The sequence below is a fragment of the Haliotis rubra genome, unplaced genomic scaffold (genome assembly GCF_003918875.1).
Source record: "Haliotis rubra isolate DU_JTF1 unplaced genomic scaffold, ASM391887v1 Scf4, whole genome shotgun sequence".
In the NCBI taxonomy this organism is placed as follows: domain Eukaryota; kingdom Metazoa; phylum Mollusca; class Gastropoda; order Lepetellida; family Haliotidae; genus Haliotis; species Haliotis rubra.
In genome coordinates this window covers 4506307-4578395 of record NW_025767079.1, presented here as the reverse complement: position 1 = coordinate 4578395, position 72089 = coordinate 4506307, and the positions used below count along the sequence as shown (strand labels likewise).

Genomic DNA, 72089 nt, shown 5'->3' with positions numbered 1-72089 from the left:
ATCACTTTTCAAGTAAGTCACTACTCTATACATACGTCACTTTTCAAGTATGTCACTACTCTATACATACGTCACTTTTCAAGTAAGTCACTACTCTATACATACGTCACTTTTCGAGTAAGTCACTATTCTATACATACGTCACTTTTCGAGTAAGTCACTATTCTATACATGTCACTTTTCAAGTATGTCACTACTCTATACATACGTCACTTTTCAAGTAAGTCACTATTCTATACGTACGTTACTTTTCAAGTAAGTCACTATTCTATACGTATGTCACTTTTCAAGTAAGTCACTATTCTATACGTATGTCACTTTTCAAGTAAGTCACTATTCTATACGTATGTCACTTCTCAAGTAAGTCCCTACTCTATACATTTATAGAAACAAACATAGAGGGAACATCAACCCATGTCCTCCTCATGACCAGTGACATTTCTGGTGTCCCCCGCCGTGATGCTGCTGGAATATTGCAAAAAGCGGCGTAAAACCATACTCAGTCAGTCAGTCGTGACCAGTGAACAACTTACAATGTCACTTTTCAAGTTAGTCACTATTTTATACGTTTGTCACTGATTCTGTAAGTCACTAATGTATATCGCAATTCCAAAACTTGAACATAAACGAACGGCGCTCGTAGAGCTAAGATGGTGGAACGGGGTGTGTTGTTTAACTTCATTAAACACATTAGCCAGGAGACAATGGGGTAAACCTTTGAAGAAAACAATGGGGACAACTTTGAGGATAACAACGGGGATAACTTTGAGGATAACAATGGGGATAACTTTGAGGATAACAAAGGGAATCACTTTGGGATAACTTGTACGATAACAATGGAACATCTTTGAGGATAACAATGGGACAACATTGGGATAACTTTGAGGATAACAGTGGGGATAACCTTGCGGATAGCAATGTAAATACTTTGAGGATAACAATGGAAAAGCTTTGAGGATAAACAATGGGGATAACTTTGAGGATAACAATGGGGATAACTTTGAGGATAACAATGGGGATAACATTGAGGATAACAAAGGGAATCACTTTGGGATAACTTGTACGATGACAATGGAACATCTTTGAGGATAACAATGGGACAACATAAGGGATAACTTTGAGGATAACAGTGGGGATAACCTTGCGGATAACAATGGAAATACTTTGAGGATAACAGTGGGGATAACTTGAGGATAACAGTGGGGATACCTTTGAGGATAACAATGGAACAACTTTGAGGATAACAATGGAAAAGCTTTGAGGATAACAGTGGGGATAACTTGAGGATAACAGTGGGGAAAACAATGGGAATAACTTTGAGGATAACAGTGGAGATAACTTTGAGGATAACAATTGGGATAACTTTGAGGATAACAAAGGGAATAACTTTGGGATAACCTGTACGATAACAATGGAACAACTTTGAGGATATCAATGGGACAACATTGGGATAACTTTGAGGATAACAGTCGGGATAACCTTGCGGATAACAATGGGAATAACTTTGAGGATAACAGTGGGGATAACTTTGAGGATAAACAACGGGGATAACGTGTAGGATAACAATGGGATAACTTTGAGAATAACAATGGGATAACATTGGGATACCTTTGAGGATAACAATGGAACAACTTTGAGGATAACAATGGAAAAGCTTTGAGGATAACAGTGGGGATAACTTGAGGATAACAATGGGGAAAACAATGGGAATAACTTTGAGGATAACAGTGGAGATACCTTTGAGGACAACAATAGGGAAAACAATGGGAATAACTTTGAGGATAACAGTGGAGATAATTTTGAGGACAACAATGGGGACAACAATGGGAATAACTTTGAGGATAACAGTGGAGATAACTTTGAGGACAACAATGGAGATAACATTGGGGGATGTTATTAGATACTGCCAAAAGAAATTATGATCATAATAATGAAAGGTTTTAAAAACCTTTTTATTTGTTTTTTACACTGACGCAAATAGTAGGGTAGAGATGGTGTATCTAAGATCATGATATCCAGGGTCACTTGTCAAAACTATCCGTGCTATGTCTCCGAAATCAGGAAACCGATTTACATAGTGATGTGAAAAATATATATTGAGTCAATTTTCCTTAGAACTATGTTGAATAGTCTTCAAAACAGATGAACACTTCGGGTCAACGTCAACATAACTGTAACAAATAGGTCCCATAGTACTGACCCAGAAAGAGACTGAAGCGAAAAGTTAGTACTCCTGTTCACTCACGGGTGAGTACCGCTGCCTAATAACTCAATTGTGCGACAATCAAACGAAATGCTTTCACAAAAAAAAGAATATAATCTTCCATAACCCACTGCATTTCATGATTATCAAACGTCGCTAAAGCAGCTTCGTCACATTTCGACTAATGGTATGCTCCGAATGGCATTCCGAGTGTTTATGGCTCAGCAGTGAGATACTATGTTCTCCGAACACGCCTACCCGTAAATATAAGATTAAGGAGATCCTTGTGATGTAGGGCAATTCTATAGGTATATTATTTGATAAATAATACTGATAAACAGGTGCGTGTCTCCAATCGTGGGAATATAAGCGAAGGCAAGTGGGGAGTCGGAAGAGGAGGAGAGAGAGACAATGTGTGAGTTGTTATTGCGCATGGAGAAGAGGTTTGTTCGGTTTATAATCTAAAAATGTTTTTATGAAGAAATTCTTGACACTTTGGAAAACTGCCACAATCACGTGGATGTAAAGGGATGAAGATGACATTTCACTGTAGAATCATTAAGTGTGGAGATGAGTGCACACGTGGTTTGACACAAATGTGTTGTTGAAGTTGGTCAGATATTTGAAATCAGGTCATAAATAAACCTAACTTGGAATCAGGGATGTTATTGAGGGTGGGTAAATATTCTTGAAACTTGGAACCCAAAACAGAAGCCCGATCTAAATGAATCGACAACGTTCGAGCGAAAAAAAATGAATTGAAAAGATGACGATGTTGTCGATGATGATGGTCATAAATAAACCTAACTTGGAATCAGGGATGTTATTGAGGGTGGGTAAATATTCTTGAAACCACAAACTTTTTGGATATGACACGCTAAGTGCACAAATTACATATACTACAGAGGTCGGGAAACTGGCACATGCTCTGTACATTGTCTACGGTGTATACAGCAAGCTCACCTAAAATTCAGTTGGGTTTGCACGATAAAGCCCAAATACGAAGACATTAAACAACTTCATGGAAAGATACAAGCTTGGGTATTGTGTTAACGGAAATTGGTAGTGATTCGTGTTTGAAGCCACGCTCTGGGCCCCGTTTCACGAAGCTATCGTAGCGCTACGACTGTCGTACCCCCTATACTGTAACATTGACTTACGACAGTCTTAGCGCTACGATAGCTTACGGAAACGGGGCTCAGGAGCATGACAGGGACTACGGACTTCCGGTGAAACCCTGAAACCAAGATCAATTTGACGGTGTCATATTTTGCTAAAAACAGTATTTGTTTGTTTTGTTGTTGTTAGTTTCGTTTTTGTTTTTTTATCTGTTTGTTGTATTTTGTGTTCGTTTCTTTGGGTTTTCTTTTCTTCTTTTTTCGGTTTTTTTTTTTGGGGGGGGGTTGTTTTTTGTTGTTGCTTTGCTTGTCTTTTGTTTGAGGGGATGGGTGTTCTTTGTATTTTTATAGTTTTTTATGTTTTCAAATAGACTCATAACATGTCGAAACTATTTCTCGAAAGATGCATAATACGTCTGAGCGTCAGAGAGTCTGTCGGTGATTCCAGCGACTGGTGGTGACGTTCACCGTCTGCTATTGATGGGGTGGGTATCTCGTGGTACTTTACGGTGATTAGTGGCGACTGCAGCTTGCATGACGGTACCTTTCGGTGGCTTACGGTGACAACTGACGACACTCCGCTTTCTTTGCGTTTGTGTCTGCATGAAATACGGAATCGACGATGAAATTAGACGCAAATTATTGGAGCTTCAGAAAAAGTCTTCAAAAACTTTTAATTTAATGTTCTAACAAATATGTGCACAGAAATGAAGTTCATGCCATCCGTAATGTCCATTGTGTACTATTATGACAAACTTCATGTACCCATCCACGACAAATATTTCCTTTTTGAATGACGCGACGTTAATAATACGACGCTAAAAGAAGCCGCACAGCACGAATGACACGACGCCAAAAGTGAAAGTAAAATGACACGACGTTATAATAAGGCACGTTAATAATACACGATAGAAGTCAGGCACGAATGACACGACGCTAAAATAACCGCCCGATCAGAGTGAGTGAGTGAGTTTAGTTTTACGCCGCACTCAGCAATATTCCAGCTATATGGCGGCGGTCTGTAAATAATCGAGCCTGGACCAGACAATCCAATGATCAACATCATGAGCATCGATCTACTCAATTGGGATACGATGACATGTGTCAACCAAGTCAGCGAACCTGACCACCCGATCCCGTTAGTCGCCTCTTACGACAAGCATGGGTTGCTGAAGATCAATTCTAACCCGGATCTTCACAGGTACCAAATAGGAATGAGGGTACGTCAAAACAGAAGCCCGATTATAAATGAATCGACAACGTTCGAGCGAAAAAAATGATTTGAAAAGATGACGATGTTGTCGATGATGGTGGTTCTGTTGTTTACGATGATTACCATAACATGTCCAGAAAGCATTTACTCTTGATTTTATCCTCTTACATGGGTGTGGGGGTACATATAATCGTCAGTTTGTCTGTCTGAATACTCACTCAGACACACGCAACAGTTGTGGCGGATATTGAAAAGATTTGAAAACATTGAAACGATTTCCCCTTATAAATATGTTTTTTCCTGTATACGTTAGAGCATACGTTGTTCAGAATATATCTACACATGTAAAAAATTTCGCAACAAATCATATTTGTCAAAGCATCAGTATTAATGTGTTGTCATAAACAGGAGCAAAGGAGCTTATCCAGACCTCGATTTGATTTACACTCTGGATAACTTGACCCACAACAAATAATTAGATGACAATTTAAACGCCTAAAGAAGAAAAACTTGAAGTTTATTCACAGAAGTGAAAATGGCAAAAATTACCTATTTTGTAGTAATTATACCTGTGGTCGTTTGACGATAACACGTTCTGTCATCTCCAAAATACTTGCCTGCAATCCTAAAACAAATCACATAAGTATCACTAACCGAGCCAATGTCAATATCTGGCGGAACCTCCCCTGACCCTCCTCCTTGCCTGTATCAGTGAGTGAGTTGGGTTTTACGCCGGTTTTGGCAATATTCCAGCAATATCAGAAATGGGCTTTACACGTGTGCGGAATCGAACCCGGGTCTACGGCGTGATGAGCGAACGCTTTAACCACTAGACTACCCCCACCCCCACCCCACCCCCGGCCTGTATCAGACGTTGAATTTGACGTTAAGGTATTGCGTTCCACTTTCAAAGGAGAGCTTGTTTCAACACATCAAGAGTTTTACTGTCAAGTGAGAGACACTACCACACCACCGATGACCCACTGCAAAACGGTACTTGCTACAAGATATTCCGTTCTGTTGGTGCACTGTTTCTGAAGTCTTGTGATTCTGAGAAGGGCTGTATCCTCCCTTGGAATTGCAACTTGCCACTCAACACTGACGGTGGTTAACGTCAATATGGTACTGACGTTTTCTAGCCAGTCGGCTCATAACCGACGGATGACAACCAACATTTCTGGAAAATCCCCTCAATATCATGACAGCATTTCACATATACCGATAACTTGAGAGCTCTGAACAGTTGTCGACCCGTGAAGGTCCGGGTTAGAATATTGATCTTCAGTAACCCATGCGACTAACGGGATCGGGTGGTCAGGCTCGATGACTTGGTTGACACATGTCATCGGTTTCCAAGTGCGCAGATCGATGCTCATGATGTTGGTCACTGGATTGTCTGGTCCAGACTCGATTATTTACAGACCGTCGCCATACAGCTGGAATATTGCTGAATGTGGCGTAAAAGTAAACTCACTCACTCACTCTGAGCAGTTGTCAGCTGAGGAGGATCCATATTTGCTTAACAACAAAATCAATTGATTTTACAAGTTTTCGAGTTATAAGAACAGTTTACTGAAACGTGATAATGCTTAATGACGTGTACACGTCGATTTTGATCGATCTGATTTCTCGATTATGACCGAAGCTCGTGCATATCTAAAATCAGTGCATGGTGCTCCCGAATGATCAAAATAGTCACAGAAACATAATGGTATGGATATAAATGGTTATATGGGGGTCAAAAATCATTGGTGTTACAATACTTTTATGCATGCGTACGGTTTAATCAACACACCTAACAAGCAGAAGTAATATAAAACTTACTGTGATATAAATAATAATGCAAACAATGCACATACGATGCAGGCGACTCGTTTATTTAGTTTCTGAGTATGACTTTACCCCACTTTTAGCAGTATTCCAGCAATATCACAGCGGGGGACACCAGAAATGGGCTTCACACATTGTACCCATATGGGGAATCGAACCCGGGTCTTCAGCTTGACGAGAGGTCGCTTTAACCACTAGGCTACCCCATCGCTCCCTCATTTTATTAGGCAGTCGCCAAGTCGGTATTCCCATTCGCACTTGCGTGAGAAGTAACGCTTGAATTACTGTGTGAAACATAGATTTAACTGCAATAACCAGGGGCAGCTACCACTCGGTTAACCATGCTCAGAGGGACTTCGCTGTAATAAGCCTGTACATGAGGAGGGGTGACATGTAGTTTATGGCCCCTATCGAGATTGTTTCACTCATGTCACGGCGTGAATGCACTTGTGTGTGGCTGCTTGCACCAGATGGGACTAAAGCCAGTTTCCTAGGTCTCGACCCCTAAAATATACTGACCAGCAAAAGAAACGCAATTCAAGAAATCGAAACAATTGTGTTCAAGTATCAAATCCAAACTCATGCTGAAAAAGTATAATTTTCATGAATTCAGAGTTGCGTTTTTATTGCTGGTCAGTATACCATGAGTCAGTTTAGCACCGATTCTGGTTTTACGATGCCTTTAGCAATATTCAAGCCATATCACGGCGGGGACACCAAAAAAAAGGGCTTCACACATTGCATGCATGTGGGGAATCGAACCCGGGTCTCCTGCGTGACAAGCGAACGCTTAAACCGCTGTACCCAACCGTGCTGATGACGCTTTAGCCTCGTGGTTAAAGCGTTTGTGTGAACCCCATAAAATACGAGTTCAATTTCCCATGTGGGTACAATGTGTGAAGTTTGGTATCCCCTGCCGTGATGGCGTTGTAATATTGTTCAAATCGGCGTAAAACCACGCTCACTCACCTCACGAATAAGTGGATAGTCTCTCAGACCCTCGAGAATAAATTCAAAAGGGGTACAACTCAAGTCCAGGGTGATTGAGGAAGTCAACACTTGCACTGAAATAAGGGGTGAGGTGAGGTGAGGTGAAATTGGGTTTAACGTCGTGCTTGAGAATATTTCGCTCATATGACGACGTGCATGCGTGTGTATGTGTATGTGCGGCTGCTTGTACTAGCCCAGACTTAAGCTGGTTTTATAGTGCTAGCCCACTGACATACCATGCCGCAGTGAAGCATGAATACCCCACTCAGAAACATTATACTGACTCCGAGCCAACCAGTCCTTGTTGTACCCATTAATGCCGAGCGCCAGACAGGGACCAACAAGTACCGTATTTTAACGTCTTTTGGTATGACGCGACCTTCCGCTCTCCCCTGAAATAAGAATTATTATGGGCTCCTTTTATGTTACTTTTTTATGTTTAGTGAATATAGTTTTTTAAACAAGATAGCTATATTTATGGGACTAAGCGTCAGTTTAACAAGTTGAGTGTATCACCCATAGCCACCATCTGCGATAACGAGGGGCAGAGATCGCAAACGTTTACATGTAAATCACGGTCTAATATCGTTTGCATTTTGGCTATATTTACAGCTATCATAAAGCAGATGCATTTTTTCGTTCATTTTGGTCCACTCCAAAAGCATCCATCATGACCGAGTCACACACAACAACAAATCACTTCAACGAGGATTACATATACCGTCCAGATATGGTAGGGCTGGTCATGGGCTAAAATATTACACTCACAGAGGTTCACTCTGTTGTTCCCACGCTCTCCCCGTGCCCCGCTCGCCGAGGTGTTTTCGTGTGTCGGGTATCTGCGTTCCTGGCCACATATATCCCCCAGGTAGGGGGCTGGGGGGACCCAGGTGACGTCTACCTGGCCGCGAGGTGGGGGCGGGGTTTTCCCACACTCCTTCTAAAGCCTGGTCGCGTGCCTTCGTCACCATATCAACAACTTCAATGGCTGACGAACGTGTTCAGGCATGTAACGAGGAAGTTCCGACACTGCAGCCAATCAGATGTCGCGTTACAAGTGCAAGGGCGTTGCTTGGGGAAATGACGGGCGCACTGATGCGGAAGAAGTCGCAGTTTGGAAACAGAGTTGTCAAGGGAGTGCGGACATGGCGATAGGTTTTATTTCTCTGCTTGACAGTTGTGTGCTTTTTTAACCGGACTTTGAACAACTGGGAGACTGTCAGTAGACAGACGGTGCCCAACGTTAGCAAAACCCAGGATCAGAGAGGTAAAACAGCGCGTGTGACGACCGCGCGGAGTCAAACAGAACCAGTTCAACTCAAAAACACTTATCTGACAGACACAAAGGCTTCAATACTCATGTTCCCTCCTCACGTGCCTGACATACCACGGAGTCTTCTTTTCTATTCCGTTTGCAGTGAATTAAATATTCGAGACTGTTTTCTTCTTGGGTTTGGGGGCACTTTGACAGTCGCAGTTAACATATGTCGGTCCATGTGGTGAGTGAGTAACCTTTTACGCCGTATTTAGCAATATTCCAGCAATATCACGGCGGGGAACACCAGAAATGGGCTTCACACATTGTATCCATGTGGAGAATCGAACCCGGGCCTTTGGCCTGGACCGTCTCCGTGGTGAAGTGGTTAGAGCGTCCGCCCGGAGAGCGGATGGTCGCGGGTTCGATCCCCGACCGCGCCATACCAAAAGACGTTAAAATATGGTACTTGTTGGTCCCTGCCTGGTGCTCGGCATTAATGGGTACAACAAGGACTGGTCGGCTCGGAGTCAGTATAATGTGTCTGAGTAGGGTATTCATGCTTCACTGCAGCATGGTATGTCAGTGGGCTAGCACTATAAAACCAGCTTAAGTCTGGGCTAGTACAAGCAGCCGCACATACACATACACACTCATGCACGTCGTCATATGAGCGAAATATTCTCAAGCACGACGTTAAACCCAATTTCACCTCACCTCTCCTTCGGCGTAACGAGCGAACGCTTTAACCACTAGGCTACCCCACCGCCGCTCCACGTAGTGAGTGAGTAACGTTTTACGCCGCTTTTATCAGTATTCCAGCAATATCACGTCGTGGAACACCACGAATACGCTTTAAACATTGCACCTATATTGATAATCGAACCTGGGTATTCGCGAGAAGCGAACGCTGTAACCACTTGGCTACCCAACGTCGTTACACTGAAACGCTCCGTAAGTCAATGAGGATACTAAACCACAACACTGATTGATATTAATCTTATCTTACAAGGCAATGCAGGTCTCCAATCACTGACAACCAGAATGTTTTCAAATATGTACATATCTATATCTCTCAAACAAAACGCTTTCTCATCTGTTGTACATATCCTGGCCTATGTTTGTCACTTGTGTACTTTGTTGTAAGATGAATTGTATAATTATCTGGAGAGGGCTTTTCTAAGTTGGATAACTTGTGCCCAATCCTTTTCTTGAATGAATAAAATATGTTTCAAACAAAACAACCACAAGTTTAACGAATTATTGCAACGAGGAATTCGCTTAAATCTCAAAACTGAAGTATTTGCTTTTCGATCCCTAACCTAACCTTTGAAGTGGCCCATAAATAATATACGTCCTTTCAAAATGACGCATAATTCTTATTGCCATGGTAACTGTCTCTCTAACTGAGCACCTGTCAGAGTAATTACCAGAATACCTACAAATGTTTATCAGAGTATCTGCCCATCTCTTATATGAAAGCCTTTCTGTCCTTTCAGTTGATCCATATGACGTCATTCGTTGTATCAAGATGTTATATCACCCCAGACTGACATAATGCATGTACTATTACTGTTTATATGCTTATACAAAAAACACCAGAAATGGGGCTTCACACAATGTACCCATGTGGGGAATCGAACCCGGGTGTACAGCGTGGCGAACGAACTATTAAGCTACCTCACCGCCCTAGACTAACAACCAGGCTCTGAAATGAACATATTTTACTGAAAAAAAAGTTCATAGTTTAATATACATATATATAATGAAAAGGAGCCCTGACACCTTCCCTGAAGGTGTGGAAATCTAGACTTGCCACATTTTCTAGACTTGCGTGGGCTTTCTTGGATATATTTGCTTCAGGGTCTGTACGAGAGACTACCACCGCCCCTAAACGCAGTGTAGTGATTTCTTCACTGTAATGTTTTAAAATACTTTTCACGGCGCCTTTGACACTAGGAATGGTGAATATGGTTCACCTTTCTCTGTTTGTCGCACTGAGCAATATTACAAATCACGGTCGACGATTCCTTAATCAAGTCTGAACCATACAATCCAGTTGTTGATATTATGAGCGAAGATGCACTGCATCTGAGTAAAAAGTTACATCAAGCTTGGCGACCCTAACCACAAGTCCCTTGGTTGGTAAAGCCGTCTCTCCCTCCCCCACCCCACCCACCCTCTCCATCACTCTGTCTCTTTCTGTTTCTCTCTCCGTTTCTCCGTTTCTCTCTCTCTCTATCACTCTGTCTCTTTCTTTCTCTGTCTGTTTCTCTCTCTCTTTTCTCTCTCTTTCTCTTCTCTCTCTCTCTCTCTCTCTCTCTCTCTCTCTCGCGAGTTTGACGAGTCTGAAACTGTAATGTTACGCTACAAAGCTAAAATGTAAAAACCAGCTTAGAGAAATTCGTATTATTTGGCAGCAGAAATATAAATTTATATATGGAGACTGCCAGACTGTAAGTCACTCAGACTGTAAAGTGCCAAGTACTACTGTGTCCAGATTGTCTTTCGTTGACGGTCGCTATTTATCCCCTTTCCTCTCTCTCCCAGCTCGGTCTCCCTCCCAGATCTTTATTATCCTTCCCCATCCGGCCTGTACAGTGGTGCCCCACGTCACTGTGTGTAATGTAATACGACTCAAGCCATGTGAAAACGTCACGTGACTTTTGGACACCCCTTTACCTTTCCTGCAATCGTGATGGTCGTCACACCCATTAAATGTAACGCGTTCAGTCTGGTCTTTTTTTTACAAGCTGATTCAAATGTAGCAATGTAGATGATAAAATTCCACAAATGGCCTGATGTGACCTACAAGACGTATCAATTTCCCAAGCGTGTGTGCTTCGTCGGTGTTTTGGGGGGTTCAGCATTAATATAACATATTTTACGTGTACTTGCAAAGCGAAACAAGTGTTGAGAGGCGTGTTAGATATGAAGATGGGTTATGATAAAATGCCACATGAAAATACTGTTTCAGTTTATGCAAATATGCTTGAGATGTTGATAATATATCAGCGAGATTAAGTAACACCTGGCAGTGGTGTTATCTGGTGCAAATTTAAACTGAGTTCTGTGAACTGGTATATGTGATTATACTCGACATCGATACATGTGGTGATTATTAGAATTCCCTGTTTGCGAATTTTAAGAGCATGAAACGTCAGAACGGTGACCTGAGAGGGGTCCAGAGTGGAAACCTGAGAGAGGGGAGCAGAGGGGACCTGTAAGGGGACCAGAGGGGGACCTGAGCGAGTACCTGTGAGAGGACCAGAAGGGGGACCTGAATAATACCTGTGAGGGGACCAGAACGGGACCTGAGGGGCCCAGAAGGGGGCCTGAGGGGGGACCTGAGTGAGTACCTGTGAGGGGACCAGAGGGGGGACCTGAGTGAGTACCTGTGAGGGGACCAGAGGTGGGACCTGAGTGAATACCTGTGAGGTGAGGTGAGGTGAAATTGGGTTTAACGTCGTGCTTGAGAATATTTCGCTCATATGACGACGTGCATGCGTGTGTATGTGTATGTGCGGCTGCTTGTACTAGCCCAGACTTAAGCTGGTTTTATAGTGCTAGCCCACTGAAATACCATGCCGCAGTGAAGCATGAATACCCCACTCAGACACATTATACTGACTCCGAGCCGACCAGTCCTTGTTGTACCCATTAAGGCCGAGCGCCAGACAGGGACCAACAAGTACCATATTTTAACGTCTTTTGGTATGACGCGGTCGGGGATCGAACCCGCGACCTTCCGCTCTCCGGGCGGACGCTCTAACCACTACACCACGGAGGCGGTCGAATACCTGTGAGGGGACCAGAGGTGGGGACCTGAGTAAATAACTGTGAGGTGACCAGAAGGGGGCCTGAGTGAATACCTGTGATAGGACCAGAGGGGGGACCTGAGTGAATACCTGTGAGGGGACCAGAGGGGGTAACTGAGAGGGGACCTGACTGAATACCTGTGAGGGGACCAGAGGGGGTAACTGAGAGGGGACCTGACTGAATACCTGTGAGGGGACCAGAGTAGGGACCTGAGTACCTGTGAGGGGACCAGAGGGGGACCAGAGGAGGACCTGAGAGGGGACCAGAGGGGGGACCAGAGAGGGGACCAGAGGGGGGACCTGAGTGAATACCTGTGAGGGGACCAGAGGGGGGACCTGAGTGAATACCTGTGAGGGGACCAGAGGGGGGACCTGAGTGAGTACCTGTGAGGGGACCAGAGTAGGGACCTGAGTGAGTATCTGTGAGGGAACCAGAGAAGGACCTGAGTACCTGTGAGGGGACTAGAGAAGGGACCTGAGTGAGTACCTGTAAGGGAACAAGAGGGGGACCAGAGGAGGACCTGAGTACCTGTGAGGGGACCAGAGTAGGGACCCGAGAGAGTACCTGTGAGGGGACCTGGCAAAGTACCTGTGAGGGGACCAGAGGAGGACCTGAGAGAGTACCTTTTAGGGGACCAGAGGGGGACCTGAAAGAGTACCTGTGAAGGGACCTGGGAGAGAACCTGTGAGGGGACCAGAGGGGGACCTGAAAGAGTACCTGTGAGGGGACCTGAGGGGGACCTGAGAGAGTACCTGTGAGGGGACCTGAGGGGGACCTGGGAGAGTACCTGTGAGGGGACCAGAGGGGGACCTGAGAGAGTACCTGTGAGGGGACCTGAGGGGGACCTGAGAGAGTACCTGTGAGGGGACCTGGGAGAGTACCTGTGAGGGGACCAGAGGGGGACCTGGGAGAGTACCTGTGAGGGGACCAGAGGGGGACATGGGAGAGTACCTGTGAGGGGACCAGAGGGGGACCTGAGAGAGTACCTGTGAGGGGACCTGAGGGGGACCAGAGGGGGGCCTGAGGAGGACCTGTGAGGGGACCAGAATAGGGACCTGAGTACCTGTGAGAGAACCAGAGGGGCACCTGAGACGGGACCTGAGGGGAGATCTGAGTGAGTACCTGTGAGGGGACCAGAGGGGGGACCTAAGTGAGGACAACATTTTCCCCATGTTTCTTGTTACCAAAAACAACGGTAGTCCGGATTAACAGGGTTCCACTATATGACTCTAAGAAAGAAAATACAAACCTAAACAGACATGCCAAGGACACCAAGCGGAGAGATCTTTTCTGATGAGAAAATTCGAGATCTCGCTAGACCTTCGACCTCCTTAGAAAACATTTACCATCTGAAAGCGACGACTTCAACAGTTAACGCGATCCGCCTGTTGTGTAAATTGTCTGTATATCGTGAGACCATAACGCACCAACACTGTATAAAAGTCTAACAGAGACTAATGGGATATTATCTAGAACCTATGATTACACATCAGTAGAAGTTATGTGTAAATCGATTTATCACAGCATGATAGTTTTGACACTTTAATGCTTTGTTATAACAAAAAAGAACCAAGGGTAGTTTCGGGTTGAAACTAAGGTCACGTTAATACCATCGAGAGCTCTGAAGCAAGGGAAATGGTCGTAAGAACGGTAAAGTTCATTAAATCGGTTATGTTCAGCTGAATACGAGAACTGCCTAATGTCATGAGCAGGTCGTTATCTTGCACCCTCATGTTTCCCGGCCTTTAGCATCATAGCGGGCATTGAAAAGCTTCAATGGCGTCACACGTTGGGAAGCTCAATGGCGTCACGCAAAGGGGCGAGAAACAACAATTTCAACAGTCTTTCACAAATGGGAAAGGATTTGTTAAAAATGAAATTCATAACATAACATTACGCGTCTCCAAACGTAAGAGAATTCGCTGTAATCGCCATTGCTGGAAGTCAACCGTGTGAAAACTCGGCTGCACCACATGCTATCTCCTAAATGGCGCCCCCTGGTGCCAGTGTAAACGAGAATTTGCACGAGACTATGAGCACGGCCATTTTGTCTCTTAGGAAATTTCAAAATAATATTTTTGATAAATTTATGCATTGTTGCAACGTAATTCAAATTAATTGCAAGGAGATCATTTTAAGATATATGCTCACGAAGTATGCTTGGTACAAGAAAGAAATTATTTGAGCCAATAAATGTAATTGGATGTGTCAGGCCCTATACATATAGGTTGTAAATGGGTGCAGGCTAACATAATAGCTCCTTGTGACTGTGTTGTTAATATCAGAGGGATGCGTTGGACCTCATCGTGTTTTTTGTACCCATAAAATTAAGTGCAGATTGAAAAGAGGACAGTTTGAATGTTTGGGTTAATGTATATTTTGGAACCCGACGTTCCTTGTTAATACCGAAAGTCGACAAGTCAACAATAACTGTTAGTCTAGTGAGATATTTTTCAAGATAAAGTCAAAGTCCAACACGGTCATTATTTTCCACCAACATAATTAACGCCACATAATGGTCGGGGTTAAGATCAAAGGAACCTTTTCAACTGATGGACACAATATGGCGCCATAAGCAGTCACGTGACCTGTCCTTCAGCAGCAGAAATGACGACACTGTTTCGAACACGATGATAAACGCTTGGCAAAAGTATTGAGGGTTTGGGGTCAAGACGTTGAGATTGACCGGCTGAAAAACGTCAAATAAAGACCCGTATGAAATAATTCAAGATGGCTCCCATTATTATGATGGTGGCCATCAATTATTCCTGAATGTCCTGACAGACGATCATGGCGGTGATTCAGCCTGTTCCACTCTGACGGTATGGCAGTGGTTGTTAAGTGTGGTTGTCATGGGTTTTCTATATGTATATCCATTGTCAACTGCTGAATGCGGCGTTAAATAACATACAAACCAACCAACAAAGAAACTGTTCAAGGCCGCGCAAAACCAAATTTAACCTCATACTGACTCGCAGAAAAGTGGAGGAACCCCACAAGAACGAGTATGGTGCTGGACACACTCTGCGACTGTTGATTCCGACATAATGATCTTTTTGGGGATAAGGTCTCAAGGGACAGATTGTGCTCATACTGTTTGCTTTATAATTCTTGATGCTGTAATTAATGTTAAATTGAGAAGTTATCTCTGTATAATTGGAATTCTCGGTAACTATGAAATATACTTAGATGTTATATAATGAAACTAAGGCAAAACCTGAATTGCGAATAAATGCAAATAGGTATTATTTTGCCAGACCAGGAAGAAGTAACTCATTAAAATACACAACCAGCCTCGTTTAGCATTTATACATCATTAAACTTGCAATAAAATTCATCTTAAAAAACTCTCATCCCATCATTGCTTCATCTAACTACCTGACATTTTGAATAAATATGAAAATATTTTTGAAGTTAGATACCTGTATTATTATTTTTCCCCTTGAACCCTTGACCCAAACCCCTGTAAACCAAAAGACACAGATAATGGTTGAAGACTTTCTAGGACCCAGTCTCGCTCCAAGTGTGCTGGGGGTGGTTTATGGTGTTGCCAGAGTCATGGTATTATAAGCCCTCCCGACATAATATAATGGCAAAAGATGCTCATAGTTCTGCTGGAAGACACGTTGAAGCTGAGGAACCTTTCTTTATGAAGATCTGGGTGGTTATAACGCATTAATACTGTCATTCTGGACGATGTTTAGGTGGGCGTATTCTACATTGCTTGATCCCTTCCAGGTTTTCTGTGTCGGAAAGCCTGACAAAGGCAATCGCTCTCTTTCTCTCTGAAAATGGACAAACACATACACTTTGTTTTTGTAAGCTATATAAAATACATACAAGTCTGAATTCACGAGTCTTTCTTGGTTTTGAGCATTTGTCCTGGTTTCAAATGTATGAGGAATGTCGGAATGGGAAGAACTGGTGTATTCAGTGTTTTGGATTGCAGAGGGTGTTGTATGCCCAATGGACAAAGTCTGATCGTTTTTAATATGTGTTTGAGAGAATCATATCCAAAAACGTTTTGCAGCATGTATGCCAGGTATTCAGAAATTAGAAGTGTAGAGAAGGAGGTTGAGAAGTCAGTTACATTACAAAGTGTTTGAACGTGTAGATTTTAGTAATATTACAAAATGTTTGATAGTATAATTAGGTTTGAGTTATATTACAAAATGTTTGACAGCATAGATTTCGGTTACCTTACAAAGTGTAATACTATAATTGGAAGTTATATTACGAAGTGTTTGACAGTTCAGATGCCAGTTACATTACAAAGTGTTTGATCGTATGAAAAGATACTAGCCATACTACATAGAGAGGTTTCAGTTATATTACAAAGCTTTTGATTGTATAAATTTCTGTTTTTGGTGGGATAAATTTCAATTATGTATGTAGAAAGTGTTTGATAGTACAGATGTGTTTAATACTATAAATGGTGTTTATAACACAAACTACCTGAAAGTATAACTGTCAATGTAATTTAGTTATATCTGTCTATTTCCTTTTCCCTCCCCCTCTCTCTTTCTTCTCCTCACTTCCCTCACCCAACCTACCTCTCCCGTTCCTCCCCACTCTCTCTCTCCTCTCTCACTCTCTCTCCCTCCCTCCCTCTCCCTCCCTCCCTCTCCCTCTCTTTTTCCCTCTCTCCCTCTCTCTCAGTCTCTCTCCCTCCCACCCCCTCTCTTTCTCCCTCACTCCCTCTCTCTCCCCCCCTCTCTCTCTTTCTCTCTCTCTCTCTTACGCACACACGTCTACGAGAATTTCAGTATAGAGACTAAGTATATACGTACTGGAGGAGACTAATTCATTCTACGTGTATGAAAGCATACATGCACTTGACTATTAACTAAATTTGTCCACATGTATGTAAATACATACATGACTGTAAACACATTGTACTCCATGTGAATGTAAGAATATATGAATTTGACACGTGAATCCCAAAGGTAGCTACGTGATTTGGATTCGACCAAGTCGGTATACGTTCAGTCGCTACAGGGTGACTCGTACAAAACACTTTGAAAGTAAGTGACTATTTAACACCGAAAAGCCTAATGGCTGTTTGGGGTTCTTTCACTACTGCTCGCTATCTAACTCCACCATCTCACCACGCAGCATCGTCTCCTTACAAAGCATTCAAGGTTATTATGTGCTCTGTGAAGAATCACTCTCCTCCATCAGAATCAACACAAAGGATGCCAAGTGATCCGTTCAAGGATGCGCGATTTTCACTGAATATAATCCAAGCAGGAATGAGTAACTGTGAAAAGCTGTAACACGTGGTTCCAAAAAAAAACGAAGTCGGAATTCTCTTTTCAAGCTTGTGTATAGTTTATGGAAGCATTAGGTTTAGGTGCGATAAATACATTGTATCGCCTTCGTACAGAATGGGAGTTTTTGTAAACCCTCTGAATGATCGATAAAATTTATGGGAATATTCTGACAGTATATATCAAACCCCGAAAGCCGAAATAATCTATCTTTTCATAACCTGAAACTATTGCATTAAGCACTTCATGGTTGATAAAGGGTCCTGTTCTTCTTTAGATACACCGTGTTTTATGGCTGATGGGTTATTCACAGTGGTAGTGTCCCGGGTCTGAGAGCCACCCTCTCCGTTTCAAACTGGTGTCCGTTTCTAAGTCCGCTGTTATCTGGTAGGGAGGTTTTTCAAAAGGACGAGGAGTCGGACAGACAACGGTTTCACCATCCGGTCGATTAGGGGGATTATACATTGCATATTTTCCCTAACACGCCCTTTGTGGTTAAGCTACTGTATGTGTTATAGATTAAACTAAAAATGACATTACGCAGTAGGTCTCGAAAGTAATGGAGTCGTAATCTGTCGGCGGCAGTGATTAGCATCTGATGGGTACTTATTATCTCATTGATAACACTTCATTTTTAAGCCTGGTACATTTTCGGCGAAAATGTTGTGTGAATGGATATTGTCTTTGTTCTGACTTGGTTTGATCTTTAAGGATAATGGCAAGAATTGAGCGTGTTTGCTGCATGCTCTTTTCTCAAGTAATGGCTCTCGCTGAGACTGGATCGGGCGGTTGTTTCGCAGTAGCAGATGGAGTGAGTGAGTGAGTTGGGTTTTACGCTGCTTTTAGCAACATTCCAGCAATATCACGGCGGGAACACCAGAAATGGGCTTCACACACTGTAGCCATATGGGGAATCAAACCCGGGTCTTCAGCGCGACGAGCGGACGCTTTAACCACTAGGCTACCCCACCGCCCCTACAGCAGTAGATGTTGATGATGTGGTTTGTTGACACCTAGCCGTCGCAGTTGTATGAGTATGTAGTTTTTACGACGGTCTGTGAAACATCGAGTTAAGATCAGATAAACTAGTGGTCGATAATGTGTTTTGATGCTATTGACTACTGTGTCACCGTGGTTCCCGGGAGTGAAAGCGGTTTTATGCAGCCAAACAACATTCTAGCAATATCAGGATTCATGAACTCTACTCATGGGGAAACGAACCTTAACCAACGACGTAACGAGCAAACGCTTTCACCACTGGCCTTACTGGCCGTCACTTACTAAACAGTCTTAAGCGAGTCTTAAGCATGGGTATAGTTGGCCTAGGACACTCGTTGTGTTTAAACAAAGAAGTGTGAAGTCAGGCAACTGTATTTTAAAATAAACCGACACTACCTGCATGACGTCACGTATGGTGAATCTCGGGAATCCAATTTAATGAACATGTTACGTTCTTTGCGATAAATTGAAACGGATTTTGGAATGTGTGCCGGTAAGCAAATATGATCAAGTTACTTTTTAGATTGTATTATTGTCTCAACTGTTTTATATTAACATTTTTTTATTTCCATATGATTTGCATACCTCAAAAAGCTCTAAGAAACAATATAGAGTCCTAGTGACATCAATACAACATAACAAACAGTCATTATGGACACCGATCCCCATCCCTAATACTCTATTAACAGACATTGTGGCCACACGATTCCCATCCCTAATACTCTATAAACAGACATTGTGGCCACACGATTCCCATCACCAATACTCTATAAACAGACATTGTGACCACACGATTCCCATCACCAATACTCTATAAACAGACATTGTGGCCACACGATTCCCGTCACCAATACTCTATAAACAGACATTGTGGCCACACGATTCCCATCACCAATACTCTATAAACAGACATTGAGGCCACACGATTCCCATCACCAATACTCTATAAACAGACATTGTGGCCACACGATTCCCATCACCAATGCTCTATAAACAGACATTGTGGCCACACGATTCCCATCACCAATACTCTATAAACAGACATTGAGGCCACACGATTCCCATCACCAATACTCTATAAACAGACATTGTGACCACACGATTCCCATCACCAATTCTCTATAAACAGACATTGTGGCCACACGATTCCCATCACCAATACTCTATAAACAGACATTGTGACCACACGATTCCCATCACGAATTCTCTATAAACAGACGTTCCCAAATCCTATCCTTCTCCCCGGTCGTTCCATACATTATAATTCGTGTCAAAGTTTCGTATCGCGTGCTGTGCATTCCCACAGTACGTCCGTGTCCCCCTGTCCAAGGCGTTGCCATTCTTTCTCCCCCTCCTCCACGTAAAGCCTTGTATTAGTTTCTGTTGACTCAAACCCTGTCACTTTGTGTCCTGCATTGACTAACGATATCAGTTGTTGAATCAAACTCACACTTGACTCCCAATGTGATAATCGAATTGTAATTGAACTTAAACCCGCAAATGAAATGTTTTAACACCGGGTTCAAACACACAGATGACATCACTCACGAAATTTGGGGTCGAAGGTGACACTCGTGACTTGAACAAAGGGCATCTGCTCTTCCGATCCTTGACTCTGTCAGGCATTAATTGTCAGAACACACGCCCTGAAATTCTTGACAGTTTGTTGCTAAAATTGGTGCAGAAGATTTAAGTCTGGTACCTACAAAACGTGAAGGGTTAAAAGGTTATTATCCACCGTAGGACAATCCCACCCAATTTCTTTACAAGAATTTTGTAGTATTTGCGATAGCGTGTTGTTATCGTGGTATAAGTGGTATCCCAAACACTCTGTGACACCGGTCATAATGGACAAGTGACGGTCATTGTCCGACTGTATAATGGCATCGTGTTGTTACACACGCAGTTTTAACACTTCGTTGGGGAATGTGGTGTGGCCGTATCTGATAGTCTAGAGGACTGACCACAAAGCAAATATGGTCAAAGGGTGGAGAGGAGTTGGCATTGTGGTGGGTTAGGGTTGTCGTCTTAATGAGTCCATCGGCTGACGATTCAAGATACGCCTTGGCGTCCTCTCCCGCCGACAGTTGCGAGATACAGTTCAAGATACTGGTCTCCGACAGCAGGCCTGGTGCTGGCTTGGAAGTCCAGCTGATACCGTCGGTCATTTATAGCGGGTCCACTCGGTGTATTCTGTAACCGGCAAAATTGGTGGTCTGATAATACGTGATTTCACTGTTAACGGCATTCCTGAGGCGATTTCACTGCATGGTTTCATACTATATGTATAATTATTTTGTGGTTAGAAATTAGATAGAGTGGTGAATCGTTAAGCAGGATTTCCATTGTCCGGTAACCTCGCATTAAGATTGATCTTTTGAATACGGGCACGTGTGCGCACACACACACACACACACACACACACACACACACACACACACACACACACACACACACACACACACACACACACACACACACACACACACACACACACACACACACACACACACACACACACACACACCTCGAATACATACGGATGTATTATTCTGTGTCAATGATTCGTCAATCCGGAAACCTGTCAATGCGGACGAGTTCTTGCTATACTCGGATCAACGGGGCTTCCCTGTCTAGAAGTTTATATCGAACACTATTTTATATAACATCCGGGACTCTGTGTTGTGTGATATGATCGTCACGAAATACAGAGCAAATGTCATATACAGCACATATCTAGACGTGCAAATACATGCGGGAGTATTATTCCGTGTCAATGATTCGTCAATCCGGACACTTGTCAAAGCGGACGATACTTCCCGGATAAACGGATTTACGCCGCTTTTTGCAATATTCCAGTAATATCACAGTTCTCCAAGGCTGTATGGGGCGATGGGTTAGGTTAGTGGTTAAAGCGCTCGCTCGTCACGCCGAAGACCCGGGTTGAAGCCCATTTCTGGTATCCCCCGCCGTGATATTGCGAGAATATTGCTAAAAGCGGCGTAAAACCATACTCACACCCCCCGAAGCTGGATGATTATAACATTACAAGCCAAAATTTTGTTAATTGAAACGTAATGACAGGGGTATTATTGACAGATGCAGGTCCAACATCAGAGCCAATGGTCAAGAAAAGCAAATCAGGTAAACTCTTCGAGACAATGATGTCCTATAGATGTTAAGGAAACAGATGGCCAACAATCAGTTATTTCGGATAGCGTAAACAGCCACAGTATTAAAAGCCAATTTGTATGTAACATGTGTTACATTTGGCATGAATGCATTCTCTCAGGAAAGTACAAATTCCAGAACCCTTTTTGGGTTGAGGCCGGGCGGAAACATTCCGGGTCCAAAGTGTGTTTTCGGTATGCTTCGAGAATACGGACGCTTGTCTTTTCATGCTGTGTCGACGTCATTACCGATGTTACTCTGTTCTGACAACAACCATGGTTACTTGGGGTCTATTTTGACCCAGAATCAGAGGGGAAACTGCATTGTCTATGGGTGCTGTTATAACTTGGGAGCAAGGGCCACCCTGCCAAACTGGCACCCTGCAAACTGGCACCTGGGATTTCCGGACTAGGTGGGCACATTGTTTGCCAGTTGGGGCTATCCCAACGTTATTTGAATTGCAAAACGCTTCCAAGCGACGTCGACACATCGGCCTTGACTTTGATAGGACACGGACAACAATCTAGCCTCGTTTAGCCTGCTTTACTCAGTCTAGTCTGCTCTGATGATCTGCTCATATGTTGGTTTATTTTATGCTGCATTGAGCAATATATCCTTCTGAAATCCAGAGACATGTGAATTGAGTCTGGACCACAAAGAAACACATCCGCCACATCTATTTGTTTTGGTTTTTTTAACTACGCACGCATCATGCCAGCCATATGACCACGGTTTGAAATAATCGAGTCCGGACCACACAATCGTGTGATCAACATTGTGAGTATCGACTATAAGGATGACATTTGATGACATCAAAGAGAGACGCCCGAGGTACGACGGCACACAAGAAACCAGGGCCTAGATTTTGGAAGCTCTCTAAGCGCTAAGATAGTCGTAAGTTAATGTTAATGTATTCCACTTACGACTATCTTAGCGCTAAGAGAGCTTCCAAAATCTAGTCCCAGGGCCCCGTTCCTCAAAGCGATCGTAGCGCTACGACAGTCGTAAGTCTATGTTAAAGTATGGAAGTTACGACTGTCGTAGCGCTACGGTCGCTTTGAGGAACGGGGCCCTGGACTGTCATTGTAACCAACTAATCCACACTTTATTCTGCCTGCTTCTGATTCGAAGTGAACCAAAGTGGGTGACTGAGTTTGGTTTTACGCCGCTTTTAGCAATATTCCAGCAACACCACGACAGGGGAAACACCAGAAGTGGGCTTCACACATTCTAAGCATATTGAGAATCGAACCCGGGCCTTCGGCGTGGCGAGCGAACACTTTAACCACTAGGCTACACCACCGTCTCCGTAAAGTGAACCAAACCAAATACCTAGCGGGAACACTGGTTATGGTGGCGTCTCAGGCTCCGTAATTCGCTATGCAGAGTTGTGTCCCTTGGGCACGACCAAAAGTCCAACTACTGTTCGAATCCCGGTCGGTCCCAGGTTATTACGATTATTGTCTTTTGTCAGCGCCCTCTCATTGCTCGTGGTAAAAAGTCTCAGACCTGCATGACTTCGGGTTTTCGCCCCGAATTAAGCAGACATTCCGCGATATTCAAGAATAATGTTCAAAGTGGGGTAAAACCCAAATCACTTACTCCCTAACACTTGGCATACAAATACTAACTGTTCTTTCCTTTGGGGCGGTGGGGTAGTCTAGTGGTTAAAGCGTTGGCTCGTCACGCCGAAGACCCGGGTTCGAATCCCCACATGGGTACAATGAGTGAAGCCCATTTCTGGTGTCCCCCGCCGTGATATTGCTGGAATATTGCTAAAAGCGGCGTAAAACCAAACTCAGTCAGTCAGTCAGTCTTTTCCTTTGAATGAATTCAAACAAACTGGGCTAGCCTTGCAAAATATCCGGATCAAGTCTCATCTCCACCTTGTATCCCAAACAGAGCTTGCTTATAGGAACAGTTCATGACTTCGGGGTTTCGCCCCACATGAGGCAGACATCCCGTGGCATTCAGGAATAATGTTCAAAGTGGGGTAAAACCCAAATAACTTACTCCCTAAACACCAATCATACAATCACTAACAGTTCTTATCCATTGAATTAATTCAAACAAACTGGGCTAGCCTTGCAAAATATTTGGGACAAGGTCTCCTCTCCACCTTGTATCCCAACAGAGCATGCTTATTGGAACAGTGAAGAAACAGTCTTGTGTGCCTGTCTCAGATGCGCCAGGGCGCTTTGTGCCGGAAAACTTCGGTATGCTAATACCATGATAATATGCGCAGTATACAAAGCCTGTTTGCTTCCTATGACTTTGCGCTAAAGAAATTATCCCCTAAAATGAGTGAAATCTTTGGCCACTCACGTTCCATTCAAGATCGCCGTGAATATTTCAATGGTAAAGAGAAATTTGAAATGAGATTGACAGATGAGCAGAGCCTTGTGTTTGCTCGGGTTTGTGGGAACGTAGAAGCAATGGCATTCTCATGGACACTGAGCTGCGCAAGGTCACACAAGGTAAACAAATATTAAATAAATGCATTAGGATCACCCAGCTATATATTAAGTCTGTATAGACAGCTCTTACGACACTATTGAATAATGCATTGGAGTGTATTTGAAGACTGAATGAGTCGCTCCCTTGTCTAGCTATAGGTTATAATCTCTGCAAGAGATGTAAAGCTGACCCTTTCAAATTGTATGTATTCTTTCCGTTCTTCGGCTCCTAACACGTCCTTTGTGGAAATGTTTAAATCGGTCAATTATTGCAGTGAGTCATAGTCACAGGTGTCGCTGCTGACACCGTGATGCGGCGAGCTTGTCATTCCAACAATCGCTGGTACTTAAGTTAGGGTTGCGTGTGAGTAGGTGTTGTGCGCTGGTATGCTCGTGTTGAGGTCTTCAGTGAGTGGTCTACGGAAAGATTGGTGGGTTTTTTATTTGTTGTTTAACGCCACACTCAGCAGTTTCCCAGCTACATGCCTGCATTTACTGAAATAGGAACACCGGTCGAAGATTGGAGTTCAATAGTCATTGTAGATCGTAGTGAGTGAGTGAGTGAATTTATTTTTACGCCGCACTCAGCAATATTCCAGATATATGGCGGTCTGTAAATAATCGATTCTGAACCAATACTCCAGTGATCAACAGCATGAGCAGCGATCTGCACAACTGGGAACCGATGACATGTGTCAACCTAGCCAGCGAGCCTGACCACCCGATCCCGTTAGTCGCCTCTTACGACAAGCATGGGTTGCTGAAGATTCATTCTAACCCGGACTTGTAGATCGTAGTAGCAGAGGCAGATGTGCAGAATATGTCTCAAGGAGTGAGTGAGTGAGTGAGTTGGGCTTAACCGGTTTGAATAATATTCCAGTTATATCACGGTGTTCGGCTTAATGTCCAGGGAGCATATAAGATACTGCTCTTACTACGACCATAAGACACCGACCTTGCTAAGATAATATACAAGTCTCACTTTAAGATGCTCATCTCACCTCAAGGATGTTGACCTCACTTCCAGCATAAGAATCATAAGAAGATACAGGTACGTATCATTTCATCACAAGGCACTGGACACTCTACAATCATGAAATAAAATGATCATTACATTCTGAGATTAACACGAAGACACTAGTCTCACACGAAGGCTGAATCTCACTATAAGCACGAGACAAGTGTCTCGCCTTAAGTATTAGGTTCTCGGGTGCCCGTGGAGATAAATATGCAAATTAGCCGACAGTCTACGTTAACACTTCCAGATTGTGTAACAAACAATATTACTAACATGACGGCGGTCTGTATGTAATCAAGTCTGGACAAGGCAATCCAGTGAGTGATATCATGAGCATCGATCTACGCAACTTGGATACGTTGACGTATCAGCAAGACTGACCAGCTGATCCCGTTTGGGGACAAGCGTGATCTGCTAAAGATCAATTTTAACACGTATTACGGCTGACTCGTAAGTAACGTTCATACATCATAGTGATGATTTGTTTTCGAGTTTATTTATTTAGACATTTTTTTTTATTGTCTATTTGTTTGTTTTTTGTTGCCATTATTGTGGGCTTTTGTTGTTCCGGGCTTTTGTTTCATTTTTTGTTGTTTTTGTTTTTGTTATTTTTATTTACTTTATGGGGCTTTTGAGCATTTTGGGGTTTTTAGGGAGAGGGGTGGGGTTTCTCTACTTTTGGGGAGTATTTTGGGGGTTTTAGGGGAGAGAGTGGGGTGTCTCTATTTAAGTTGGGGTTGGGGAGATACCAGTCACGACACGGAATTGCATGAGATGCATTTTGATCACAAATTTAAAAATTTACTCTAAATGGTTGCCATAGCCCACTTTCAATGTTCTAGGGAAATCTGGACGTTGAAAACTTCACCAAACACATTTCACTAAACACAACAAGAAGGTTGGACTGATTAATGTGTTCCTAAATGGAATCACCTGGAAGATGACAACCCGTATGTGAAGAGGTTTCACTGTCAATAAACAGCCTCGCCTCTGTCTCCAGGCCAGTCGTTTCTTTTCCTTTGTATGGGAGCGCATTAGTGTCACAGTTTAAAAAGATTAAACATAGATGATACTTAACTTTTATCTCATGTAATATCATGTAAATGCTTAGCAGCATGTTGTGACAGTGAAAAGAACTAAAGTAGATATTTCAACAAAACTTCGAAAATTTTAAGCATATTTTAATTCTTCTAAAGCATTTCAATAAATACATGTCACGGCGGAAAGTCAAACACAGCATCATCATGATCGTTGGGGCAGCGTAGTGGTTAAAGCGCACGCTCGTCACACCAAAAACTCGGGTTCGATTCCACTAATGGGTCCAATGTGAAGCCATTTTCTGGCGTCCCCCGCCTTGATATTGTTGGACTATTGCCAAAAGCAGCGTAAAGCTACACTCACTCATGGTTAAAGAAGCAAGAGGTGATATAAAAATGAAAAAAACACCATTACGAAGGTCGCTAATTCGATAATAAATGATAGTTTATTCGATATAGATTGTAAAATCATGAAAGTATCATCTTCGTAGCATTTCCGGTGTCCCCCGCCGTGATATTGCTGGAATATTGCTAAAAGCGGCATAAAACCATACTCACTCACTCACTCATCTTCGTAGATATATTTTCTCTGTAGACGAGCATCTGCATGGACGAAAGTATCTCCTACATCGCATAACCTACGTAAAGTTAAGTTATCATTTAATTATGAAGACGCAGGCTATGTTTTTACTGTGGCAAGAACATCCTTCCATACTATTGTGATGCGCATAAAACTGAACACAGTTGTATTTGACATCAGCCATTAATCTGATCTCAGGACGCCAACCACGTGACGAGACAAGTCCTGTCATCCTTGGAGTTTAACGACTGAAGAACGTGATCGCCATTAGTTTATTATGCACCGCCTTTATAAAACAAAACGTCTTACTTCTTAGGAATTTCACAACTGCAACCAGAAGTAACTCACGTGACGGGCGCATGACCTCGCTTGGATGTCAGTGGACCTAAATGGATGGAAAAAAATATCTGAATCCTTGTTTAGAAATTTTGGAATTTTGTTGATGGGTCTTGTTGACATAACTGACTCCTTGTATTGAGACAGTAACGTCAAACGTACTTTTCATCAAAGTTATTTTTCAAAACTGCCACAAATAAGACCACATTTGCACTTGAAGAACACGGGACCACGCTTGAAGACATTGATAACGCGAGAACGAGATTTATTACACAGATTTCTGACTGCATTTTTGGCATCTTAAGTTTTTTATATGAAAGCTATAAATTTCTCATATATACTGACAGAAAAATGTAACGGCACAGAAACTGACGTAAAAAAGAAAAGATACTCTTGAAACTTGAATTTGACCAAGAGATTCTGAAACCATTTGTAGGACGAAAACTGTTTCAGAAAGACCGCAGGCTTGAAGTCCTGTAACTGTTTACTAGTTAACGACGGGGATCCACAGGGTGCATGTACGTGTCATGTGGTATTACACATCCACAAAATACTCTAGACGCCAAGAAACGTTACCCTCCTACCTTTATGAATTACTGAAAAACTATCAAAGATATTTTAGAAGGTTTTAGTTTACAAGAAAGCTTAACAACACAGCTTTATGCAAATCACGCAAAAGAATTCTCAAATGCATTCATATTTGGGTGAAATGCATCTTTTTCAGAAGAGTTAAATTGTCCTATATTCGTCCATGCCGAAATAAACCAATAATAGTGAGTTTGATGTCCAAAAGAAAGGTTGAAACAAAATTCTCCTTTGGGACAATGATAAACCATTTAAAGTCACCATTTTTCAACTATTAAAACAAGAAACAACTGTTGTTAAAGGTGTAAAATTGTAAAATAATCAATCGCCTAAACGCAGCAATATTCAAACAGTATTTACATCCATTTCACATGTAGAATGATTCTGTAGGGTATAAAGAGAGCCTAGAATGCATGATCTGATACAAAGTATGCCACGATTAACAGCTGAAGGGAGAGAAAGAGCCATTGGGATGGTGCAGATGGGGTCGACGTACAATGCTGTTGCCAACGCCCTCGGGTGCCACTGTATCACGGTTATAAGACGTATTTAGGGCTTCAGACAGACTGGGATCACCGTAGACAGACCAAGAAGTGGACGTCCACGCATCACAATGCCAGCTGAAGATAGATACCTCCGTCATAAAGGAAGGAGGGTAACGTTTCTTTTGGCGTTTAGTGTATATATTTTTTTGTTTTGTTTTAATTGTTCAAATGTGTACATGACGATCGGAAAATATTTGACATTAGTGAGGATCTCACTGTTTAACAACGACGGTGCAATTATCTGTAATATTGGACCCAAATGTTTAGTTTGAAAAAAACCCCGAAAATGACGTTCATGCTTACTTATCAGTTATAATTAAAATGTGAGAAGAAACATAGTACGATTCAGACATCAATATCAGAAGTATTTGTTTATGAGTGAGCGAGTTTAATTTCAAGCCACTTTTAGCAATATTCCAGCAATATCACGGCGGGGGACACCAGAAATGGATTTCACACATTGTACCCATGTGGGGAATCTCACCCGGGTCTTCTGCGTGACAAGCGAACACTTTAACCACTAGGCTACCCCACCGTGTTAATGAACGATTATCAAATATATAGAGACGATTAGGTGAACGTGTTCTGCCTGGCGGCATCGGTCACAAACACATGCAAATACAAGTCAATTATCCAACTAAAAGTCAAGGAAAATAGGGAATTCGAACACGTCCAAAACTGAAAAATAAACTGGTTTAGTTAGACCTATTCTGCCGCGCATTCCCAAAATTTCATAGAAGATGACACCAAAATATATTTGACCTTAACTTTTTTCATCTGACAATGAGCATTCCAACTGTTTGAATACATTGAGACTTTAAAGAGTAAACGGGTCATGTTTGTTGATAGACTATATTGCAGAGTATTTCGTTTCATGATAAGGCGGTGGCTTCAAACAAGATCAGCTACTTTATATACGTCTATCAGGATGAAAAATGGTAAAGATCCGACGTTCACCAATGGTATCCGATGATAGGTAAGCTTTCCTAAATCTCCTACCTCATCCGTGCATCTGATGCTTGAGGGGTCACTCTGTGAATGGTCTTGTCCCTGCATTAGCCAGAGGTCACTCCTTGAAACTCAGCACGAGGTTCTGGTAAGACCTGGGGATCAAGATGACCAACGTCCAGCAGACACTGGACACGCACTTGTCAGACTCTAGGGTATTTATTACCCCCACTGGTCTCCCGGCTATCGCCTGGCCATCAGATACTATGGTAAATTACACAAAAGTGAAATCTGACCGGTAGTTGTTTTCTTGACATGCGATGCATGTAGCCTTGAGCGTAAATATCGTTTTGTCCAGTTTTGTCGCCATCAAGGCCATCTTGATGTCCAACGTGATATCCCCGTAAACGGACACTGCTGACCACTGATTCAATACGAATTGTCTCAAGTATAATTATGTCTCTACAAAACATGAGGTAGTAAGTACATCGTAATTTTGCAAGAATGAGTTTTTGTGTAGCTATGACGAGGTTTACAGTTGTCTGGAGTATTGTCTGAAGCGGGTCCTTAATGGATTGGTTGGTTTTCGTGTTAACAGTAGTGTTGGGAATTGGTTGAAATTTCACAATTGATGATTGCTTCATTACCAACGAACAATCATCGAAAAAAATTGGTTATCGTCATTTTCAGATTTTCCTATCCAGGTTGTTATTGCTGATACGTATAACATGATGCAACTTGCTACTTTAAAGTGATGACTAATATATCATGGACATAAACCTCCTGGAGTCTTACAGAAATATTCAAATAAGTCATGATTTTTCAGTAAGTGAAGTCAGTTTTCTAAGAATTAAACACGTTTTCAGGCCCTGACAACTTCTAAGATATGTTCCACTGTCAAGTGTTGCAAAGACTAAAACAGTACTTCCAAAATCGTTTAATATCGATTATGAGAAAATGTGATCGATTGCTTGGTCGTTTGGCCACTGCGACCAATCTTCGATTATTTCAATTAATCGCAACACCACTAGTTAACAGTGACAACAATCACACAAAAAACAATATTATGTAAGATTTTATCCATCCTAAAGTTACACATTTGATGTCTATCATTGTACATGGTGGTATCTAGATTTACACGCTGCAGGATTCATCATTCTGAACACTCTGTATTATTCACCACACTGTGCATATAAAATAGTTACCATTAACATTATAGTATTTGGTATTATACAGCTAAGAAAGTGTAATCATTATACCTCACAGTCAACACCTGACCTTTATTCATCACGCTGTTTAGGAGATAAATGTACCCTGTTGGAAAATCAGAGGTATATGGCGAAATCATAATAGCTCTAAATTTGATTTAAAACCAAACGTGTCTCCATTCTACCATAACCGCGTTATTAAGATTCTTTTAAAAATACATACTGTGTTTGAAAATCAGAGGTATATGTGATTATATACCTCTGAATTAATTTAATTAACCAATCACAAACCAGTATTTACTGAAGTCCTGATACAATTATGATTATACACCAGAGTATTTTCCATTATTCACTATAGTATTTATCACTATTCATATTTATAACGATTCAACATGGTATTCATCTGATTCACTAGTCACCTTGAAATAAACCTACCCGTGAAGACCCGGGTTAGAATTGATCTTCGGCAACCCATGCTTGTCGTAAGCGGCGACTAACGGGATCGGGTGGTCAGGCCCGCTGACTTGTCATCGTATCCCATTTGCGTAGATCGGTGATCAAACTGTCAATCACTGGATTGCCTGGTCCAAACTCGATTACTGACCACATAGCTATAATATTGCTGAGTGCGGAGTTAAACAACAAAAAAACGAATAAACATGTCATGTGGACAAAAGCATTATTGAATGTCTCCCAATTCACCTGAATCTATCCTACCCAACTACACAAACAACTGCCCAGTCCTGTGCTCCCCACTGATAACAATAACGATTAAATCTCCACGATGGTCAAGTTTTCTTGTTTTCCCGACCCAAGTAGGTTAAACACCCGACATTGTTTTACGATATGCCTTATTATCTTCTCAAGCATGCTGGGATATCTTTCTTCACCACAGGTTATTGCAAATAGAGTTATCTCCCGTGACGCTGTTGTTTCCCGCTTGGCGTATTCAAGTGTTTAATCGTGCAGAAAGGAACATGTAATTGGCCAAACTGTGCGACAGCGTGTGGGAAGGAAAGCAGTTGGCTCAAATTGGGTCATATTGGCCAATAAGTTCCAGCGGCTTGGCTCGAAAAGGCCGTGTCACCTCCAATAATATCTCAGAGGACGCTTTGAAGTCCACACCTATGGTAACACTTCGCCATTGCGAATATGTAAACATGGATAGTCGGTCAACAAGGAGTGAGTTTAGTTCTACGCCGCACTAAGCAATATTCCAGATATATGGCGGCGGTCTGTAAATAATCGAGTCTGGACCAGACAATCCAGTGATCAACAGCATGAACATCGATCTACGCAATTGGGATACGATGACGTGTGTCAACCAGTCATCGAGCCTGACCACCCGATCCCGTTAGTCGCCTCTTACGACAAGCATGGGTTGCCGAAGATCAATTCTAACCCGGATCTTCACGGGTCGGTGAACAAGGAAGGTGGGATGTGTCAGTCGGGTCCATTCGGCAAGCTTCGCAATTTACGAATGTAAAACGTCAGTGCAAAAGAATACCCTGTTCTGACCGTCCTAAGAAAATGATAGATTTGATTTGTTGTCAAGGACAAACTAGCTGCAAAAATCACATAAATGGACCAATTTAAAACATTGATGACACCATGTCGACGTCCTGCAGTGCTGACATTCAAACAATTTGCCTAAAAATGTGAGCATGTAAGCCTGACACCACCTAGCACTAGTAAATAATCGAGTCTGGACCAGACAATTCAGAGGCTGACATCATGAACATCGATCTGTTCAACTGGGATACGATGACATACATCAACAAAATCAGCAAGCCTGACTACCCGATCCCGTTAGTCGCCTCACATCGCAAGGGTTTGTTTTGACCAGTTCTCAATCCATATCTTCCCCGGGTCAATTTTCATGAGTTTCACTAGTAACTCAAACAACAATCAACGTGCATTGCAGAGGGTGGAGTCTTTTTCCATAGAAAGTTAAATAAGAGTGAGTGAATTTGTTTTACGCCACTTTTAGCAATATTCAGCAATGTCACGGCGATTGACGCCAGAAATGGGCTTCACACCTTGTACCCATGTGGAGAATCGAACCCGGGTCTTCTGTATAACGAGCGAACGCTTTAACCACTAGGCTACCGCATCGTCCCTGGTGTGTTAGCACCATAACGGCAATGGACTCTACATCGACAAACTACGTCACTTTGGCCACACATTAAACAGGCAAGGAACTAAAATACTGACCAAAGCGGATTTATACCACACTCACTCACTTACAGAATGTCCCTTTGGAATGCGATCTTCGAAGCATTTGCGTTTCAGCTTCTATTTTATTGTTTCATTTATCTACCCGCCCTTGTCAACCATATCAACGAATGTCTTCAATCAATGTTCGCACAAATCTGACGACGCCAGTCTAACAATAGACGCACTTTTGCGCAGGTCTCACATTCAGGGTCCGCATGGGTTCGAGAGTACACCGGTGTCAGAACGAGGCGACTCGTGGTCAGCCATATTGAATGTAAGATGTCATGGCGTCTCAACGCCTTCAAACCGGCGCCGGTATAAAGATCAATTGGTACACTAGACATTAAGAGTAAATGACACAGGAGATAGCTTTACTGATAATGTCAAAAGAGGTATACATTTTCTCTTTCTAATCAAAAATAATAAACATGATTGAGTCTGTTTGAATGCAAAGTATTGCACCCTGCCGAAAACAAGTTTGTCCTTTGTGTGGAATAACGATGAATGGCATGATAGGGACAGCTAGCTTGTCGTTTACGTCCGTGACACCCGTACAGTTCTAGCCATGTGACATCCCACCCATTCAAATGTTTAGAAGTCATCATGCTAGGTACATTTAATTGCTTGCCATTGTTGGGTGCGGAACGTTATCCTTCGTTGCACTTAGCATTGCTGGTCGGGTAACCAAAGCGAAACGTCCGAAAAACGGTTCAGAATTTTATAAGATTAAAATGAAACTAAATATTAAAAAAACAAAACAAATAACTGTATCCTACATGTACATCATTACGGATTCTGCTGCGGTTTCGTTGAGACGGCATCCCACATCTTTACTGGGTACAATGTGTGAAGCCTATTTCTGGTGTCCACCGCCATGATATTGCTGGAATATTGCTGTATGTCACACATGTTACACAATGGCTTGTATGTCACACATGTTACACAATGGCATGCATGGCACACATGTTATATAATGGCATGTGTGTCACACATGTTACATAATGGCATCGATGTCACTAATGTTACATAATGGTACGTATGTCACACATGTTACACAATGGCATGTATGTCACACATGTTACACAATGGCTTGTATGTCACACATGTTACACAATGGCTTGTATGTCACACATGTTACACAATGGCATGCATGGCACACATGTTATATAATGGCATGTGTGTCACACATGTTACATAATGGCACGTATGTCACACATGTTACATAATGGCTTGTATGTCACACATGTTACATAATGACACGTATGTCACAAATGTTACATAATGACACGTATGTCACACATGTTACATAATGGCACGTATGTCTCACATGTTACATAATGACACGTATGATCGTGGAAATCACCCAGCGTCACGTATGTCACCTTTGTCAATCAAGCAGACCACACACTATAAATTGACAAAACACTCAGTACACGTACAACACTGTGACCGAGTCCGATGCCGCATCTGTAGAAATAAGGCGTCTATCGATACAAGACAGCGATACAAAATACACAGGGAACGCCGTGGACGGTAACGACACTGCTCCCACCTCACCCAGATGTTGGAACCAGAGGTCGCTTTCGGGAATCTAGGAGAGGACCCGGAATTGTTCTCCCAGACCTACGAGAATTCCATCCCACTGAGGCTCGTGTGTGGGTTGTGTGTGGTATGCACAGGTGGTATATATAGTGTTACAACATAGATCTCTTCAGGCACATACACAAAGCTTACGTTCAGGGATATGAACATATCAACGAGATACCAACGTGGACTCAGTTTTCTTCTTACGAAATACCTTTGAACATTTTTTTTCTTTTCTAAGTATATACCAGTGATACTGGTGTTGTGTGACATAAAGGTATTTTACTAGCATATCTTTAAATAGGTTTATACGTCCATGTAACCAAGGCGACACCAGGCTTGTGCTCACGTGTATTTCCAGATGGAATAAACGCACCATTTGTTGTGGCAAGAATCACATTAGGCTGATCCACTCTCATCAAAGTTTATTTCCATTTTCCTTACATGTATTTATTTATCATCGTTGCATCGTTGCATAACGCAATTAAGATGTATCGTTGGGTACTAAATAATTGATGACGAGTGGCTTAGAAAACTACAAAAAAGAAACAAAATACTTGTTAAGGAAACAACACAAACCTGAGCCTTTTAAAGTGTACAAATATTCAAATTCCATATTTTCTAAATAAGCAATTAATTAGATCAAATATGTTTTCTTTTAGCTCATTTGGACATAGAAACATAAACTACAAAATACTCACACCTGTGTTCTGCCATAACTGCTTGTCCCGCTCTAAGCATGGAGGCCTTCTGTGTGATTGTGCCCATGTGCTTCTGATCATGTGATTAGATGCCAGTATGTGAATTATCTTTGAAATTTGCAAAAGTTTAGGCAGCAACCTGGGTTTGAACCTGTAATCTGTGTAGTTGTGAATGATTAACTGAGTGGTTCAAGTGAACAATCCTTTATACCACAAGCACTTGAACAGATGTCCTTTCATTTGCAACAGGTTTCATGGTACGTGCACGTGTCCTTCATTTGTAACAAGTTTCATTGTACAAACATGCGTCCTTTCATTGCAGCAAGTATCGGGATACAAACACGACGTGTCCTTTCATTCGCAACAAGTTTCATATAAATACACGACGTGTCCTTTCATTTGCAACAAGTTTCATATATATATATACACGACGTGTCCTTTCACTTGCAACAAGTTTCAAATACATACACGACATGTCCTTTCATTTGCAACAAGTTTCATATATATACACGACGTGTCCTTTCATTTGCAACAAGTTTCATATATATACACGACGTGTCCTTTCATTTGCAACAAGTTTCATATACATACACGACGTGTCCTTTCATTTGCAACAAGTTTCATATATATACACGACGTGTCCTTTCATTCGCAACATTTATCATATATATACATGACGTGTCCTTTCATTTGCAACAAGTTTCATATACATACACGACGTGTCATTTCATTCGCAACAGGTTTCACATACATACACGACGTGTCCTTTCATTTGCAACAAGTTAAAAGCACAGCGCTCGTGACCGGAGTAACGTGTAAATTGATTCATAAGTGACCAAAAATTATATCCCATGAAATTCCCAATATCGACTTGCATCATATGTTCTTGTGGGTTTTCAGGTGCTCAACCGACTTGGCTTTGCGTGTGTTTGGGACGGATGCCAATGATGGAGCAGGATACACTTACTTTTCCGCGAACACCCGGATGCATCACAATTTGATAGTTCTTCATTAACATATTCATAGAATCGGAAACGTACAATGGACTTGGTGTTGAGTAAAACATTCGATGGTTTGGAAGGTTTTATTGATAATTCAATAATTTGTACAATAACATTAAAAATAAATTAAATTATGTTATTTAATATTATGTCTTTTTCAAACAAAGTCTGCAGTGTCTTCTCGAGATTTTGTGTGCATAATAAATGCATGGCATTTAAACTAAATGAATAAAAAAATATAAATAGTCTGATCTGCACAAAAGAACATTTGTTTCCTCAGTCAGGCAGAGATCACCGTGAGTCCATAAACTTAAACCGCACAGATTAGTTAAACCATTTCATCATATCGAAACATGATTACATCTATGCATGATAACATCAAAGAACCAACACCCCTTCCGAAAATGCATGATGGTGTCTGCACGTACACGTCCCGAACGCGTCCAGGACGATCTATCATCGGCACCGACAAGTACATATAAATCCGAGTTGGAATCCCACCAAGCGATGAAACTTTATGTGAACATAAAATAGCCAATTTCATAAATTGTCAAAATGTCAGCCCGTTTTATCAGGTCTGCAATCACATCTCTACCTGTTGGACCGTGTCATTTAGGTCGTCGATTGTAAAGATAATTTCCGTCTTGACAATTACCTCCCTTTGTCCCCTTTCTTTGTGAAATTACTTGCCAGGAACCTGATACATAACGTATACTTGTTTTTACCTCGTGTCCTGACAAACACTGGTGACTTTGATGGCAGCCAGCATCTCCTGAGTGGGGACATGGTTGAGATTTTGTACTGTCTGCGAGGGTACAGCTGAGTCCCCCTCCCACATCCTGGAGAGAACAGTTATAAAAAGGAGTTCAACTCTGGTCCAGAATGATTTGGCAAGTTTAATTTCCCTCAGCTCTAATATTACGATTTTGGGATGATTTGGCAAGTCTAATTTCCCTCAGCTCTAATATTACGATTTTGGGATGATTTGGCAAGTCTAATTTCCCTCAGCTCTAATATTACGATTTTGGGATGATTTGGCAAGTCTAATTTTCCTCAGCTCTAATATTACGATTTGGGGATGATTTGGCAAGTCTAATTTCCCACAGCTCTAATATTACGATTTGGGGATGATTTGGCAAGTCTAATTTCCCTCAGCTCTAATATTACGATTTTGGGATGATTTGGCAAGTCTAATTTCCCTCAGCTCTAATATTACGATTTTGGGATGATTTGGCAAGTCTAATTTCCCTCAGCTCTAATATTACGATTTTGGGATGATTTGGCAAGTCTAATTTCCCTCAGCTCTAATATTACGATTTTGGAATGATTTGGCAAGTCTAATTTCCCTCAGCTCTAATATTACGATTTTGGGATGATTTGGCAAGTCTAATTTCCCTCAGCTCTAATATTACGATTTGGGGATGATTTGGCAAGTCTAATTTCCCTCAGCTCCAGCATTAAGATTAATTTTCTTGGCTCCTTTCGGAATTTTATGGTTTTCATAGATAGTTATAATTGCAAGCTCTCAAAGCAGCGTTTAAAGGTCACATGCAACATAAAACACAACTTTGCAGATTCTGATACCTTTCGGTATGGACGTACCGAAACAAATCATCAAAAATGCAAATTCAAGTTATAAAGTTGAAAAATAACGCGATGAAAAAAACCGCGCGAAATCGGAGTTCAAACGATTCACTAATTTTCCCCCGAAAATTTCTGGGGAAAACGGGTTTCAACAGCTGGGCTGCGCTCATAGCATGTGCGCAGTGAAATAGGTTCGCGCAACTTGGAAGCGGGCTGTCTGGTGAATACTCGGTGAAGGCTTTGGTGTGAGCTATTTTCTTAATGTTTTGTTGATATCTCACAGGCGCGAGCTTTTTATATGTTATGACAGTAAATAAACTGTTTATATAATTTCATTGGTCTATTTCACCACACGTTCTTCTTACTGAGTCACTTTCTCAGTTCGATACTTAAAAGCAATGTCATTATTTAGCGTTGACACAATTTCTAACTGTGATATAGATATGTCGCTGTCACAGACAAAACTCAATGTCTTGTTTTATTGACACCTGTGTGTCTGCCTGCCTGTCTGCTAATGACAATATTCAATACACAACTGCGATCACTGACCACATGCAATTTGAACTTAACACCAATCAGGCTATACACCATAAACAAAACGCATTGATTTATGTCCCGAGTTCGGTCTCTGTCACATTATGTAATTACACAGACAGGCAGGTGTGATACTTGAACACATGACATGTTATGATGTCTGTTGATTGCAAAATGTTATACACAAAAATTGAGCATGTATTTACAAAACCCAACATCTCTATATATACACACACAATGAGTCGTGAAAGCGGCATCTGCTAATGAACCAGCCGTTACACTTGAGTGCACACCCACCCGCTCTGACTCGGTTCGGTATCCCGGCTGCTTCGTTTCGGGGGAGGTAAACCCAAGTACAAAATATTGCACTTTTGATTTGCGATTATACGCTTATAATTTTGTTTATTTGTTTTTTCATAATCAGCAATGCATATTATATGTCATGAAGAAGTGATAATTGTGTTTTAATTATGTTTGATTTTTTTGTTGCATGTGACCTTTAACAAAACCTGACCCTCCCGTTAATCTCAGACCCAAAAGAATATATACTAGGCACAATAAATAGGGGAACCCTAAAGTGAAATTTATAGTTGAAACAATGCTACATAAAAGTTGCAAGCTGATTGCATTCGAACCCAGATCGGAATATCACTTACGGCTGACACCACAGTCAGCACCATATTACCTTTACATGATACACGTGCACCATGCACCACGCGTGCATTCTAGCCTATAAAACTGACAGTAAGCGTGTCCCACTATCCCTTGTGAAAATGCCACCTTGACAGTACCTGACAAACGCACAGAAATGGCAGGCCATTGGCATGATAGAGGGTGGACAATCTCAGAATAGTGTTGCCCGGTTCTTCAGGAAGTCCTAAAGCGTCATTTCCAGTCTCATCAACCTTTACCATCAGACAGGGGGCTTTAGAATGAGGACCGGTCGAGGATAACGCCCTAAAACCACCCCCAGACAAGACGACTTCCTGAGAACTATAGCTCTGAGGAATCGATTTGTCACAGCCCCGGATTTAAAAATGGAAGTCTTCAGAGCCACAGGAACACGGATTTCGAACTCTACTGTACGAAACAGGCTCCGTAGCAGTGGTCGTACGTCAAGACGTCCATTCAAAGGCGTGACGATAACAGCTAACCACAGACGTCTTCGTCATCAGTGGGCTCAGCAACGTCAGGTGTGTGGGAACCGGCAATGGCGACATGTGATGTTTAGTGATGAATCCGCTTTCGTTTGCGATTCACGGATGGACGATTGCGTGTGTGGCGACGCCGAGGAGAGCGTTATGGGAGACCCACGGTACAGGAACACGATTCTTATTCAGGCGGCTCTATCATGGTCGGGTTATGAATTTCTTTGAATAGGGGGACTGATTTGATTCTTGTACGGGGTAATTTGACAGGCCAGTGGTATACGGACGAGATCTTACGGCCACACGTGGTTCCAATGGTTCACAGGGCAGGTCGAAATTTTGTGTTTCAGGACGATAATGCACGTCCCCACAGAGCTCGTGTTGCCGTGAACTTCTTGCAATAACAAGGTGTTACAAATTTACCCTGGCAGGCTAAAACATCCCCTATCAAACATCTGTGGGACGAGTTAGGGCGTCATCTTGATGTGTTAGGTAGAGCACTGCAGCAAGAGTGGCACTTGATTCCAAGGGCGACAATTCAGCGGTTGGTGTCCAGCATGCCTGCAAGGTGTCGTGCATGTATTGCTGCTCATGGTGGACCCACTCGTTATTAAGTATATCTGACATACTTACCGTACGGTTGTGCTGATTAAATTATACATGCTTCACAAAGTCAAGGGGTTCCTTTATTGTTTGTGTCTAGTATATATAAAAACAAGAGTCCAACTGAATTTATTTTTTATGAATATATTATTTGTATATTTCTAAATAAAATAACTTTATCGACAATATTCACTAAAACCTACCAAAACGTCACAAACATTTCACCACCGATCTAACCTGAGTACTTTCTTATTTAAGAAGGTACTGAGCTCTCATTTCTATGGTGGGTATGGCACTTGTGTAGATCGGCTGTATATGGAGTGCCGTTAAGGTGTACTTACTCTGTGCGAAAGGACACTAGGATCTACTTACTATATGCAACAGGTATATAATGTCCACTAACTCCATATAGGAAGATATCAATGTGAACCAGGGTGGTGGGGTAGCTCAGTGGTTAAAGCGTTCGCTCCTCACGCCAAAGACCCGGGTTCGATTCCCCACATGGGTACAATGTGTGAGGCATATTTCTGGTGTCCCCCGCCGTGATGTTGCTGGAATATTACTAAAAGCGACGTCAGTCCATACTCACTCACTCAACACATCGGTCATTGACTGTACTAATGTGAGCGGACAACAAGAGGGGAGCGAGTATGATTTTCTGCCCCTTGAAGAAATATTCCAGCAATATAATGGTACATGTAGGTGCACAAGGTAAGGCGTTTACACATTAAACTCACATGAGGAATCGAACTCGGGCCGAGTCCCTCACAAAGGCGTATTCACTGTGAGATGGCATTATGACAATCTCATTATTATCAGATCATTTTGCCCAATAGGATACCTCCGTGCTTTAAGACCCGAGCACCCCTCCATAAAAGGTCGGGTCACGCGTGTTCTTGGGCCAATAAGGTGTCAGCTTTCTAAAGATGATCGGGCTTTATTTCTTTGCCAATAATCGGAAACTTTGGTTTCCACATATGAAAGCCACAAAGAAGACAAACTTGTCCTTCGATTTTACTCCCCATGGTAAGCGCAGATACCATGTCGCTCAAGAATGGGTGCATCATAAATCATAAACAATATAACGGCGAGGCTTTATTTGTTTGGAGTCGGAACTCCCCGACTATATTTATTTTCTTGGGACAGATATCAGATATGTTTGTCTGCATACTTCGCTCCCCCGTATGGAGAGTTTAGATGCTTCGACCCTGACTGACTGATACTTGAGTTCACCTGACACAACCTCCTGTGGAGGTACAAGGGGGATAACTCTGTGGCTACAACTTCTATTTTATCCCAACAAATTCCAAATGCCATGAAACAATAAAAGGTCCTCATGTCGAGGTGTCCTCCGATCTTCACACATGAAATTATATTATTGGAGCATAAGGTCTGATGATAACTGTATGTGATAGGGTATTAAGATGTCTTACACTCAGAGGGGCTGTGGGGTAGCCTAGTGGTTAAAACGTTCGGTCGTCACGCCGAAGGCCCGTGTTCAATTCCCCATATGGGTACAAAGTGTGAGGCAAGAGGGCAGAGAGATGTAATGGATGCATGTTTTGGAGCACAAAGAAACACTGACCTCATGTGAAAAGGTTCACAGTTGTACAAACACTGAAATGTCACTTCTGTGAAATGGCTGTTCGTGAGGTGCCACTCAACTGTACAGACCCGTGTGGGCACAAAGATTAACTACCTACATATGGTGGGATATAATCATAAGGATCCAGTGTATATGATGAGGATCCGTGAAGATCTGGGTTGTAAGAGGCGACTAACGGGATCGGGTGGTAAGGCTCGCTGACTTGGGTGACATCGTATCCCAATTGCGTAGATGTTCATGCTGTTGATCACTGGATTGTCTGGCCCAGATTCGATTATTAACGGACCGCTGCCATATAGCTGGAATATTGCTGAGTGGACACCTGAAATGGACATCACACATTGTACCCATGTGGGGAATCGAACACGGGTCTTCGGCGTGACGGGCCAAAGCTTTAACCACAAACGAACGAACACACATGTCATGTTGACAATAGTATTTATGAATGACTCCCAATTCACTTGAATCTATCCTAGCCAACTACATAAACAATTGTCCAGTCCTCCTGTGTCGCCCCACCCCCACCCCCAACCCCTACCCCCAATGATAACAATAACGATAATAAAGATTAAACCTCCACGATGGTCAAGTTTTCTTGTTTTCCTGACACAAGTAGGTTAAACACCCGACATTGTTTTATGATATGCCTTATAATCTACATGGCATCGTATCCCAATTGGGTAGATCGATGCTCCAGCTGTTTATCACTGGATTGTCTGGTCTAGACTCGATTATTTACAGACCACCACCATATAGCAGGAAGATTGCTGAGTGCGGCGTTAAACAACAAATCGACAACAAAGAACTGACTGACTGAATTTAGTTTTACGCCGCTTTTAGCAATATTCCAGCAATATCACGGCGGGGGACACCAGAAATGGGCTTCACACATTGTGCCCATGTGGGGAATCGAACCCGGGTCTTCGGCGTGACGAGCCAACGCTTTAACCACTAGGCTACCCCACCGCCCCAACAACAAAGAAAGAAACACACGTTGAACCAAGGACAGTGCCAAATAGGATCGGCTCCACATCCCAAAACTCGGCCATAACAGCACCATGGTATTGGATCAACACAATGTGTCAACATACCACGACTAATGGGCGGTATTGGCATGAGAGAGTTAATGCGTTTTCAATTTAAGAAATATTTTCACATTGGTGTGACTACGAGTTGGACGTACGCTTGAAGGAAAGCACAATAGCCGTAATCTGGTAATTGCTGGAAGGCTGAATACGTACTCCCAGCAATGTATCCGACTACCGTCGGGCGAGCGTACCTTACGGCAGGACTTACTGTCAATCCCATAATGATATGTGTATTGCTTCGCCCATAGGTGTCTTGCATGGAGAGCTGACAAGCAGTGGCAGATATTTTGTAATGCGGGCTGTCAGGCATATAGGGGTTTTCCACGTGACTGGGCCTTCGAGCACATGACCGCCGAGGGGGATAACCTCTAACCTCTTCCCATTCTACCTGGCTAAATACTCGAAAATATATGTCACAACATCTTGAGCTCGTGTCGAAACAGCGGTAACGGCAAATGTGAGAAGGGGACAGGAGGGAGGCGGGAGGGAGGGAAGTTGAGGTAAGGGCTTGGAGAGAGCGAGGGATAGCGAGGAGAGAGAGAGAGAGAGAGAGAGAGAGAGAGAGAGAGAGAGAGAGAGAGAGAGCAAGATGATTGTGAGAAAGAGAAAGAAAGGATGAGAAAGCGAGGGACACGAAGAGTAGAGAAAAAAATCACATATAGAAAGAGAGAGCGGGATAATGAAGAGAGTCTGACAGAGAAAGAGAAAAGAGTGGAAAAATAAGAGATAAACTGAGAGAGATACGGGAAGAGAGAGAGAGAGCGCGAGAGCGAAGGATAATGGAGAGAACGTGACAGGGAGAAAGAGAAAAGAGTGGGAAAATAAGAGATACGGGAAGAGAGAGAGCGAGAGCGAAGGATAATAGAGAGAACGTGACAGAGAAAAAGACTGACTGACTGACTGACTGAGTTTAGTTTTACGCCGCTTTTAGCAATATTCCAGCAATATCACGGCGGGGGACACAGAAATGGGCTTAACACATTGTGCCCATGTGGGGAATCGAACCCGGATCCTCGGCGTGACGAGCCAACGCTTTAACCACTAGGCTACCCCACCGCCCCGACAGAGAAAAAGAGAAGAGAGTAGGAAAATAAGGGAGAAAGTCAGGAGAAAGATGAGCTGAAGAGAGCGACGGCGAAGGGATTGACGAGAGAGAGAAGGACAGAGAAAGAGAGGAATGAGCTTATCCTTTTCCGTAGTCATTCTAAAGCGGTATCAGATCTCCCCACCACCATGCAACTTCAAAAGCTATCAAATTTATCCGGCAGCCGTGCACCCAAGATGAGACTGACGATGTCGACTTGAAACCACGGAAACAAGGGCTTATTAGCTTACACGCGTACGCAAACCCACCCAAAATTCCAGACATCTTAGGAAAAAACAAATATTGGTCTATATATTATACACAGACGAGCAAATTCCATTCCAATGAAATACAATACGACCTCGTCAATCCGAACACCTCGGTGATTTGTCCACATTAACAGATTGCCGGATAAACAATTGGTAGGCAGTGTCGCTTTGATTATATAAAGAGACGTTCTCAGGAACAGACGTCCACAATGTGGGGGTTCCAGATTAACAAGGTTTGGCTGTATTTGACACTAGGTCCTTGAGGCTGCGTATATGCCTCGTGTTGGTGTATTGTTATCAACCATAGCCTGTAGATCCTCTTTCCTCATCAAGTCAGATCATTTTCTCACCCAGTAATGGCCACTAATGCCCGCTCCACAAGCTGTGATCTATTGGCTCCGTTCTCGAGTTGGCGTTATTGTGTAATACACAAGATATGAATATGTTATGATAAAATGCGCAAACAGAAAAAAATAATGGATGTATTAAACACTCTGCCCATAAACTTTTTGATATATAAGAATAATACATCGGGCTAACTGCATAAAAATTTGAATTTGAAATTGCAAATTGAAATGAGCGTAAATGCAAGCCCTTTTGAGCTGTGGTGGGGTTTCAACTCAACACGATGAACTAAATAAAAGGGTGTCTGCATTTCCCACGCTCTACCCGTGCCCCGCTCGCCGAGGTGTTTTCGTGTGTCGGGTATCGGCGTTCCACGCCACATATATCCCCCAGGTAGAGGGTTGGGGGGACCCAGGTGACGTCTACCTGGCCGCGAGGTGGGGGCGTGGTTTTCCCACACTCCTTCTCAAGCCTGGTCGCGTGCCTTCATTACCATATCAACCACTAGAGGCATGTCCGGACCTGAACCGAGGCCGGACGTGCTCGCGACGTCATTTGAGCCAATCAGAGAACAGCTTGCCACGAGCTGGGCGGAGCCAGCGGGAGCGTGATTGACACGCGAATGGACAAGTGCAGTTCCCACGTAAAGGTAAGACTGTGTGTAGGTATTTACTTGAGTATTCGCGTGACAGGAGACATTCCTTCGCACACCCTTGCTCTCGCGGGTGGACAATTCCGCTACACAAACATGCATTCCGACAAAGTCTCCACAACGGCGGGGGAAACTCGCGACAGAAAAGTAAGTATTGAATATTTACGAATCTTATTTTCAAAGTTACGAATCGACATTCTTTTTTTTCATCTCGAGCGTTTGTCATTATTTTAACAATCTCCACGTCTTGTTCCAGAGCACAAAACCAATCATGGAAAAGAGGCGTCGAGCTAGAATCAACGCCAGCCTGTCAGAACTGAAGTCACTTTTACTCGAAGTCATCAAAAAAGAGGTAAAAAATTACATCTTCAATAAGCAGATGCCCATGCGTCAAAAATATTAAAATGATGAAAAAATCGTTTCTGTAATTTAAAAATGAGAACATGACAATTAAGGATTTATATATTTGAAACACTAATCTCAAAATTTTAACAAATCTGATAAATTTAATGTCTTAAATGATAGGAAAATGTATAGACAAATAAAAACATCAATAAATCACCATTTGCGAAACAGGTGTTTCATGGTGACATTGCGAATATGCTAACGGTGAATGCATGTATACGTTTGATGTTTTCTGTATCGTAAATATAATCATCTTCTGCAACGCTGTTGCGAGACGTTTACGGCCGAATGGCTTGACGACCACTTTCCCACGGTAGCTTGCTCCACGTCTAAATATAAGTACAGTATGTATGTAAGTGTGTTGATGTATAGCACGTGTGTCTACGTTGACAGGGGGGGCGCCACAACAAGATGGAGAAGGCGGACATTCTGGAGATGACAGTCAAACACCTGAGAGAGATCCAGAGACACTCGCTTACAGGTGAGACATTCAATAAAACCTGTTATATTAATATCCATGACGTGTCATTAAACTCAACACGGAACTGACTTTGAAATAGGAATTGCGTTGTGTTTTTAAGTTGCGGGCTGATATTTGTCGTATAATTTGCATACTTTTAAAACTTTCTAAATAGTCGTTTTTTATAAATTAAATGGCAGATAAAAGAAGAAACATATTTGCATAATTTTTATAATTTTTATTTTTCCTTGAGAGGAAATGGGTTTCTGTTTGATAAGTTAGCAAAATAATATATTAAATATTATATATATTTAATTCAATATTATATGTATTTTTATCCACGTAATACAAAATTCGCAATATAGTATTTAACTTACAAGAGGCCAAGTTTATGTTTAAATATTTTTCATTTAATTTTAGCCTCAGTCGGACACGAGCCAATCAACATCGATAAACAGCGACTTGGATTTAACGAGTGCGCACAGGAAGTGAGCAGATATTTAAGTACAATCGACGGATGTGATGTTGAACTCAGAGCCCGTGTTCTAGACCATCTTGCAAGCTGTGTTACTGGTGATGAGACAAGCAGCTCATCGCCTCCACCCCCTGTGACGTCACTTCCGCTAACTCCTCCAACTCCACCAGCGCCACTTCCGGCACAGACCGTTACGACTTCGACAGTGTCTTCGTCCAGTGAACAACCATTAATTCCTCAAACAACGCAATCAATTCCTTTCTCCACGGATATAAACAATAATATCGCTGGATTTACAGCTCCTCAACCTGTCCAAGCAACCAAAGTTGTCAGCGGGCTACAAGTCATACCGACAAAGCTTCAAAACGGAGAAATTGCCTTCGTGTTGCCTACCAACGTGCTCGGCGGCAGTCACGTCCCAAACTACATCATCCCCGTCTACACATCACCCAACACTTCCCCAACGAAGCCGCCCGTTACCATGGCAATGACCGGAGCCCCTACGGCTGGTTCTGTGATGACAATTATGCCTTCTGCGGATGTTTTTCAGACATGCGCACTGGCCCCGTTGCCTGGCAACATAAACATCCTTTCCGGATCTGTGTCATCTCCTCATTCAGTTTCTCCCTGTTCCTCATCAGACTCGTCCATGCTGTCGCTGTCTCCGACATTACGGAACTCTGTGAATGACGTCAGAGATATGCGAGACGTACGTCATCATGACGTCGGAGAGTTACGAGAGGTACGTCATCCGCAAGTTACCGCAGAGCCAGTATGGCGACCATGGCACTGATGTTTGCTTCATCAAAATGCTGGATATGTGATACAAAAGGCCAAAAGTGAGTGATTCCTTCAGTTTACAGAGTGCTATTTCGGTGATGTCCGATGTGGTTATGAATCCAAAGCTCCTGGATTTTCAATGTGATAAACAATTATCAACGGACTTAACCATACAACACATGTGATCAAGCGAGAAAACGACGTCACGCAGTTTATTATTTTATAATATTACAGTGTTTTATACTACTGTTCAATACGAATGTTATGTAATATATAAATGTTTTATTACTGCAAAACTATTGTGTCTGTTTTGTTATTCTCCTGTTCATAAGAACATACAGGTATGCTCGTCCGGCAGTCAGTGGGTACCCGGTAGGATGAGATGGTTACAGGGTGACTGTCACCCTACTTGTGCCTCATGGGCAATTTGGGTTGTATGTACCCCTGAGATAGCTGAGACCCACTTACCGGAGCATTAATGGTGTTAGTGCTATGACAATGAATGGACTAAAGCGCATTACAAAACAATATCCATTTATCAATAGTATTATCATATTTTTGATTTTTTTTAAATATACATTTCACCACAGTGAAACATTTGACTCTAGTAATAAATCTAGAAAGAGCTGGTACCACATAGTTTACACGAAGATTATGTCCAAGAGTTATAAAAACTAAAATTTGGATTTTGGGAGCGTTTGGCAAGTAATCCAGATTCACTTTGTGATTCAAGTGAAATATGCTTTCAAAGCGGCATAAAGATAAACTCACACACCGTTATCGGTAGAACAAATCGGAGTGTTATTTGCATGTAATAATGTTTTAACTGCAAAATTTTAATAAAAATAAAAATTGTTATAAAAATACGTCAAATAAATAAAAATATACAGCGAAGTATATGTGAGTAGGGTGTACGGGTGGGGTGGGTGTTAAAGAGATTGGGTCAGTGCGGACTAAAACTGGATTTATAGCGCAACCCTGCGCCAATATCTGGTCCCAGTATAAATAATGGATCCATAGAATTCTGCCCTCCAGATCAAGTTTTATCTCCTGAATTCCGAGAAAATCTTCCGCTTTCCTGGTACACTCCACCAGACCACGCGGGCGGCTTGCTGCATGCAAAACGGGAACAACAAATAGACACATGATAACGCTGCACAAAGCCGACTTAAATCCACAAACTATTGACCATTGAGTATCATTTTGAATGTATACCTATAAATATGAAAATCTACAAACTGTTGACTATTCAGTGATTATTTTGAATGTGTACCTAGGACTGTGGACCGAAACTCCAGGACATATAATACACCAGGTGGTATCAATAGAAATGTTTGGGTTTTTTTCGTGAAAATGTTTCCTCGAGACTTCATGGTGAAACCTGGCCTCACACCTAACTTCCTGGTTCGTCAATATTTGTCATCGACTCATCTAACAGGAAGCTTCCGCAGATATTCTGAATCCAATCGGTTTGCTTGTCATAATAGGCAATCCCACAGCTTCTTCCGAATTTCTAATTTTGTAACCTGTATCCACCCAGATGCAATTTGAATATTTTACTATTTTACTTCCACGTTTTCCGATTGGTCAAACAACTGACGCGTGACAGCAAATCCTCATCGTACTATCATAACTGAAAATATGTTTTCCTCAAAAATTATTCCTTTGCTCGATGCACCTCTAACAAAGGCAGTGGGATTGGGAAGTACCGTAGTAGTACAGGCGTTCATAGAGTTCGATTGTACATACAAGTACATTACATGGGGACTCATCGCAACATTGCTGGAATCATGGTAAGGTTTCATTAAGGTGAAACAGAACCATGTACTGGTTGCCTTCTTTTGTCAGGAAACACACAAGAGCAGACTGCCATTTCGAACTGTGGGTCGGTAGTGGTCACAAGATTTCCCTGTGGGGTTAATCGTTTCGTGTACTAGCTAATTTGGTTACAGAGAAAGTGTTATAAAGGTTGGTTTTGTTTCGTCACGATACGAGGTTTCACAGGACCACAGATCTGTACTGACTATTGTGTGGACAGTAGGCCAGTATTCCCCTGTTCTATCTGAAAGGAAATCAGTGTTGGACACTATATCAAACAAAAAGTTGATCTTGATGAAAAAGTCTGCATAGATGAGTTTATCAAAGAAAGTTGGCATGGCTGACTGTCCTAAAATATAGTCAGACTGAGTATTGTCCACTCTACTGAAGAGAAAGATAGCGTTTGCATCAAGGATATCAAATAGAAAGCCATTATTATCAAGTTTATAAAAGAGAAAGTCAATATTGTCACGGCTTAAAGAGAGAGTCAATATTGTCAAGGCTATTAAAGAGAAAGACATTATTATTCAGGCTATAAGAAGAGAGTTATTATTAATAAAGGCTATTGAATAGAAAACCATTACTATCAAGACTATCAAAGAGAACGTCATTATCATCAAAGCTATCAAATAGAAAGTCATTATTATCAAGTTAATGAAAGAGAAAGTCAATATTGTCCAGGCTATTAAAGAGAAAGACATTACTCAGGCTATAAAAAGAGTCATCATTAAAAAAGGCTATTGAATAGAAAACCATTACTATCAAGACTATCAAAGAGACAGTAATTATCATCAAGGCTATCAAATAGAAAGTCATTATTATCAAGTCAATATTGTCAAGGCTTAAAGAGAAAGTCAGTATTGTCCAGGCTATTAAAGAGAAAGACATTATTATTCAGGCTATAAGAAGAGAGTTATTATTAATAAAGGCTATTGAATAGAAAACCATTACTATCAAGACTATCAAAGAGAACGTCATTATCATCAAAGCTATCAAATAGAAAGTCATTATTATCAAGTTAATGAAAGAGAAAGTCAATATTGTCCAGGCTATTAAAGAGAAAGACATTACTCAGTCTATAAAAAGAGTCATCATTAAAAAAGGCTATTGAATAGAAAACCATTACTATCAAGACTATCAAAGAGACAGTAATTATCATCAAGGCTATCAAATAGAAAGTCATTATTATCAAGTCAATATTGTCAAGGCTTAAAGAGAAAGTCAGTATTGTCCAGGCTATTAAAGAGAAAGACATTATTATTCAGGCTATTAAAAGAGAGTCATTATTAAAAAAGGCTATTAAATAGAAAGCTATTATTATCAAGGCTATCAAATAAAAGCCAGAGGCCAAAACTTTCAAAGAAAAAGTCAAATCTGTACTGACATTCGGAAGTAAGCAAACACACGTTACAAATATTTGGGGGATTACGGTACGCTTATCGTGTCATGATTAAAGCGATTCTAATTCAAAACTACAGACAGTGTTAAAATCAAGAACGCGAAGGTCATCTAGATATGAATCGTGTAGCATCAGGATACTCTGAGAAAACACCACCTTCAGGACCAGATCAAAGTGGCAATATCACGCTACTGTCACAGAATAGGTTTTCGGATTATGTTCGGAGTAACAGGAAAAATGCAATGAGTCATAATCTATTTAGGAAATTCTTATGGTGTAACACAAAGATGCCACAAAGTAGACCGTGGGAAACATCTGTATCTCTACATAAACCACTGCATAATAGATTTCATGAATTTTAATATAACGTCTGTCAGTATGATGGATGACCTCTTCCTGACACACATTAAAGTCATGTTCTCCAAAATAAAATTACGTTTTTCCTGGCAATTTACTTTTTGCATTTTTCACTTACTGTCCGTTGGTATGAACTGCTCATTCGCTAATGTAAAGATGATTTTAAAAATTAAAAATGTACATCAAAACGTTGAAATTGGGAAAGAAATACATTGTTTCTTTCTTTGAGACTCACTCACTCACTCACTCATGAACGAACGAACGAACGAACGAGCGAGTAAGTTCAACGAAAATCGGATTACACATCCCCGGTAGAGGTTTCTATCTTTAATGTTTATAATGTTGTGAATATGATGAATTACGAATGTAACGAACCGCGAATGCGGGTCACGTGTAATTCTTTACATCTGTAGTTAACAGAACCTGTATCGGTTTCAACACCCGTTCACATCGTGACATGCGACAGGGCGGTTGGCACTATGCCACACAGCAGGTCAGGGATAGATTCTCCACACGGATATCACAAGCGAAGCCCGTTTCTGGGGTCCCCCGCAGTAATACTGACTGACTGAGTATGGTTTTACGCCGCTTTTAGCAATATTCCAGCAACATCACGGCGGGGGACACCAAAAATGGGCTTCACACATTGTACCCATGTGGGGATTCGAATCCGGGTCTTTGGCGTGACGAGCGAACGCTTTAACCACTAGGCAACACACACACACACACACACACACACACACACACACACACACACACACACACACACACAGTAATTTGCCTGAACTATTAGATAGTGACGCTTCAAATGTAATTAATTAAATCAGTCGTAATACAAAAAGAATACAACGTCTACCTTTCTACTCAGTACCAATACAACTCTGCTTTGAGACTACCATTTAAAGGTGGACATCGTGTCACACTAAATGACTCGAAGACGAAAAGTAACACCTGGCCGAAATTCGTCACAATCAAATTTCATTTTCACACACGTCTGTGGTTCAATATTTTGATTTAATTCAACACACAATACAAATGATACACTCCATGGACTTTTTTTTATGTTTGTTTCTTTTTTCCCCTTTTTAGGTTTGGTGGGGTTTGTCGTGCTTTTATTTTTTTCTCTCTTTGTTTTTGTGGAGGTGTTATTTTAAATGTACTCTCAAGATTCAAGATTTATTATTTAGACCACCAAAGGTGGTATAAGTGTAAAGTACAGGGTAATATACTCATGCCAATAATAGTTGTCACCCCTCCCCATCCCAACCCCCACACACACACACCACACACTCTCCAATTAAATAAATTGAAGGGGTGACAACCATTATTGGCATGAGTATATTATAATATAGATGGCAGTGCATATAATTGATACAACAAACATGATAGAGAAAAGCTGTAAAACCCTTGTTGCTATAATATTTTATAAATTCTGCAAGGGATTCCAGTTCTTTTCTTTTACAAGAAGAAAAGAGAAATTTGAAAGAGTGGGGACTGGCATTTTTGGTAATACTATATTTAATTGGTATAAGATTTTTTCTTTGAATTTCCAGTGATATTCAGCGAAAAATGTAATGGATTTCATCTGCTATGGCTGATGAGTTACAAAGGATGCAAGTTCTATATTCTTTTGGTGTATTGGTCCAACGACCTTTTTCAATTGGTAAGTTTATGATTTCTAGTCTCAATAGCTGCATATAAGTCGCTACAGCGTCCAGACCATTTACAATCTGAGGTCAAGGCCGACGCATTGATACAACTTGGACACTGACCACTGGCTACGTTACAAATGGGACTTGTAAATAACCCTCTGTTTGTATAGAAAGTGTCATTGTATGTGACTCGAACACGGGGCTCGAGTTCAGGTGAGCCTGTTAATCATTCCGACTGACCTCAAACGTCGAGCCACCACGTTAATTTACGGCACGCTGTCTTCAGCATTGTCCAGTAAAGGGCAGTATTTTGTAGAGCAGATCACATTAATACCAAAGAGTAATGGCCCCAGTGGGCCTTATAATTAACTGTTTTGTGGCTGGGGAGCGCGGTTAAGGGTCATTTAAGGTTACCTGCCAGATTTGGCCAGTAACACTAAACTTCTTGATTTGTTATTACTGCTACGTCGACTTCGTTAGTTCTGTTATAAATTTCAAGTGTGTGTCGTGAGTGGTTGTGAAGTTAATGTGATCATGAGTACTATTTTAATGGCAGACAGATTATGTCGCTGTCTCGGAGTCGTAATGTCTTCTGGGATATGAATAAACGGTGGATTTGTGTGGGGCGAAGTGAGCGTCTACTTGGTTGGGATTTGGCAGGTTTGATTGTGATGAATTTAATTATCTTACTTATCTTACTTACTATGCATCATGTATTCATAAGTAATTATATCTATGAGTGAGTGAGTGAGTTTTACGCCGCTTTTAGCAATATTCCAGCAACATCACGGCGTTGAACGTCAGAAATGGGATTCACACATTGTATCCATGTGGGGAATCGAACCCGGGTCTTCAGCGTGACGAGCGGACACTTTAATCATTAGGCTACCCCACCGCCCCGGCTTAACGGAAGGGAGGTAATTTTGCTTAATGCTGCTTAGAACATTTCAGTAACATAAAGGCGCGTCAACCAGACATGAGATGCAAGTCCCAGAGGTCGTAGAAGTGTACTACTTTGGTGATAAAAGATAATTATAATCATGAATTCCGTGAAGTAGTATTGTAATGGTGATTTGAAGCAATATTGCAGTACTGTTACTGCAGCAGTACTACAGTGGAACTGTCACGGTATTGAAGCAGTACTAACATAATACTGTCATGGTATTGAAGCAGTACTAACATAGTACTGTCATGGTATTGTAGAAGTACTAACATAGAACTGTCATGTTATTGCAGCAGTACTAACATAGTATTGTCAAGGTATTGCAGCAGTACTAACATAGTACTTTCATGGTATTAACATAGTATTGTCATGGTATTGTAGAAGTACTAACATAGAACTGTCATGGTATTGAAGCAGTACTAACATGGTACTGTCATGGTATTGAAGGAGTACTAACATAATACTGTCATGGTCTTGTAAAGGTACTTACATAGTACTGTCATGGTATCTAAGCAGTTCTAACATGGTACTGTCATGGTATTGAAGCAGTTCTAACATGGTATTGTCATGGTATTGAAGCAGTACTAACATGGTACTGTCATGGTATTGAAGCAGTTCTAACATGGTATTGTCATGGTATTGAAGCAGTACTAACATGGTACTGTCATGGTATTGAAGGAGTACTAACATAATACTGTCATGGTATTGTAGAAGTACTAACATAATACTGTCATGGTATTGAAGCAGTTCTAACATGGTAGTGTCAGGTATTGAAGCAGTACTAAGATGGTACTGTCATGGTATTGAAGGAGTACTAACATAATACTGTCATGGTATTGTAGAAGTACTAACATGGTACTGACGTGGTATTGAAGGAGTTCTAACATGGTAGTGTCAGGTATTGAAGCAGTACTAACATGGTACTGACGTGGTATTGAAGGAGTACTAACATAATACTGTCATGGTATTTAAGCAGCACTAACATGGTACTGTCATGGTATTGTAGAAGTACTAACATGGTACTGTCATGGTATTGAAGCAGTTCTAACATGGTATTGTCATGGCATTGCAGCAGTACTAACATAGTACTGTCATGGTATTGAAGGAGTACTACAGTCGTACTGTCATAGTATTGTAGTAATAGTACAGTAGTATTGTCACGGCATTTCAGCATCATTAGTATGATCATGATATTGCAGGAATACCTCAGTGGTATTGTAAAAGTATTGCACAGTACTGGTATTACCCTGACATTGCAGCGGTACTGCATAAGTATGACCATGATTTTGCAGCGGTACTGCATAAGTATTATCATGGTATAACAGCGGTACTGCATAAGTATGACCATGATTTTGCAGCGGAACTGCATAAGTATTATCATGGTATAACAGCGGTACTGCATAAGTGTGATCATGGTATAACAGCGGTACTGCAGTATATGCAACCATGCACAGGGTTCACCAGACGAGCTACAACCAGCACACCGACCGTCCACGTATGACTGATTCATTTGATGTCACGACAGCGATCAGTTTTCATTTCGACGTTGAATACTAATAAGATTTGTATATCAGCTTTCCTTACTACACTGAGAATGTATGCCCTGACGTGATAACAAGAGACTCCCACACCCATCCCTCCCCTCATCCTCAAATCCAGGTCATCTTCATCTACAATGTATCTTAATGTACACTTATTAAAAAATGTTTTTCGAAGCAAAAACAATATAAGAAATTAATTTTACCAGTTTATCTTAAGTTTTCAAATTTCACAATATAAGTTACGATTAGTGAAAACATTGTTTATGTAATGTTTTTATTTGATTTCGCTCAACTACTCTCCTGCTGTGTATCTCAGTGGGCTAGCACTATAAAACCAGCTTCAGTCTGGGCTAGTACAAGCAGCCGCACATACACATACACACGCATGCACGTCGTCATATGAGCGAAATATTCTCAAGCACGACGTAAAACCCAATTTCACCTCATCTCACCTCACCTCTCCTGCTGTTTGAGAAACAAATGTAAAGATACGGTTGGTCTAAACAGGAAATATTTAACCATAACAAAACCGCCACGGGCACAACATTGCGTCAGATGTATTTTGATCTGAACAAGTCATCACAGATTCGCTATTCAAAGCATTTAACAAATAATTCAGGAAATGCCATATGCTAGGTGCAGGAGTAACTCTCTTTTGTTACCCCCCTCCCCCCTTCAGACCCTCCAACCCCCATATATACCCAGGCTCCCGACGCGTCTCTACGTAATGTCCCCAGTCTGCGTCAAGTATATTTATAGTACAGCTATTACATTCAGGTTTATATATAACTCCAACATAAAGCTGCGCTCCCATGTCTCCCATGAACACTCGACAGAATATCGTATGTCACGTTAATCCAAGGTTTTACTTAATCTTACTTAATACATTAGTAATTGGAATACTAGTATATTAAATGGAATGACTTTGTCAGCGAATCTGGTTTATGCAGCTAAGGTTTGGATCTTTGAAAACAAAATGACTTTGACAGCATATTTTTTCATAAATAACACATAATTGGATATGATTAAGGACGCTGGTGGGTCCAATAACGCTGGGGCTTAGGCTGTAGACGCCTGGGGAGACTAGTTACACCCTAGTAGTCGTCGGTAATATAGCGGGTTACGCAAGCCTGTGATTGCCAGAGCACTGGGATTCATGTTAACAATGCACTCTCAGCTTTTTTCGTTAAGTAATTTAAAACCTTATTCCTAGACTAGTGAGCCTTTAAGAAATGATTTAATCAAGAGAAATGGTGTAATTTGCCGCCGATTACATCACTCTGTAGATCTTTATAGAGATATGACTTTTTTAACGAAATTATATATTCTAAAATTTCAGCGACGTCACGTGCTTTTGAACATTTTTCAATTTTGTTTGTTTTTGCTCAACGGTATTTCATCGTCTACTTCTAAGATCATTGTTTTAATTGAATGATATTCAATTTTCATTTATGTGTGTCGAATGGGTGAGAAGGGAATTTTGTTTTGAACCGTTGTCATTAACACTCTGGCTCCTACACTGCGACATGTAAACAGTCGGGATACGGTGACCTGCGTCAACCAAGTCAGAAGCCTAACCACCCGATTGCGATTGTCGCCTCTGAGGAAAAGTATGGGCTGCTTAACATTAATTTTAACTCGGATCTGTCAAAAGGCAAAATGGTAAGGGTCACAAACTCCAGAATTAATTATGATACGTAAGCATGATGATTTTTTTCCATATGCTAACAACGACACAAGGAAGACTGACTGACTGAGTTGGCTACATCACGGCGGGGGACACCAGAAATGGGCTTCACACATTGTACCCATGTGGGGATTCGAACCCGGGTCTTCGGCGTGACGAGCCAACGCTTTAACCACTAGACTACCCCACCGCCCCACACAAGGAAGAGTATATATACTCCGAGACGTTGTGTTCCTCATAACAAAGAAGTTGACATCCATAAAATCTATCTTCCATATGTGTATTACTTCTAAATGCCATTCAAAGACCTAAGCAACGACACTCTCTCAAAACAAGCACTCATATCCGTTACCTCAAGAAGAAGGTTGAAAATATATGTACGAGGTATAAAATGACACAACTGAACCCAACGCAACCGAATGTACAAATCAGGATTTACATAACATCGCGTTCACCAACATGTTTTGCAAACGAAGGAAAGTTAAGACATCAATTAATAATTTGTGCAAAAATTTAAAATCATTGAAGAGGTAGACAGTGTCTCTGATACAAACAGGCTGTTCATTATGAGAAGCACGAAGCCTGTCGACCCTCCCCGTCAAAACACACAGACGTGTTATAACATGTTTGCTGACGTCATCGCAACAGGTGCGATAGAAGTACAATAGTATACAGTATACGCCGTGGCCCCGCGAGCCGCTCTCACGACATCGCCCGCTCCCCACCACGTGGCTTGTGAAGACGTGTTGTGGCTTGCCAGACCCGGACAATAGTGGCGACAGGGCGAGGTACGTCGGCGGTGTGAGCAAGATCGCTTCTCACGCTCCCTGTGTACATATGTAGATACAGTTATATACTTTGTGTGGTCGGTGCGCCATGTCGTGAGGTGTACACGTGTGCGGTGGCTGTGGCGTTGGTGGTGGCGGGATGGGATGGGATGGGGATTAAAGAGGGGCTGAATTGTTTTATTCTTCTTCCTCTTCTGCGAAGGGTTCGGAAGCGCCGCATTTAGTTGTGAAGAGTTATGTCCCTCAATCGTGACGGGATCCGCTGAATGTACGCTCGGAAGCAAGGATCTCTCTCATATCAGGGCTGGTCTCTCAGCTCAACAGCTCCCCCATCCAAGTGAATTGTTTTCTTCTTCCTCCTCTTCGAAGGGTTCAGAAGCGTAGCATTTCGTTGTGAAGAGTTACGTCCCTCAGTCGTGACAGGATCCGCTGAATGTGCGTTCGGAAGCGAGGTTTCTCTCTCGTATCAAGGCTGGTACCTCAGTTCGACAGCTCCTCAATCCACGTGAATTGTTTTCTTCGATGAGTTCAGAAGCACAGCATTTCGTTGTAAAGGGTAACGTCCCTCAGTCGTGACAGGATCCGCTAACTCGAGGTCAGGTTCTCTCTCGTTGTGATTCAGTCTTTCAGCTCCAACGCTCCTCCATCCACATGCTCGTGAGCTCGACCTTGACCTTCCTCAGCTTTAATGAAGGACTGAACGGACAGCTTTAGCTCCAACTCACTGCAGGGGCGGTGGGGTAGCCTAGTGGTTAAATCGTGCGCTCGTCACGCCGAAAACCCGGGTTCGATTCCCCAAATGGGTACAATGTGTGAAACCCATTTCTGGTGTCACCCGCCGTGATATTGCTGGTATATTGCTACAGGCGGCGTAAAACTTAACTCACTCACTCACTAGTACTGCAACACACAAACACAAAACCTCACATACACACGCATGCAAGAAGAAATAATCTTCAACGCCAGCCCAGATTTGCGAAAGAAATCCATGGCCCACTGGACATGTCCACCGCCTTTCAGGTTTCAGTAATAGAACACTGTCACAATACAATGTTATGGGACGGCCCAATCGCCTCAATCCTTCGATGTGATGAGTTGCCCAACTCATTCGCTCAACGTGGATTCCATTCATTCTGGACATTTGAAATATATTTTCATTTTGTCACTTTGGTTTCACGGTAAGGCGTCGTGCCTCAGCTGAGCATGCGAAATAAAAAATGTCCTTGAATAAGCTCCATGCAGCGATATTAATAACCGTAGGCGTCTTTCACAATATTATCCTTTGAACTGTATGATTTTCGGTCACCATTATGATGACTGCCTCGACTTCAGAGATGTGTGCACATAAAAAAATGTTGGATTCGTTTCAGGAACTCAATCCAACTTTTGTTATGGGAAGCATAAGCAGAAGCATGATGGATGTTTAGGTTATGATGGCTGGCTCATAAACGTGGCTCATAAAGGTGCACAGATATTTCTTAACCATCTCAAAAGGTTTACCCCATGAACCACCATGTCGTAAATCCATTCTAGCTGAAGGAATTCGACAATAAACCAAAGTTATTATTAGGGAGAATATGTTTATGGCACAACTGTAGCAGCTTTTGAAGATACGAAACTGATACTTCCGGGTGGCCATGAAAAGAGAGACGGAAGTAGTGGGCGGAATGTTCAAGGCAGTGATGGGCCTTCTCTGTATGACATATCTCTTTCCGTCTGTCTCTGTCTCCCTACTCTCTCTCTCTCTCTCTGCCTGTCTTTCTCTTTCCCTCTGTCTTTCTTTGAATCTCTCGCTCCTTCTCTCATACTCCCTCTCTCTCTCTTTCTCTGCTCTGTCTCTCTCTGTATATATGTGCCTCTCTCTCTCTCTCTCTCTCTATCTCTCTCTCTCTCTCTCTCTCTCTCTCTCTCTCTGCCTGTCTTTCTCTTTTACTCTGTCTTTCTCTGAATCTTTCGCTCCTTCTCTCATACTCTGTCTCTCTCTTTCTCTGCTCTCTCGATCGATCGATCGATCGATCGATCGATTAAAGCACGCACCGAGAGTACATATGAAATAATTGTTCCGAGATATTTTACACGTTCAAACGTATGTTTCAATAACCAATCCGTCCACCGAGGTACTCACCATATCAATTGGGAAAACAGGTCTGAGCGAGTCAAATCGCACACGGACATTAAAAGTAATAAATTATGACATAGAACCCGGATTTATGAGAGTAGAATAACAACAGCAGCGACCCATACAGGATACGGTGCGTGAGAACATACCTGTGCAACTGACACAACCCTGTAAGGAGTTTGTCTGCATCTGGAGACTCGTCGTTCTTTTTCGTCCGTTTCAATGTAGTGTTCTATGTTTAACACGACACATACTTTACTTAGCAAAGTTTGGCAGACATCTATGCATGGCTTGGTGATTTTCTAAAGAAACTTTTCTTTCACATTCAGTAAATTACTTTTTCGTAAATTCGCTACGTCAAGGTTATCAGCTTTGACTCTCTTTGTCCGAATTCAACCAATCACATTTTTTTCGAAATGGTTTGCTTTCAGCTTGGGTTCACGTTTGGATGAGTCTGAAAAATACAGAACTGTTGTACATGTAATTTAGTGTATCAATGAGAACATTAACTTGGTAACTCTTTCAAATGTGCACTTTATTACATGTTACACGCAGATGACGGAGTGTTGACGGTATACATTGATGTCTTACTGTACAGTGGCAGGGGTTCGTTCTGCAGATCAGCTGATTGACATGTCAATTTCACAAGAAAGACGAATGAATGAAGAAGGAAGAATGCAGCATAATTCATACCGAGGAATATGAGCGAAGTAAAACGGGAAAACAGGGGTGAGTCTCCTGTGCCTAATGGAAACTTGATGAATAAGAATGTAAATTATGTGGGTGAGTTTATTTAATATTTAGAGACGTCTGATGCATTATCAAGGATGGAAGTATGTGGGTGAGTTTATTTAATATCTAGGGAAGTCTGATGCATTATCAAGGATGGAAATATGTGGGTGAGTTTATATACTATTAAAGGAAGTTTGATGATTTATCAAGGATGGAAATATGTGGGTGAGTTTATTTAATATCTAGGGAAGTCTGATGCATTATCAAGGATGGAAATATGTGGGTGAGTTTATATACTATTAAAGGAAGTTTGATGATTTATCAAGGATGGAAATATGTGGGTGAGTTTATTTAATATCTAATGAAGTCTGATGCATTATCAAGGATGGATGTATGTGGGTGAGTTTATTTATTATTTAGAGAAGTCTGATGAAGTATCAAGGATGGAAGTATGAAGGCGAGTTTATTTAATATCTAGGGAAGTCTGATATCTAGGGAAGTCTGAACTTGATGAGTTGTGACGGGAAATAGGTCGGTATACCGATGTTTTATTAGGATATTTGATAAAGAATAATTCGCGAATCGGCGTTTAAGAGTATTATATACCAAGAAACATTGATGAATTCGAATGGGAAAACAGGGGGTGAGTTTATTTCATGGCGAGGAAACTTGATGAATGAGAAAAGGGGAAAACAATGAGTGAGTTTGTTGTATATTAAAGGGCACTTATTGGACTGAAATGGGAAATAGGTAGTGAGTTGATGTTGAGGGTATGTTGATAAAGCACGATGGGCGAATCGGTTTGTAAGTATATTTTTACAAGGTGAGTTGATGATGCATTTATTACCGAGGACAATTGAGAACTTAGAATGGGAAAACAGGGCGTGAGTGTATTTGATAGTGAGGGAAAGTTGGGGATTTTGCAAAGGCGAAATCAGTGGGTTATTATCTTATATAAATATGAAACATGTAATGAAGTCAAGGCAGTCATCATAATGGTGACCGAAAATCATACAGTTCAAAGGATAATATTGTGAAAGACGCCTACGGTTATTAATATCGCTGCATGGAGCTTATTCAAGGACATTTTGTATTTCGCATGCTCAGCTGAGGCACGACGCCTTACCGTGAAACCAAAGTGACAAAATGAAAATAAAAATATATTTCAAATGTCCAGAATGAATGGAATCCACGTTGAGCGAATGAGTTGGGCAACTCATCACATCGAAGGATTGAGGCGATTGGGTCGTCCCATAACATTGTATTGTGACAGTGTTCTATTACTGAAACCTGAAAGGCGGTGGGCATGTCCAGTGGGCCATGGATTTCTTTCGCAAATCTGGGCTGGCGTTGAAGATTATTTCTTCTTGCATGCGTGTGTATGTGAGGTTTTGTGTTTGTGTGTTGCAGTACTAGTGAGTGAGTGAGTTAAGTTTTACGCCGTTAGCAATATACCAGCAATATCACGGCGGGGAACACCAGAGTTAAGTTTTACGCCTTTAGCAATATACCAGCAATATCACGGCGGGGAACACCAGAAATGGGCTTCCCACGTTGTACCCATGTGGGGTATCGAACCCGGGTCTTCGGCGTGACGAGCTAACGCTTTAACCACTTGGCTATCCAATGCAACCTCCCCAACAAAGGAGTAATGAATCAATATTCAGATGGCAATATAAAGCAATGAAGCAAGATCAAGGAGTAATGTTGCAAGATCAAGAAGGCATTAATGAGTAACGTAGCGCTAACAAGGATTTATGTTCAAGTAATCAACAACCAATGTAACAGCGTTGTGGATCAATGTAGCAGTATTAATGACGCGATGCATGTTAGGGACCGTTCATAATTTATGGCTAGGGGATGTGATGATGATTTTTAACCACTGGGGCATGAAGTCCCGCATAGCCTAATGAACTGTACCTACCTAATTGAATAATTTTAGGCCTCGTGGGACGACACCTTTTAACGGGGGTCACCCACTTTGTTCTGGGGAGGTGGGGGTGTCATCAATTTGTAGACATGTTTCTATGAGTGGTCAGCAATTTTGTGCATAATTTTTTTTTAAAATTATGCTTAAAAATGTTGCAAGGGGAAGGGGGTCATTGATTTTGTACATGACATGCAGAGGGGGTCACTTACTTTGTACATAAAATTTAGGGGGGGTCATTCACATTGTATATGCTTCTCCATAAAAATCATCATCACTCCCCTGGCCATAAATTATGAACGGTCCCTTATGTCATTGTATAAGTCATAGACGATGAAGATACAGTGAACGCTGTATGACATACCACGGATCATAATTAGAACCACGCACCCATGAACAACGGAATGTCGACCGGTCCACCTGGGCCATCTAACCTTATATCCTCCCCCGCCCCTCCCACACCATACACCCCTTTCCCCTATAAAACACGCACTCCTCTTCACATTCCGGGTACCTCTGCACTCAAAACAGTACATACAGAATTAAATTATCATCTTGGTAAAATATTATATCGCGAATAATTGAAATATTTCCCACTTGTCGAGCTGGTCTGTTCGAGGAGGGGAATGCAAGATGGCCGACACCCACAACCTCTGACAAAAGCAGCACTCAACTCGGCGTGGGAACGATATGCTAAATCTCCTTTCTCCATCCCGTCTTTATATCGCCGGCGTCGGTGAGGTATCCAACGTCCGTGTTGCTATTGTTGCTAGAATGCTACTATCAAAACTACCCCAGGTGTGATGTCAAAACACGGTCGGGCAAATATTAATTATGAATGTTATAGAAACAGATATAGTTATTATTTCCTCGGCGCTGTATTGCCAACCTTGGGCCGCGAAAGGTAGACACGGCCGGTGCTGTGGAGGGGTTGATCGATGTCTTATCTCGTTTCCGTGTCATATAAACTTGAAAACAGATTTCAGTTTGACAAGCAATGTCTGCGTAATTTTAGTGATTGAAGTGAGTGAGTGAGTTTAGGTTTAATTTGCGCCGCTTTAAGCAATATTCCAGCAATATCACGGCGGGGGACCAGAAATGGGCTTCACACATTGTACCCATGTGGGTAATCGAACCCGGGCCTTCGGCGTGATGAGCGAACGCTTGCTTTACCCACTAGGCAACCCGCCGCCCTAAGTGATTGAAATGACAGACTGGATTGAAGCAACTTTGAACAGTGTTCCGGTTATATCACAGCTTAATGTCACCTTAATGTGGGGGGAAATTACGTGTTGATGCGAATATTTACCATTTTTATGAAATCCACTAGCGCGGGAATGGTGATGACAAACCTAGAATTATAATCGGGGTGAATCGGGATTCAAACCAAATCTTATACGAGGTTTCTGTCGTGTCCGAGCGACGAAACTCTGCACACGGCCTGGAATCGCAGTGCTTTGGACGACTTTACCACCCGTGCCCCTGATATTTCATTCATTCATTCATTCATTCATTCATTCATTCATTCATTCATTCATTCATTCATTCATTCATTCATTCATTCATTCATTCATTCATTCATTCATTCATTCATTCATTCATTCATTCATTCATTCATTCATTCATTCATTGTAAAAGACACGCGATTTATGATTTATTTCTCTGTTTCCTTTGACATTGTTTCCACAACAGTTAACGCCGGTTAACGCCGCACTCAACAATAACGTATGCTAATATTCATTTTTAAGGTGTCATTTCGGCCTCTCGAGGCCTGGTGTTTGCATTTTATATGCTGTACTATGCTGTTTCATCATTTATAACACATGACACTATAATAAACTACTACTACTATTATTATTATATTAATATTCCAGCTGTATACATGACGGTGGGGTAGCCTTGTGGTTAAAGCGTTTGCTTGTCACGCCGAAGCCCGGGTTCGATTCCCACATGGGTACAATGGGTGAAGCCCATCTCTGGTGTCCCCCGCCGTGATAATGCTGGAACATTGCTAAAAAAGGCGTAAAACCATACTCATTCACTCACTCCAGCTGTATAATCGAACCGCCTGAACCAGACAATCAAGTGATCGATCGTCTAAACTATAATATACAAGTCAAACAAGTTGATACACAATTACAACAGTCATACGACGGTCATAGGTAGTTATGGAGCAAAACTAGCGGGTAATCGCCATGTGGTTTGCCAAAATGCACAAAAATAAGTTAAAACCTAGTTGGTCAAGGGGCAATATTTTTAGGACCATTTTTAAGTTCTTGATGTAAGCATATTCTTTTGACAAAATAAATTACCGGACAAAAGAGAATAACTTCCTGCATCCTCTGCTTACTAATGTTGAGAGATATGCAGATGAACAGTTGCCTTGACTTTGCACGTGTTTGTGACGGCCAGGCAGCCCAGAGGTACAGATAAGCTGTGTATCTGCGTAAATCACGCAAACATTTATGTGAAAACTCAATTCCTTTCAAGTCTATTGGGTACAAGTACGCTTGAATTTTGGTAAATTACCTTGCGTACTCAGCAAACCTACTAGAATTTGAAGTTGGAGGTTACTGAAGAAAGATAGAATAACTGACGCAGAGGTATATTTAGAGGTTCTATTTCAGCACATGAACTTGGCAACATGCAGTCTTTCTTATCTTTTCTCATATTACAGATCAAATATAAATAACACACAAGTTAACCAACATTTAAAATTTATTCTGTTTTCACAAATAATGGAAAATGGCAAAATACCCAATTGAGTTTGAGCGAGGTGGGTATAATTTATTAGCTATAGGTTACTCAAAGGAAAATTAGGATACCCAATTGAGATGAACACAAGCGAGTACATAACTCAATGACCCAAAAAGTTATCTGTAGCTCTGATATGCTTATCCTCTCACGGACACCTGGTGTCATACCTTTCTTAATAGTGATTTATAAACACATGCACATGATGCAGCAGAATCGTTCAACCGACTTTGCTTTTAAAATCTTTGCGTGGCATTTATTCTAGGGGGATTGTCGTATGTCAACATCTATAATATGAGTGAGTTTAGTTTTACGCCGCACTCAGCAATATTCCAGCTATATGGCGGCGGTCTGTAAATAATCGAGTCTGGATCAGACAATCCAGTGATCAACACCATGAGCGTCGATCTACGCAATTTGGACACGATGACATGTGTCAACCAAGCCAGCGAACCTAACCGCCCGATCCCGTTAGTCGCCTCTTACGACAAGCATGGGTTACTGAAGACCAATATAGCCCGGATCTTCACGGATTCTATAATATGATGAATACGACGTTTCGGAGTACATTCTTTCTCCCTCATCAGATGAATGCTCTGCTTTTAACAGATATTTCTTGTGAATAAGGAAGGAATATTCTGGTATCTATTCATAGCTATGCAAGCAGATGTACTGGCAATCTGCATTTCATGATATAAACAAATGCTACTCAGGTAAAGGCTGTTTAAGCCAAGAAAGTTTGAAATATCATTGAGTTAGTGAATTTTCTAGTGTCTGAATTAATGCGAAAGAAAATCACCTCTTTTAATACTTTATGAATTCAAGCATATTCTCAATGTGATGACGTTGTCATGACAACCGAAACGTAGTGTTTATTTAGTACACGACTAAATCCAGTCTGAATAGCGAATACAGCTTGGAGGTATGGGCTTATCATACCTTCCTTCGCCAAATACCAATGATACATGAAGAATTAGATTTCCCTGACTTAATGTTTGCTCTAGTGAATCTGCTACTTCTCTCATATTGTCCCGGGGTACCCGTGGCACGACCCTTTAACAAAGCAGGCTTAATCGGTGAGTCCGGGTGTAATTGTATCAAGTCTATCTTTCAATCCCAAAGTGTCTATTTCACATGTCAGATCCCGCTATCATCGTCCCTGTGGGTCGACATGATGGTGGTGACGCACAATGGAGTAGAACGTGCCGTCCACGCCGTATCCTACATACAAGGGCATTCCAGGAGGAAAATAATTTCTCTCCGCTACTCGACAGATAGAAGGCGTGTTGATTATCTTCATCTTGAGGTGTGTGTTGAGGGGACAGGATTTGATGGGGGTTGGGGGGTGAAGATAAGAAGACAACTCTCAACTATACCTGGGTACAAGCCTTTACCCGGCAATATAATTAAGGTATTAGTGGAGTAATTGAACTCAATCCTGCAAGTCTCGCGAGATATTCAAATCTCGAGTCACACGAGGTCACGAGCTTGCACGCGTCCTTTCGCCTCGGAAGCCCCCAAGCCGCGAATTTAATTAGGGATTAACGACCAAGGTACAAAAATGTCCAGGTATTATAATACGTCCGTGGCCTCATGGCTGGATCAGCTTTCTCTGACCACTTCAAAGTGTCCACAAAGTACCGCTACAACGGTTATTAATAAACAGGATTTTTTTTATATTTACCCGTTAAATAACCTTGCTCTATAATCATAACACCACGTTATCACTTGAAAGATTAAGGACTATTTCCTGTATACAACGATGTACCTGAAGTATGTTTGTCGATGGAGACTGGTTGGTGTATTTAATTCACCTGGATCTGAGAAAACATTCTCGAATTGAGTGGTTGGAATAGCTACATCAGATAGTCGTGTAATGTTCCTGTTTACTTTTGTAAAACAAATGGGGCGGTGGGGTAGCCTAATGGTTAAAGCGTCCGCTCGTCACAGCGAAGGACCGTGTTTGATTCCCAATGGGTACAATGCGTGAAGCCTATTTCTCGTGTCCACCGCCGTGATATTACTGGAATATTGCTAAAAGTGGCGTAAAGCCATACTCACTCACTCTTTTGTAAAACAAAATCCGACGTTATTGGTCAACACACTTCTGATACCACAATCCTAAACCAATAGTCTCGGGTACCAACTTATAAGTTAGGTGTTCAACATACTCAGTTCTGAGTATGCATGACGCTCTCGGTATGCCCGTCAGCTCTTGGTATGTCAATCACCTCTCTGCGTGACCGTAGGATCTATTGATGTCTACCGTCTATTTGTTTGTCTGCCGGCACTCTGCTAAACAAAGGGTCGAGTGAGTTTAGTTTTACGCTGCTTTTAGCAATATTCCAGCAATATCACGACAGGGGACACCAGAAATGGGCTTCCCAACTTTTACCTATGTGGAGAATCGAACCCTGGTCTTCGGCGTGACGAGCGAACGCTTTAACCACCTAGGCTACCCCAGAGCCTCCTTAACAAATGAATCTCTGTATGTCCATCAGCTCTCTGCACTACTATAGGATCTCTTGATGTACGTCAGCTCTCTGTGTCTCAACTTCACCAAAGACTGTCGACTCTTCAGATGACTCTCTGCGTCATTCAGCTGTGTGTGAGTGAGTTCAGTTTTATGCCGCTTTTAGCAATATTCCAGCAATATCACGGCGGGGGACACCAGAAATGGGCTTCACACATTCTACCCATGTGGGAAATAGAACCCGGGCCTTCAACGTGACGATCAAACGCTTTAACCACCAGGCTACCCCACCGCCCCGTATATTCATCAGCTCTCTATATGTCTAGCCCCTCTGTGTATATCTTCCAGCTGTCTGCATCTACATCCGCCTGTTGCATGTCCACCACGTGAGTCTATCAGCTCTCTGTATGTCCATAAGCTCTCCGTATGTCCATCAGCTCTCTGCACTACTATGGGATCTCTTGATGCCAGTCAGCTCTCTGTATGTCAGGTAGCTCTCTACTTCAACAAAGGCTCTCTGTATTTCTATCGGCTAAGTTCCGTCCGCTCTCTGGAAGACCGGAAGTAGCTAGTGGGCGGAATGTTCAAGGCAGCGATGGGCCTTCTCTGTCAGACATTTCACAAACATATTCATACGCCTCTCCCTCTTGGCCTGTCTCTCTGTCTCCCTACTCTCCCATTCTGCCCCTCTCTATGTCCTCAATCAATCTGCATGTCCATCAGCTATCTGAATGACTCCCAGCTCTCCGTATGTCCATCAGCTATCCGTATGATATTAAATCGAGTTATCGGTTGGTTTAGATTACGTTAACGTTCATCCTCTCTGAAATTACGTAGATAAATTACTTACAGACCATTTTGTTGGGCCATTATGTGATTATAAGCCAATACATATAAACGGTTGCAAGCACAAAATCTTGCCAAATCATTTACTGAACCCTCCTATCATTACACATCCATAAAACTGTTTAAGCAAAAGTAAATATTTAAACTGTAACTTTGATCAATACCAGTTATTAAATGTGATTAGATTATGGGAGTTAAGTCTAGACCCCATGTCTCTTGGTCTGTTCCCGTGTATTAAAACTGCACAATAAAGAGCTTATTTTCGGATTAAGTCATATTTTATCAGTTGATCGATTTATGAAAGGTCTCTCACAGTGTTTCCGCTATCCATATCTCAATGTCTCCAGAACAGAACGTTTATTGTAATCTGTCATCATGTTGACACAATGAATGACTTCTCTCTAGATGATATTTAGATACCCCATTGAAAAGATTTGCAAAAGTAAATAGACTCTCATAAATTTTAATTTTCATAAATTAATGGATGTTTAAATTTAGACATTTTATTATATTTTTTGAAAAATATTAATTTCAGCGTGGCTACCAAGTTCTTACAACGACGTGTTTGTACTACGGCGAATTAAATATTCAAATGAGCGTTTAGTTATGTGTATCTTTTTCTTTGGCATGAAACCTTACTTTGTCTTCCCACGTTCACACGCTGGAGAAGAGACACATACTGTTTGTTTGGTGGAGTTAACCTGGGTGGACTTTTACCTCCCTTGTTATTTATTGTAACTGCGGGCAAGTACTTTCTTTGACCTTTTGTCAATGGAATAAGAGAACATGAGCCAAAATACAATGTCGCTCTGTCGGTTAAATGTGCTCTCCTCCATTTACAGTGAACCTTCTCTATCCGGACATCGCAAAATCTGGATTTAATACGGATACTATGTGAATTCTGCCATCTGGATTAACGAGGTTGTATCGTAAAAAACTGACTGCGTCAAAGTCATTTTGAAACGTAAATAATATGATATTTTGGGCAGTTTCATCACAAATAATCTTGGATATATATTGACCGAGTGAATGTGAGGATATGAAAGACGACAGTGAGAGAAAGCGGATAGACAAAAATTAAAACTACGAGCGAGAGGTGTGAGTTAGTGTGAGGAAAAGATGATAGTGAGAGAAAACGAGAAAATGAGGAGGGAAGCCTGAACCTGTCTGGATTATGTCGGCAGTGTATCTGGTGCCATTTGAATGAGATGAGTGAGTGAGTGGGTGAAGTTGTACGCCGCTTTTAGCAATATTCCAGCTATTTCACAGCTGGGGACACCAGAAATGGGCTTCACACATACCGATGTATATAACGGTAACAATTCCGAGTTAGGACCTGACTTCTTGATAGTTAATTCCACAATACGAATTCAACCAGTGACAAATTTCAAGGGATTAGTTTACAAGAGTAGTGGTGCTGTGATCGTTTTGTTTAATGGAGTGAGTTGGGTTTTACGCCGCATTTAGCAATATTCCAGCAATATCACGGCGGGGCCACCAGAAAAGGGCTTCACACATTGTGTCCATGTGGGGAATCGAACCCGTGTCCGGCGTGACGAGCGAACCCTTTAACCACTAGGCTTCCCCACCACCCTAACGTATACAAAGAAACAAATAAATAATCAGAAAAAAACAAACCCCAAAACAAACAGGATGAGGGTTGAATATGTTTCGTATATATATAACCCGACTGGGAGCAGGCTGTTACGCTGTTTGATAAAAACAACAATTATTTTCCTTGATAACGCTGCGTCACTTTCCTCTCATATTAACCAGACCCGCCGTCATATAACAGATGTCCTGTTCACATCGGCGTTGTTTCGCTCATCCTTTCCTTACAGGTAACTGAAGGTAACGTTCGGTCACTCGTCACATGCTCGCGCTTGACACACTCAACCACGTGCTGGACGAATTCCTCGTGCATTGGTCACGTGGATGGTCAAACGGGCCATCTTTCATCCTCCAAACGCGTGCTCATCAATAGGCGAAGTGACGCGTGACAGGTTCACTGTTGAAGAGCCAAGAAAGATTTACGGATCTGTTGAAGACAGGAGCTCAGTCTAACGGCATTCTGCTGACGAACATTCATCACACAGAAAAAAACGGTCAAACACTAATGACTGTTCACGGGTCATCAACCCTGGACATATGCTCCATCACGCACGGGCTTCACGCTTTCTGTCAAAGGAAAGGTTTCAAAAGTGAGAGTCGTTTTATCTGGACAGGACAGGGTCATTAGCAGTGTATTTACATTCCTCCCATTGACCCCCATTGTTCCGGGTGCAGGGGCGATAATGAGGGATCGAGAGGTCACCCCCACAGGAGAACGCCAGGTCAAATGTCAGAGGAGCCAGCCAAGCTAACAGTACAAGTACTCCTATTTCTGGGCCTAATTTGCTCTAATTGTCCTCCATAATCAAGCACCATTATAACGAGAGAACGAGATGTTCAGACACGCACGTGTGTGGTGTCATGTTAACGGTAGTATCGACATCAATGACACAATTTGTAGGATAATGACATTTTCATTCGTAGATATTATGTAAGTAAATTTGGTTGTCAGGAGAAGAAGAAGAAGAGTGAGTTTAGTTTTACGCCGCACTCAGCAATAATCCAGATATATAGCGGCGGTCCGTAAATCTGGACGAGACAATCCAGTGATCAACAGCATGAACATCGATCTACGCATGTATCAACCAAGTCGGAGAAGAAAAAGAAGAAATTATTTAGATGTCACGTGCGCTGTATATACAAGTCATGAAAAGTTAATTGGAGTATATCATACAGGCGCCCAGCCTAAAGGCCTATGAGACATCAAAAGGCTAAGTAAAACATTTTAAAAAGTAAAATACACCATGCATCCATAAAGGCAAACGACAAGATGAACCTGTTTGATTCAATGAAAAGAAACAACGGCACATAGACACATGCCCCATGACGTATGTGAGTGAGTGAGTGAGCAGAGTTCAATGCCGTTTTAAAACGTATTCCAGATTCATCACGGTGTGTCATTCTAACGCGGGAGGAAAGCCCTAAGTAATGCAGATCTCACCTCATTGCTACCTACGAGAAATGGTAGGATCAAACCTGGAAACATAATGTGACGAATCGGGATTCGAACAAATAATCATAAGTTCAAACATGTACAGATACAGCCATGATACAACCATGGTTCAGTCATGTAGGTTAATGTTCAGACATAATACAGTCATGACTCAGTCTAACTACAGTCATGAGTTGTGGGGCGGTGGTGTAGCCTCGTGGTTAGAGCGTTCGCTCGTCACGCCGAAGACCAGGGTTCGATTCCCCACATGGGTACAATGTGTGAAGCCCATTTCTGGTGTTCCCCGCCGTGATATTGCTGGAATATTGCTAAAAGCGGCTTAAAACTGAACTCACTCACTCACTCACCGAGTTATGATTCAGTCACGATAGGACATCTCTCCAGAATGCTGATTTCGACCAACTAAAAGCAGTCCAAAATATTCTTCAAAACGTCGGGCTCTCTTATATTTGGCAATCTCAAAAGTTCCCTAGCATCGACTGGTTGAAACATCATGTCAAAAATTCATTAGTTGACCAGTTCAAACAATTATGGTATGCTGATGCCCAAAATTCATCTAAAGGAAAATATTATCATCTATATAAAACCTCACTTACTTTAGAACCTTATCTGCTAGATCTACCATCAAAATTTCGTATCTGGTTAACAAAATTAAGAACTTCTAATCATAGATTACCCATTGAAACGGGACGATGGTTTAATATTAATCTAGAAAACAGAACATGTACAATTTGTAAAAATAATATTATTTGTGACGAGTATCAGGCTATTTTATCATGTACACAGCTTAATGTTGAACGTAAGAAGATTCTTCCCTCTTATTTCTGTAATAATCCACATATGGACAAATTTATCTCACTTATGAAATCAAA

The 72089-nt window shown here is 41.8% G+C and overlaps 1 protein-coding gene and 1 long non-coding RNA gene across 2 annotated transcripts; one reads left to right on the top strand and one right to left on the bottom strand.

Annotated features, from left to right (window-relative positions):
* Window positions 1-5034: 5034 nt before the first annotated feature.
* On the bottom strand, window positions 5035-8304 carry LOC124287268. The gene is made up of 2 exons (XR_006901241.1): window positions 8123-8304; window positions 5035-5159 (listed from the first exon to the last, which is right to left on the bottom strand). It is a non-coding gene; the product is annotated as an uncharacterized LOC124287268 (long non-coding RNA).
* Window positions 8305-44983: 36679 nt separating this feature from the next.
* LOC124287206 (transcription factor HES-1-B-like) lies at window positions 44984-47413 on the top strand. Its single transcript, XM_046723704.1, has 4 exons — window positions 44984-45144; window positions 45254-45349; window positions 45796-45883; window positions 46283-47413. The coding sequence occupies exons 1-4, from the start codon at window positions 45094-45096 to the stop codon at window positions 47128-47130; spliced, it is 1083 nt and encodes a 360-aa protein (XP_046579660.1). The 5' UTR covers window positions 44984-45093; the 3' UTR covers window positions 47131-47413.
* The last annotated feature ends 24676 nt before the right edge of the window (window positions 47414-72089 follow it).

Excerpts from the sequence above, each read along its gene's own strand:
- LOC124287206 (XM_046723704.1), top strand. The coding sequence starts at position 45,094 with ATGCATTCCGACAAAGTCTCCACAACGGCGGGGGAAACTCGCGACAGA. Across the intron at positions 45,350-45,795 it reads TCGAAGTCATCAAAAAAGAG|GGGGGGCGCCACAACAAGAT; the intron begins GTAAAAAATTAC and ends CTACGTTGACAG. Across the intron at positions 45,884-46,282 it reads CCAGAGACACTCGCTTACAG|CCTCAGTCGGACACGAGCCA; the intron begins GTGAGACATTCA and ends ATTTAATTTTAG.